Source organism: Primulina tabacum, chromosome 1 (assembly GCF_025594145.1).
Source record: "Primulina tabacum isolate GXHZ01 chromosome 1, ASM2559414v2, whole genome shotgun sequence".
NCBI classification, from domain to species: domain Eukaryota; kingdom Viridiplantae; phylum Streptophyta; class Magnoliopsida; order Lamiales; family Gesneriaceae; genus Primulina; species Primulina tabacum.
Genome location: NC_134550.1, coordinates 51,997,638 through 52,068,970, shown reverse-complemented (window position 1 = coordinate 52,068,970; position 71,333 = coordinate 51,997,638). Strand labels below are relative to the sequence as shown.

The window sequence follows — 71,333 nt, the reverse complement described above, 5'->3', positions numbered from 1 at the left end:
GCGGTGGTATAGCCATAATGCATTGATTCCCAGCAATACCCAGCTATCGCATCGGATTTGGAAAACATCAAAGTTGCACTCTGTGGAGGTTGGGCAGGTGGTGTGCTGAAATCCAGCAAGGTATTGAGTCATATATCATTCACGAAGTCGAAGTCACGTTCATCTGTGGCAGGTACATAGTCATGGAGCCAAATAACACATTTACAATAGCATGTTATGAATAAATTGGAAGGAAAGGAAATTTAGGACACGTTTCCTCCACAAGTCTTGGATGGCTTCGATGTTTGTATCCCTCCCTAACTGGAGCTGGCATGTAACCATCAGCATTCTGCAAATCATAAAGTGGGACTTTCGTAAATATTGAGGGAACATAAAAATCCGCATCTTCTAAAGTATTATTCGACCATTCTTGCTCGTGACTCACATCATCTGTCCTAATGTTGAAGAGTTCAGTCCGGCAGTCCCGTTGAGGACTTGCATCTGCTTCACCAGTTCTTTCTCTAATCTCCTCCGTCAGTGGGGATGCCAATGCATTCTCATTTACTCATAGATGTTTCAGGTATGCTGGGTTGAGCCTCGCCATCCGGATTCGTAGTCTCTAGATTTTCCTCGTATGGGCTAATTTGAACCGTTCACACAAAGTGTACGGCTACCAAAAATACCCGCTTTAGAACGTACATTAGATTGCCAAATATCCAAGGAACTAGGTAGTATACCTGATCCCTGTACCTTAAAACTAGTTCGAACTACAAGTTTCTAGCTGCACAGAGAAAGATGACAGGTATAAGTACGTCTTGTGGAGCTTTAATGACCATAAGAGTTTCATTCTGTAGCAAAAAATGCCCATGGTTTCAAAATTTATCACCTATCAAATTAAGCAAGTCAATTGGCACATCGGTACCTGGAAGCAAGGTAAGTTTATGATGTCTTCTCGAGTAACATGAAGCCGACTGGAAAAGATTCAATGAAATTTTTGGTATCTGGATGAAATCGAGTCGATTTATTCTCTTTGATTGTTTTCATTTTCATGCAGGTTCGTTAACCTTTCCTCCATTTCTCTGGAACAAGAAAACTCACACTACAAAAAAAAATTAGCGACGGTCAAACCGTCGCGAAAAGGTTAAAGCGACGGTTTTAACGACGGTTTGGCGGTTCGTAACTGGAGTTAGCGTCGCTTTGAGAAAGCGACGGTTTCTCAACTTCCGTCGCACGTAGCGACGGTTTTGTTGAAGAAGCTGTCGCTCATTAGTGACGGTTAATATGCCGACCGTCGCTAATGTAAGCGACGGTAATATGCACACCGTCGCTATATTAATCGCCGGTTCTTTTAAAAAACCGTTGCTTAATATAGCGACGGTGTGTATATAAACACTGCCATAAAATTCACAAATAAACTACCACGCAAAAATTAAAATCACGTATTAAATTTTCTGTAAAAAAAAACATTTAAAAACCTGATTTGCGCGAAGATATGCCGTTCCACGTAACGCTGGAAGATCGCACCGACTAGCAAATCTACGAAATAAATACGAAAAATGTTAGTACAAAATAAAAAACCGAAACTTCGAAAAATTTATAGAGTTTCACTACTATCAGAGATAGGCGAAAATCGCTTAAGAAAAATGTTCTCGAACCTCGGTATATATAGAATCATAGCGACGGTCTTTGAAAAAACCGTTGCTATTCCCGACGGAAAGGTAATTAACCGTCGCCAATAGCGACGGCTTTTTCAAAAACTGTAAAACCGTCGCTATATAAAACCGTCGCTAAACAAAATAAGCGACGGTTGAAGGAAAACCGTCGCCGTATATAGCAACGGGCTTGTATTGTACCGTCGCACATGGCGACTGGTACAAACCCGTCGCCAAAGACGACGGTTAAAAATCTCGTCGCATAAAATGGTGATGGTTTTGTCGTCAAACCGTTGAAATATTAGCGACAGTTTATTAAAAATTGTCGCTACAATAACGACGGTTGACAATAAACAGTTGCTAAAAAGGCGACGGTTTTTAGTAAACTGTCGCTTATTTTGATTAGCGACGGTTTTATTAAAACCCGTCGCTATACAGCGACGGATTTAGTAAAAACGTCGCTAATCCATTCGTTTTTTTTAGTGTTATTACAAAGAATAACATGCTCCAAGAATTCGGTGTGTGAGCATATGCAAGGAAAGATGCATGTAAAATGAGAATGATCAAATCCCAAATATAATGGTGTACGAATGTAACAGTTCAATTCACAGCAATTCTCAAGATTGCACTTCATCACATTTCAACAATCACAAATACCGAATTGTCCATACTCCATATAAGCTTCACTTGGCGATGCGTAATTCATAAAATTCAAGAGGACACAAACCAAGAAACCAATCAATTAATCACTTTTCTTCCTACGACCATGCTTGCACCAAACACAAACAATAGTTCAGAAGAACTAAAGACTTACATATGAGGGTGGCAGCGGTCACGGCCAGTTAATTTCTCCTTGTACTCGTACCGGGTGCTTCCTTGACATAGAAGAAGAATGTTTTCTTGAAGTCTGCTGCTGCGAGTCTTGCTGTTGCTCCATAATTTAGTCTTTTCTTGAAACCGGCAATTATGAAAGAAGCAAAAACATCTAGGGGTTTCTTTATTTAATTTTTCTTTATCTGAATCTTGGTTCATAAAGGTGGGCCCGGATCACTCATGTGGAGTGATCCGGGCCGTTCATTGCCCGTGCAGGCAGGTAGGTTGAAACAAACCGGGGATGAAGAGAGGAAGTGGAAGTTGAAGGGAAACGAGGGAATGTTCAAGTGTTTGCCATTAATTATTAGTAGGATCGTTATAATTTCAAATTTTAATTTTTTTTATTTATTTGTCTGCAAATTGGTAAAATTTAGCATTATCTTTTAAAATTGTCAGATGGATTTAGAAATTTGAATTTGTAAGAAACATTGAAGGTGGGTTAGTTACAAAAGAAAAGAGAGTAATGTTAAGACAAAAATTGTGTTAGACGGTCTCACAAGAAACCTACTTTAATCTTAATTTATTGCCTGCATTCATCAACTTCAAGCATGCACTGATTTAGCTAATCATATATATGCTACCATGAGACGTCAATTTTTTGTTTTGTGTATTCGATTGAGTTGGAAATCGAATTCACAAAAACTATCATGAGACATCAATTTTGTTTGATTCGATTGATATTACTTTTTATTCGATTCATAAAAAATATTATTTTTTATTCGAGTTGACTCATTTCACCGATATAAACAATAGACATATCATTTTTAATTTTTGTCTCAACTTTTACACAAATTAATACGTTATAAGATGAAAATCTAAATAATAAAAACCATTTCAATCCCCAATTGTATTTTTTTTCCATTAAATCCGACCCGATCTAACACATAAAAAAATAAAATATTATTATGCTTTTTTTTCATTAAATCCGATTCGATATGACGAATTAAAAAAATAAAATATTATTATGCGCTCTACAGGTCAAGTGCGACGTAAGAATATTTTGGTTATTTGATTGATAAAGATGACACCCCTATTTTCCCATTTGTTGATCTTAATTTCTAACATAAACCCTGGCTGTCCGCGTTTCTCGTACCAGGTGCGTTCTCTCTTCTAAATTCTATTCAAGTTAGTCTCAATTTCTTAGGTTTTGTTCATCGTTTTCTATTTTTCTTTTTGTGGCATACGTCACTCTAGTGCGAATTTTTTTCGGTTTTCTTGGGTGTGGATTGTAACTTGATGATGAATTAGAGGAAACTGAACCAAAATTGAATGTTTAGATATGTAATTTGAAAGAAATAAGGGATCAGAATTCGTATGGGACCAATTAATGGGTTTTCGGTTGAAATTTCTAAGGTTTGTCTCTGAAAGCAACCTTTGTCAAGTCATGTTTTCCAAATCCGATGCGATAGCTGGGTATTGACAAAACCGTCGCCATTTTGGGAGACGAGATTTTTAACCGTCGTCTTTGGCGACGGGTTTGTACCAGTCGCCATGTGCGACGGTACAATACAAGCCCGTCGCTATATACGGCGACGGTTGAAGGAAAACCGTCGCCTAAATAAATCGACGCCTGACCGTCGCTTTTAACGAGGGTTTTCACAAACCGTCGCTTCTAGCGACGGCTTTTTCAAAAACTGTCGCTGATCAGATCGGCGACAGTTTTTGAAAAAGTCGTCGCTATTCGCGACGGTTATTTACCTTTCCGTCGCAAATATGATTCTATATATATACCGCGGTTCGAGAACATTTTTCCTAGGCGATTTTCGCCTATCTCTGTAGTAGCGAAACTCTATAAATTTTTCGAAGTTTCGATTTTTTATTTTGTACTAACATTTTTCATATTTATTTCGTAGATTTGCTAGTCGGTGCGATCTTCCAGCGTTACGTGGAACTGCATATCTTCACGCAAATCAGGTTTTTAAATTTTTTTTTTTACAGAAAATTTAATACGTGATTTTAATTTTGCGTAGTAATTTATTTGTGAATTTTATGACAGTGTTTATATACACCGTCGCTATATTAAGCAACGGTTTTTTAAAAAAACCGGCGATGATTTTTATATAGCGGTAAGTTACATTAGCGACGGTCGGCATATTAACCGTCACTAATGAGCGACAGTGTTCTTCAACAAAACTGTCGCTACGTGCGACGGAAGTTGAGAAACCGTGGCTTTGAGAAAGCGACGCTAACTGCAGTTACGAACCGCCAAACCGTCGTTGATTGGGAAACCCACTTACACCCACTGCATTATTTCCTTGTCGAAGCTCCACCAATTTCCACCTATCATTTTTTTTGAAGACCCCCATTTCTTCAAGAACAATTGTTCTCCATTCAGGTGCATCAAGGGCTTCTTGAATAGTCCTGGGATCATGACACTAGACAACTTTGAATTAAAAGCACGAAATGAGGAAGACAAAAGTGAATATGAGACAAAATCAGATATGTAATGTTCAAGTGTAGGACCTCACACCTTTTATTATGGCTATAGCTTATAGGTACGTTGAGATCAAGAATCGTACCTGTATTTGGATCTACCATCGGGTCAGATTCTAAGTTGTGCTCTGGAGTTGCAATGTCCTTTTTACTCTGAGTTTTGTTTCGTCGTGAGTAGACTTGTAATTCTGGCTTGGAAGTTGGTTCTTCCCTTGGTTCTTGTATTGAGGAAAGATCGAATTGAACCATGAGAAAGGTAGTCGGATTTGGATTAGGAATATTTTCACCAAGAAGAGGTGGGAATTTCCAACAAGCTTTATCAGATTTCTCCCCCTGAAGCGAAGTTGGAGAAAAATATGGCGTGTCCTCAAAAAATGTTACATCACGATAAACCAAGTTTTCTTTGTTTATGGACAGTAACAATGGTAGCTTTTTGAGTGGGAGAGTAGTCAACAAAGACAATTTTGACGGCTCGAGGATCAAGTTTGCCACGATTTTGGTAATGAACATGGACGAAGACTGTGCACCCAAACGTTTTTAATGAAAGATGAGACGTAGAAACATGTTGGAATTGAGTAGCAAGAAGTGACAGTGGTGTGACAAAGTTTAATGGCCAAGTGGGTAAACGGTTTATGAGAAAAACAGCTGTGAGAATGGCGTCCCCCATAGGTATTTAGGAACATGCATAGCAAACATGAGAGCACAAGCAACCTCTAACAAGTGACAATTTTTCGTTCAGAAATTCCATTTTTTTGTGGTGTATGCACAAGAACTCTGGTGTATGATCCCATGTTCCTTCACATAACTACCAATAATGATTTTCGACGCATTTCCTCACGCCACACTTCTGAAAAAGCATCTTCAGGTGAGGGAAAGAGATTAAACGCCACCATACGCCCTCGCGCATCATCCAGATTGTTATTAAGGCCTGCCGGGAAATCAAAAACTTTTTCTTTTTCAACATTGGCTTGTAGTTTCACAGTTATTCAGCCCATGTGGTGGAGGTCTCAAGGAATAGATCTAGTTTCTGCCATAGATCCTGAAGATCAGAGAAATACCAAGTCACAAAATTTGACCCTTGTTTCATTTCCTTGAGCTTTGAACGAAGCTCAAAAATTTGGGAAGCATTTCCGAGATCCGAATACATCTGTTGCGCCTCATCACAGACTTCTTTGGCTGTCTTAAACCACAAATAGCGATGACTGATATTGGGCTCCATGGAATTGATTAGCCAGGCGAGAACCATTGAATTCTCGGCCAACCAGGTTTTGCAGGTGGGATCAGTCTGGCTTGGGGACTTCAATTCACCAGTAAGATACCCTAATTTGCCACGATCACATATCACAATTTTGACTGATTATGTCCACTGCAAATAATTTTTTCCTTTAAGCTGATGAGAGGTAATTTGTGGGGCAGACAAGTCGTTTCCAGAAAGATAAACAATTTGCTCAGAATTTTTTTCGATCAGCTCTTCACTAGAGGATTTTGAAGACATCGAAGACTCGGTGGACATTTTTTAAAGAATTTTAGGCGACAAGGAAGAGAAAATTTAAGCGGTGAAATGGAACAGAACACGGGCTCATGATATCATGCAGAAAAGAACAAAGGGGAATTTCTTTTATTTATTTCTGAATTGCATCACACCTTTTAGATTAACACCAGTGGGAAGTCTATTCCAAGAATTAAGGAACTGCAGAATATAAGAATATTATGATTCCTAATTTAAAAGATTAGGCTATCTTATCAAATCGGACTAAATATTAAAAATTATATTATTTGATATTAATCTACAAACGATTTGTTTTTTGTTGACACATTAAAGTAGCTGTACCACTTCCACTTTTCAGTTGTTTGGGAAGGTATTTGAATCTAATCTCTCAGAATTGGATAGGTTTTGAATCTTCGTGGTGACAGGTGCCTAATAGTTTTTTCTGCTTTCACATTTTTTGCCATGGCTGCCAGTAATGAAATGACAGAGCCCCATGTTTCTTCCTCGGCTTCAATTCTGTAGCATTGGCCGAGGTGGGACTATGCCTTCACCAGAAGATGTTACCTGGGCTGATTTTTTATTATTTAATCTGGAAGATTTTTAAGTCCAAATCCGCTGTGTCAGTAGAGTTTTGCTTTAGCACCATGACCTGGCAATCTGTGAAAAATAGGCAATCAGGAGCAACGACTGCCACCACAACCAGTACACTGTCGTTTTTTGTAATCAAATGAGGAAATATTTCCACAAATTCTTTTCTTCTGTATCAAGTTCCCGTAACCAAGTCTTGATATAGTACAAAATTTAGTATTACCATCAGGGTTGATTATCAGCATGTGCCTTTCGTATTAGGGTTAGGATTGGTATTGATATTCATAATTAATGAATCTGTTTTGTAGAATTCTTGATACAATTGCTAGGTAAGTTTTTTCGTAAAATTTGAGCCATTTTTGTAGATTCAATTGGCTTTCAATGTATGTATATGGCTGATTTGTAAATGATTATACTAGGTTAAATATCAAGTTGGGAGATTTGAAAAGGAAAGTGTAGAAGCGGGGAAAAAATGAAAAAGTATGGGTTGCAACTTAGGGTTCCAACTCAGCAGAAAAAACAACCCCCAAAACCGCCAATTTCTACACTGCTTGGTTTTGAAGACGACGACGATAATGTTGAAAGAGAAATTCTGCGCCAAGCCAGCAAAAACAAGTCTCTCAAAGACGTAACGCCTGTGCATATGCATGAAAATAATATGGCTTAATCTTTAATTTTTTGTTAGCAGAATTGCAGATGTAATGAGCTTTTTCTTTTCATTTCTATGAAAGGCTGAAGAACAGCATAAGAAGGCTCTTGAAGAAGATCCTTTGGCATTTGATTATGATGGAGTATATGATAAGATGAAGGAGAAACAAGTCCGTCCCAGAGAGCAGGATCGACAAGATAGAAAGGTGTGTTTCTTTTTTAATTAGCAAATGAAGAATTCATATTTTGGTGTGATACTTCAATGAGAATGTGAGGGGGTGATTGGTTGTTGTCTGACAAGTTTTTATTCCTCCAAGTAAACTCGATACCCTTTTTGTCTCTCTATGGACTCATCATTAGACATCATCTAAAGTATTTTTAGAAGTAACCGTATATGTTTCATAAAGACAAAGTATGTCAAAAGTAAAAGGATCTGAAGTGCGAGCTCGCATTCTTGATATCAATCAGGTCAAAGATCTGAGTTTGTTGGTTATTTGTTTATCAAAAGTGGAACTTGATGTTTAAATCCAGTATTCCAAGTAAATACTCAAGCCTTTGTCTGTTTGGATTTGCAGCCCAAGTATATTCAAGCACTAATGGATAAGGCCAAACAACGAGAAAGAGAACATGAGATAATCTATGAGAAAAAACTTGCTAAAGAAAGAGGTAAAGATGAACACCTCTATGTAGACAAGGATAAGTTTGTTACTGGTGCGTACAAAAAGAAACTAGCTGAGCAAGCTAAATGGATGGACGAGGAGCGGCTCCGTGAAATGAGAGAGGAGAAGGAAGACGTAAGTTGAACTTGCTTTTTCTGCTTTGTGGATCTTTGTTCAACTAACTTATCATTTCTGATTGACTTCTCTAGTTTGGGACTTAAGTTTGATAGAAGCACTGATGTGAAGTCTCTGTCTTCCATCATCTTCTATTTTCTTGTTTTTTTCCCGAGTGAAATCGATTGTATTTGTGTATGCAGTGATGTTTGATGCGTTTACATTATTAGGTTACCAAGAAGACGGACCTCAGTGACTTCTACTTCAACCTAGCAAAAAATGTTGCATTTGGTGCTGGAGAGGCTGATTCGCAGAAGCTTAAGAAACAGCCTGAAGAGGTGGGTGTTCTATCTCCAGAAGAAGTCTCCTCCCTGGATACTCATTCGAATCCAGAATCATCAAGCTTGGTGACGAGGCATCAAGATGAGACTGTAGAGAATCTTTCTCCAGATCAAAAGCTTGAACCAACCTTTGTGAAAACTGTTTCTGATGCTTCCATGCAAGAAGAAGTTGTTGACAAGGCATCAGCTAGTGGTGACCAGCTGAAACTGGATCATCATAAAAGAAGCGAGGATTCACTTACTGCAGCTAAGCAACGGTATTTAGCACGAAAGAAATCCAAGGTTCAGTATTAATGGAACATGTAAAGTCTAAGAGGCATACATTATTGCCCAAGTTTAATAATTCTATTGACTAATAGAATGTTGGGCTTCGATAACAGCGACCATCGTACTCAGAGTCGTCGTCTAACATCTCTTTTTAGTTTGTTCCTCAGTTGGCTTCACAAGTGTTGGTGAACTTTTGGATTATTTCTTGCCTTACTCTTCGAAATTGTGCTTGTAAAGTTTTAGTTCTCATCATCTGGTTCAATGCCAAAATTTCCGTCTTTACAAGACAATAGAGTTGAGTTTTCTTGGGGGAAAAAATACATTTAAATCTTCTTTCTTACCAAAAGAATTTTAGTCCCTAATCATTTCAACTCAACACTTTTAGTCCCTAAACTTTAAAAGATGTAACAAAATTAATCATCATCGTTAATTTTATGGTTAAACATAGGTGTGTCTAATTTGTGATAGTCTAGGGACAAAAACAACAAAACAATTAGAGATTTAAAAGGCAAAAATTTGTGTAAGAAAGTTTCACGGGTTGTATTTTGTGAGACAGATATATCCAAACCTTGCCATTCTTCATTTCTACCAAATCCTAATTTTGATCTTCCTCCATTGTTATTGTGCGTTGCACGATTTGTAACAGATGAGTGATGGCCCCTTGTTCTGGAACCCCATGTATTTGATCTTGAACCGAAGGCTGCTCTTGGAGCATGTTGAGTTGGAGTGAGTTCACCAATTACTCTCCTGGAAGACTGTTCGGAGAAATTGCTGCATCCTTCAACAGGAAGAGTGGTGGTGGTTGTTTTACCTCTGCTAATGAATCCTGAACCAGCCCCTTTGATTATAGCATTAGGCACATCAGGGACATAGGAGGTTCTTGGACGTGATCCCGAGTTGCTTTCTTGTTTTCCATACCTTGATTGATACTGAAACCTGAATATTTTTTTTCATCTTCATGGTTTCATGAAACAACGCTGAGGGAGAACTGCTACAAAACAGAATGGACATACATACCTGTTCAAATTACTAGCATTACTGCCTCGTTCTTCATGCCAAAGTTTAGTTTCGAGAATATCATTTTTATCCACAATCTACAAGTAGAAACGAACATATTTCAGTAAATAAACCAACAATGCATCAGGTTTAAACTCGAATTTCTTCCACCTTTTCTGGGATATTGACACCTTCCAAAAGCCGAGGAACGTGCTGTAAACCCTGATGACTCTCATAAAGCACACATCTAATCGTAAAATTTTGAGGGTATAAGCCAACGAGAAGGTAAAAGTGTATAGACAAAAGTTTTACAATTTCTGTTATAGCTTACACATCTTTAAAGAGGTCAACACCAGTATCTTCATCTGCCGAAGCAGATCGCACAGTCCCGTCAATTCCCACCCTGATAAATTCCAAAGTTAAACTCAACGAACACAACAATTTCAAGAAGTTAATATCACTGCCTTTACTTTTTCATATAAAAATACGTTGGTTCAAATTTCGTTGATTAAAAGACCTTACTCGGCAATGTCAATGTTTATTGAAGTATCAGTCTCACTGTCACGATTTCTGGCACATGAAATTATTTTATTCCCTAGTTTATCTGAGGATGCAACAAACAACAAATCCAGACTCTGCAAGCTCCTCATTTTCTCATTATCCTGCACGTCATTAAAATCATAGGAAAAACAGCCGTTTCGGTTAAAAAAAATTATGGTGTCAGTTTAAAAACAAGTGCTATACAGAACACAAATCACACCTTCAGCTCAATTTCAACTTTCTTTGACTCAATTAGAAGCCGTTTTTCATCTATAAATGGAAGCTTCACTACACCCTAGCTCAAGGAGCTAAAAGAAATAAAAACATTACTGAAGGATGTAAAAAGCTAATACTTTGATAACATATTCAAGGGAAGGTGGGGAAACCTGCCACAAGTATCGCTTCCCATCTACATCTGTCTCGAATTCTAATCAAGCAATTAATTGAAATCGTTAAAGTCAGCATCATTTTTAACAACCCTACAGTTTATTTCAAGAATATAGCATAAACAAGACTTGCCTGTAGGGTAGAAGTCGATTGATTATCAATGAATCCTCATTTATCATGAGTCTCTGGTATGCCTCAGGAAGTGCATGAGCACTGTAAAATGTACTTCTAATCTTTAGATGACCATTTCAGAAACCAAAAATCCATCCATAAGCAAGAGATATGAGAATAATACACTAAATTTACCTCTGTGGAGGAAAGACACCCATTAGCTGGTCAAAAGGTTTAAAGGGTGAACCTTTCATAAATTTAGCTCGTGTTTGCGTGAGACCTTTGAAATCCGAGGCTAGGGGACCATAGTGATGGGGATAAAACCTGTCACGGTTCAATAACTCAAGGGATTCATCTCACAAGGAAAAATGTACAATGTGACATACCAGGTCCATGAAGGTACCCCAGAAAAATAGTATAAGAGGACCCAACAAAGTCCCTCACCGTACTTGGTAACCTGAAAAAATGAAGAAAATATCAAACATGATATAATAAAACAATGCTGTGTAATCCTTGGTGAAGAGAAGTGAGCTTAATCAAATTGTTTGCTTGTTAATTTGTTCATAAAGATGGTAACTTTTATACATGGAATGAGGCTTTTTAGTACTTAAAATAAGAGGAAAAATACAACGGCCAACTATTCGAGAATCTTTGGGATTTCAACACACCACATTTTTTCTCAGGGCTTCAACCTCTTCAGGGCTTTCAACACCGAATTTTTCTTTGTAGTACCGTTCCTTCCAGCCAGCTGTGCCAAATTTCACCTGTGCAAATAGGCATAAAGAAGGATATGTTTTGTTTAACAATTACTAGATGAAGAATGATACAAAGTAGCAAGTAATATCCAATTTTGGAATATACACAGTTACAGACTTTATCTGTGCCAAAACAGCCATCTTTGAACAAATCCGATTGGCTACTCATGTAATCTTTGATCTTCTGCTTCAGCTCTTTTGTATTTTTCAAAATCTGAAAGGCAATTGAAATAGCCGCAGAATTCATATCATCTATCAGAAATAAATTGATATAATCAAATTGATCGTGATCAACCGAGGAAACACTTGGTACTAATTGCAAATGATAAAAGTTTTATGTACAAAATTACTCACAGCCTAGGATGGATGTCCTGGAAGCAGAAGTAAAAATATCTCAAAATTATCAAGTGAAAAGTTGTTGTAGTCATACCTGATCATCAGATACGTTTACACTTGATGCTAATTCATGTTCTTTCTGGTATTTCTTGTCGTAATCTTGCTTATAAATTATATTTTCCTCATTCTTATTGGCATCGGTCATCTCTAAAAGGATCCTCCTCAATTTCTTGTCTCTGATCTGAGCCCTTTTCTCAAATATTTTATCCTCCTTTTCTCCGACAGTGATCAAGAACCGCTCTACTCTTTTTAACTTTATATAGCGGGCATGTCTGTCCTCCACCTGTTTCAAGGACCATGGTAAGAAAATTCAATATGGCTGTATCATTATTTCTCAAAAGCAAAAAATTGAAGAAGTTCTGAGCAATTTACCTGTTGCATATCAACTAAATAACCTCCCAAGTTCTTTAACTCATTTTTATAAACATGCATCAACAAATCTATTCCACCCTGTGTCAGCACCAGAAAATGTTCCCAATTCCCATCATCTTTAAGTAACAAATTCAGTGAACATTGCTTGGAAACAGAAAATGAAAAACCTCGTGGATTTCCAAGGATGGCATATGGGGAAGAAAATCGTTGCCAGCAAAACAACAAATCAAGATGAAATCATCAATGATCCTCTCAAAATCATAGGAAAGTTTCTCAGGAAGATTAGTGATTTCCAAATCCAGAGCCAGATATTCTCTCAAGATCCAGACATGGAGAAACTTCATCAATTTCAGAATAACGTTAGCATATGAATAAACATAAATTATTGGTAAATAACGTTGTACCTGGTAAGGCTTTTTCTTCAAACTTGTATCAATGGAATTAACAGTTTCTTTTTGTGATGCCAATTTATGTGAGTCACTAAAGCTTGTTCGCTGAAATGGAAAAAGGCTAGTAAAATCCGTAAGTTTTCAAACAGAAGTCTCAACTGACCAACATCCAAAACAATAATAAGAAGTTCGATTAGAAAATAAAAATCTTCAAATTAAGACAGTGTCATTGAACCAAAACCTCTCTGATAATAGAAAAATGGATTTCATGTGTTGTCAAGGCGAGCATAATGAGGTCCGCATCCTGCAGTAAGATGTCAAAGTTGGATTAAATGACAGCAGGCAAGTTTCGAGTAAAACGAAGCAATTTTTAAAATTGATCATTCTGACTTCAATGATTGGAGGTCATACCAATCCATAAAGGCAGTGCCTATTATTTGGATCATATGCTGGAGCCGACCGCTGAGCTCGTATATATGACATTATCTTGTGTTCCCCTTCACCGGGAACACTGGCATCTGACAAAATCACCTGCAAATTAAGATAGATATTGTACACAATGTCATGTATATATGTTGTGTAAAAGGTTGATTTTATCAACATATTTCCATGCATGGATAACCTTAATCCTTCTCCAGGCTACACTGTCACTAATCCTCTGCCTGATGTAGTTTCTAAGTTTCCTCGCCAATGTGTACATAAATTCCGTCCCTGGTGTGATGACATTCGAATCAGAGACTTGGGATTCTTTCTTGGGTAATAGAACTTTCCCTTCCATTTCAAACTCTTTCCTAAACTTATCATCCACTTCCTCCTAGAGAATACACAGAGAGATAACAAATAAAAAACAAATATTCAATGATAGTAATTCACAACCACAACAAAAGACAAAATATAAAGAGGTGAATATCTAACGGCCATTTGGAGATCTTTTGCAGCCCGAAATCGCCGGCTCCTCTGCTGATTCATTTTCGCTCGTGGCGCGACACCATCTGAGTTGAGTTTATCGAAATGTTCGTTTAACATAATAATGTGCTAAACAATCCATCCAACTCTTACAAAATTTCAAGGTGGAAACGACGTACCAATGGCTAGGTACAAGAGCTTCCGAGGCCGGACTATGTTAAAAAGTCGATCAATATAGTCGTATATATTGCTGAAGACCTCGTCGAATGTCGTCGGCGGGAAAAGCTGAACAAGCATAAAACCTTCGACTTTCAGAAAGCCGACCGACATAATCATACGTACCAGTGCAGTACAAATCAACTAAACACCAGAAAAACTCAAAAAAACACACGTATATAGAAAACGGCATTTCAAGAAAATTTGTATGCAAAGAGACGTAAGCACAAAGCGATATACATGCAAAAAGATAAAAAAGGAAGGTGAAGAGACGTTATCATCGGGATGGAAACACGGATGAATGATCCCGTTCATGTCAATATACAGATTATCGAACTCCAGCTGGTTCGGGTTCGGAGAACTGCTGTCTACGTCATCTCCTCTTTTTTCTATGGCGTCGACAACTATTTTAGGGTATTTTTCAACCAGCCACCTGTAAAACGAAGGCACGCCCATTCTTCTCCTCCCTCAGTTTTCGAACTGAATCTGTAAGCTTGTGACTTAACAACTTCCAGTGTGCGTGTATAATGATCTGGAGTGTGAAAAAATAACTAAATATCGAAATATCGTATCGAAAAAATATCGAATTTATCGAAAAAATCGGTATATTGGAAATTTCGGTACGGTATGATACCGTATTTCGGTATCGATACAGAATATTTTTTTTCGGTATTTCGGTATATACCGAAATACCGAAAATAATTTTTTATTATTATTTTTTTAAAATTTAAGTTCGGTATACCGAAAAAATTGTCGGTATATCGAAACATTTCGGTATGAACTTTTTTCATACCGAAAATTCGGTAATTTTCGATATCGATATGAAAAGATTCAATACCGATATTTTCGATACGATATACGATATGATAGTTCAGTATGATATATCGTACCGTGCCCACCGTTGATAATGCTTCGAGGCTCAAGTTCCGAACATATAGAAATGATGAGGTGCTGTGAGCAAAGTTAATTCATTTACGCATCCGGATAAATTTGTAAAATTTTATTTTAAAAAAATAAAGTTATAATAAATAAATGACAGCTAGAATAACCCTTTGAGACGGTATGTTGACTATGTTCGATCTTACGGGTTCGGGCAGTGTCTGAACAAACAAACTCATTGATCGTCATTTGTATACAAATCACCCACTCATTTGTTTAATTGAGCATGTTCGAACCCATGTGAGAAAATCCCAAACCCAACCATGATTGACATTTTTTCTGGTGATAATTTTTTTTGATTTTGGGATTTTGGTTTTGGGATTTTGGAACGTCAATTTTCACATTAGAAGGGTAAAAATTCTCTCGATCTTTCGAATCACCCCCCGTTCGAGATTCCATTCATTTTTTGGTTTTGAGATTTCGGGTGCTCAGTTTTCACAGTGAAGAAATGATTACGCCGCTGCCGTAGGTCTGTCGCCGCCGCCCATTCGATTAATGTTGGACTTCGCGTTTCGTCCACTCAAGATTCGAGCTTCTGTCTACATCGGATAACTTCAAGTTCTTTTAGTTAATTTTCAAGTAATTTGAACAATTTTATCCACTCAATATTCGAGCTTCTGTCTCTGTCGAAATGTTCAGAAAATTATACTTTATTGATAACCTTCGACGTCGGTGTTCCTCGTTCAAGATTTTTCGCGCTTTTAAGCTATGTCTTATCCGTAATATTAGAATACTGTTTGCTGCAATTTAATTCATTATTCTGGAATTTATGAACTTACAACATTATTGGTGTTGAAAATAAGACTTAAAATTATTAAATATAAAAAATAATAGTAATAAATATTTTGTGTGATGATGTATTTATTTTTGGATTATTTATAAAGAAATTATATAAATAGATCTCTCAATTTTTGAAGAAAAATACAATTGAGTGGAAATTTTTTTATAAAGTGTGTAGTTTAATATATTTTATGAGTTTGAGATTTAAATTTTTACCGTAACTTTTTACTTTTAACATGTTATCAACACGATACTCGAAAAATCTTCATATTTTGGCAAAGTTCCAAAACACAAAAAAAACATAATAATATTCAAAAGTAAGAATATTTATTTTACTATTTATTTATTTTTATTGTATATATATATTTAATATATAATATCATATTATTATATAAAAGGAGTCTATGACACTTCATTATAATAACGTGATGTGATTATTTCACTTCATTATATATATATATATATATATATATATATATATATATATTTGTATAATGTCACAGTACTATATAAAAGAAGTCCCTGACACCTCAGTATAATAATGTGATGTGATGTATATAATTTAAACATTATATACATCATATTATTACCATAAAATTACATATACATACATTTATTTTTTTTAAGATTTTGTAATGGTTATAAATGGTCATAAACTATTAGTTTTTACTCTATAAATATGATTTTACAAACACATGAAATCACTCATAATTTACTCTTCCTCCCTAAAAAATTTCTTCATCAAAATTTTCGAAGAAGAAGATGATGATTCTTTCAACGTTATTTTGTATAATTATTTTGGTTATTATACTCACTAGTCTTGTATTTAACGGAGAATATCCGCCTCACATTTTTTATTTATTTTTAAGAATGCTTGTACTTATAATTTATATGTTACTTTGTATTTTCACATTAATAGATTTAAAACATAACTAATAAAATGAATTGTTATTTTTATAGTACCATAACGTCAAATTTGGCAAAACTCGAATTTTTTGCGCTCGATATTACGAGAAAAAATTATATGCCATGGACTCTCGATGTAGAAACGCATCTTGAATCATTGGATCTAAATGCGACTATTGGGTGCAATAATTGTCCCTGTTTGGTAGAGCGATCGAACCGTGGCGCTTGAGCTGTACAGTTTAAAAGATTTGAGTTGCACCATTACCACTAGCTATAGCTTTTGGTAAAGCGGCAAGCGATCGGTCCTACAATTGGTATCAGAGCCAAGGTCATGGGTTCGATTCCCATTGATTGCAAGGAGTGCAATTATTGGAAGGGAGATTATTGGTTACAATAATTGAGCTGCTGTGCGGTTTAAAATATTTGAGTTGCACCATTACCACTAGTTATAGCTTTTGGTAAAACGGCAAGCGCTCGGTCCTACATAAACCATTAAAGAAAATGTTATCTCATCATGGTAGATGAGATCCTACCTATGTGGGCACTACCCTCACTTCATTTCAACGGGTAAAATCTTGTCAGACAGACAATTTCAAAAAAAAAAGTGGGTCCTATATATGCATGGGCAAATCTTGATCATCCATCCTATCATGGGGGCAATACCCACATGGGTAAGATGAAATAAACCCTCATCATCACAAGAAAATGCAAAAACTATGATATTTTTGCGTCGACATCTTGATTTATGATTAAAATGATAATATTTCATTAAAAAAATCTCATGGCTTTATGGAAATGATTAAAGAAAAAATTTGAACATATAAGAAAAGTTATACTTCCGACCGCTCGTGATGAATGAAATACGTTAAGATTCCAAGATTTTAAGAAAGTCAGTTATTACAACTCGGCAATGTATCGAATAATCTCGCAATTAAAATTTTGTGGACATGAGGTTACAGAATCTGAAATGCTTGAAAAAACGTTTTTCACTTTTCACGCATCAAATATAACTTTACAACAACAATATAGAGTGCGTGGATTTGCGAGATATTCTGAACTTATCGCATATCTTCTTGTGGCGGAAAAGAACAACGAGCTGCTAATGAGAAATCATAAGTCCCAACTCACTATATCAACATTATTTCCAGAAAGTAAATGTTGTAAGTAAAAATGAATTTAAACTTTAAAACCAAAATAAAAGTCAAAAACAAGGTTTTGGTCGAGGTCGAAATCGAGGTCGTGGTCGTGGACGTGGAAGTGGTCGTGATTGCGACCGTGGTTTTGAAAATAATCGAGATAGTTACTTAAATAACTCATATCAAAAGGGCGTCATGAACCACTCACTAAAAAGGTATAATGAGAACATGAGTGTTAATGAAAATCACTCAAAACGATTTGAAAGTTCTTGTTTTAGATGCGATACTCCACGACATTGGTATCATATTTGTCGAGCCCCCGAGCAACTTTGTAAGCTCTATAAAAACTCAATAAAGAGAAAAGAAAAAAAGACCAATTTCACTGAATACAATGGTCGTTTGAGTGAATCAATTGATTTTAATGCTGCATATTTCTCTGAAAATGATCAATATATTGGTGGAGTAGAAATGTAAAATATTTTATTTTTCATGTGCTCATATGCTAATGTTTTGTAGTATAATTATGATATGCGTTATATTTTTCAATAAATTACATATGTATTGTCACTAATTTTTTTTTCATTGCATAATTTTTTTGAAGTTTAAATTTGGAAAATGCTATGAACAAAGTTAAACAAGGAACTAATCTCATGGAAGTTTACATACCTGATAGTGGTACAACGCATACTATTCTCCGAGATAAAAGATATTTCTTGAAATTAAAACTAAAAAAACAATGGTGAATGTTGCGTGTTTTCTTGATTGCTCGCAAGCGCACGACGTTAAGTTATAGTAAAATGTATTTTTTGAGTGCAAGTGTCAATCCCACGAGGAGTGTAAATAAAATATATATCAATGCTTGTAAATATAATAGTCTCGACTTTATCTAGAAAATTCAGAAAGAATGTTTGGTTTATGTAAATGACTGGATTGCAAGAAAGTAATTAAACTAATCACCGAATTGAGAAATATCAATGAGAGAAAATATCTAGATGAATGATTTCACTAAGTTTCTACAATAATTCTTCCTGGTTGTATTTAAATTCCTGAATTCCTATTATTTAATGGTCAAGAACCCTTACGTATTTTATTCTCCCTTTCCCAAGTGACGAATAAATTGTACCAATCAAACTTCGATTCAATTATTCCTAATAAAATCTACGTTTAATTGGTAAAGGCAAACAATGTTCTTACCTAAGCCTCGCTAAAGTTATACACCTTCTGAACGATATAAACATTCAACGATGCGTCTCTAATGATCTATAATCCTAGTCCCTCTCCCGAGTTGTAGAATTAATCAGACTACATACAATTTATGGCCAGTAAATTGCAGTGAAATAATATATAGAGAACACAAATAAACAAAACGGAATTCAATCATAAAAATATCAACGTCAAATCATCGTATAGACAAAGCTATGTCAACCTCTAGAATGGAAATTTAGTTCATCACGAAATCCAAAAGAACACAAGACATATTCATAGTTCTAGACATCGCTACACTATAAAATAAAGAAGCGAAGGAAAAGATAACAAATACGAAGTGTCGTCTCCGTATTCATAGTTCTTCGTGCTCCAAATCTTCGTCTCTTGTTTGCTTGTGCGTTTCCTCTCCCTAGGCGGCTGTTCTCTCGTGTGTTTTTCCAATGACGGCCAACCCCCGTTTCTGACCTAACTCGCGCATTTTATAATAATCTGGACGCACGGCGCGCGCAGTGGCGCGCACCATTCTGCCGTGTGGTTGTTGCTGCGCGAGAAGTGGTGCGGTCGCGCGCACCTCTCGGGTCTCCATGTTATATCTGTGCGCGCGGTCGCGCGCTAGCTTCTGTCGATCTTCTTGCATGTGTGCGCGCGCGACTGCGCATGATGTCGCGCGGTGGCGCGCGAGCTACTGGTTCTCGCATGTATTGGTGCGCGCGCGCCTGCGCGTGATGTGGCGCGGCCGCGCGCACACCTCTGCCGGATGGAGTGCTCGCGGCTGTGCAACTTATCCTCTTTTGCGCACCGCTCTGTTTTCTTGGTCCAATTGGCTTCGTTTCCACTATTTTCTTCATTCCTGGAATGACAACAAAAACAAACCAAAGACCGCATAATTCTGTTCGAAACAAGCATAATTCAAAATGGATTCTAATATAAATTAAGTGCAAATCTTGCACTTATCAGTGAATACAATACCAGGTCGTGTAAACTTGATTAATGGTTGTGGCAAATCACATTTTTGTTACCTAATGGTACAAAACTTCAAATAAGATGTTTTGTATTCATCATAATCAAAAAGAAATTTGTTGAGCTTTAATGACATATTTTCATGGGTATGATACTCAGACAATAAATGAAGGAAATGAGAAATATATGTGTATTATTACATATAAATCATGAAAGAAATATGTAGTTGAAAAAGTGTCAATGCTCCCTACATGATTGCATTATACACATATAAGTCCAATTGAATCAAACATGGTAGTTGATATATTCTTCAATTTTAGTCAATTGGTATGATCGATTAGGACATTCTGGTTCAACAATGATGCGAAGAATTATAGCAAAAGTACACATAGTCATCCGCTGAAAGACCAGAAGATCTTTCAAAATAATAAGTTTCAATGTAAAGCATGTTTTCTTGGAAAACTTATTATAAGACCATCACCGGCTAAAATCCAAACTAAATCACTCATGTTTTTGAACGTATTCAAGGTGATATTTGTGGGCTAATTCATCTACCATGTGGACCATTTAAATATTTTATGGTATTGATCGATACCTCTAGCGGATTGTCACATGTATGTTTATTATCAACTCGAAATGTGACATTTATAAGATTACTTGCTCAAATAATAAAATTGTTGAATCAATTTTTTGATCAGACAATCAAGAAAATTAGATTTGATAGTGCTGGTGAATTTATTGTCCAAACTATCAATGATTATTGTATGTTAACGGAAATCACTGTTGAGCATCATGTTGTTCATGTACATAGACAAAATGTATTAGCTGAATCATTGATTAATCATCTACAACTGATTGTTAGACCAATGATTATGAAAACAAAACTCTTTGTTTCTATATGGGAACATGCAATTTCACATGATGCTGCATTAATTCGCATCAGACCAAGTGCATATCATAAATACTCCTAATTGCAGTTTGTCTTTGCTAAAGAACCAGACATTTCTCATCTGAGAATTTTTTGATGTATGGTATATGTGCCTATTGCACCGCCTCAACGAACAAAAATGAGACCTCAAAGAAAGATCATAATTTATATCGGTTATGATAGCACATCAATCGTTTGATATATTGAGTCTCAGACATGCGACGTATTTACATCACGTTTTGCTGATTGTCATTTTAATGAAGAAATCTTCTTAATGTTACGGGAAGAAAACAAAATTACATGATATACATCATCATTGTTAAATCTGGATCAAGAACTAAACAATGTATAGTTTAATATATTTTGTATGTTTGAGATTATACTTTTTATCATAGATTTTTACTTTTAATCATTGCTTCAATTTTTTTTTTTCGTTTGTTGGTAGTGGCAATATTGATTTTCTTTTTCAGCTTATTGATGTGCAATGATTTTTTTTTCTTATTTATATTTAAATTAAATAGTGTTTTAATCTATAATTTGAATGTTGCATAAGAACTGATTTTACTCGGTAAAACAATTAACATGTGCATTTAGAATTAGTCTAGTGAAAAAGAAAATATGCTTACGCTCTTATTTTTTGTCGTAAATGAATCACAAATATCAAATATTTACATCATTCGATACAAAAAAATATGGATTTACAACACTTAAAAGACAACGGTTTTTGTTAAAACCATTAACTTTTTTCATTTAACAACGGTTTTCAACCGTCGTTTTTGTGTTATTTTTATGTGTTTAAGACAACTGTTTATACCCAAAATACCTATTTATAGACAACGGTTTTGTCTTAGACAAAAAAAAAATTCGTTCAAAAGACAATGACTTTAAAAAAGCTATTGTGTTTGAACATATTTTTTTAGGTTTAAGACAACAGTTTTACCTAAGAAAGGAAATCTATTTCCCAACCCAAACCAATTCCCGTAAGAAAGAAAGCCCCAATCCCAAACCCGCATCTTGTCGGCCATTATCTCCCCGTCTCCAAATTGCGACGGCTTGCACCACCAAAAATGGGTCGGTCGTGCACCCTACACCTAGCACAGGACCTGTAGCTTGCATCTAAGGTAGAATTGAAGCAAATAAGCTTGAATCGTTGGTGATTTTGCGACCTGAACCGCACGCTGTTTCTGTCCGATTTTGGTGTGTTTTTGGTTAATTTTGCTTGGGTATTTTTGGGTTGTTTTCAAGTCGTGAATAGTAACTCCGGAGATATTCCGGCGTGTCACAACCTCGGGACCGATAGCGATTAGTTCAAGCTCCGATTTTGGTAAACATTGGGCTCAAATTCCAGCCTTGGTTCATTTAAGTAGGCTGCCGATTTTTGAATTTTTGAGCGCTCCGATTTAAATTCGTTTCGTCGATTTTAATGCATTATATTGACGTATATATTGGATTTATGTCGTAGGTTTAGAGAATTTTGAACTTGGAGTTAAATTCGGTAATTATGTTTATGCTCGAATTTAGCCTTTTGTTTTGGGGTTGCTGCGAGTTATGTGTTCGTATTTTGTGATTATGGGCTGAAGTAAAGTTGTAGAGCTATGTTTTATCTTCGAAATGATAGTAAAATCGTTTAATTCTAATTCTATGAAGAATCGAGAGTGTTATGAATATTTTACTGGAACTGCTCATGTTCTGAAAATGTACAAGACCTCGTGTGGATGTAGTGTGTTCTACTGAATTCTGGGAGTAAACGACTATGATTTTGAATTTAGTTTCAACTAAAAAATTTATATGATCAATTTTTCTTTCATTTCCATTGGCGGATCTTGATTTGAGTGAAAAATGAGCAAGATATTAATTTGACGAATCTAAAATCCGTTTTAAGAAGTATGGTACAAAGTTTCTGTTTTGTGCGAATTAGCCTATCAAAACGAACAAATTTCAATTCAATATCTTCTGATGAAATATGAGAAATTGAGTTAGAAATTCAATTATGTATGATAAGTGCATTTTGGATAAGTATGATATGAATTATGATCTTAAAATCGAGCATATGAATAAGCTGAAAATGATAATTAAATGATGGTGATTGTAGTGTCCATCTTCTTGTGCATGTAGCTGATGATGTCACTTATTGGGTGTTTGTGCATCAATCATACCATTTCCTGATCACAACCAGGTCCGTTTTCTTAAATTTGTCAATATTTTTCTTAACATGAATGATATAAGTAGGATTTCTTCTTTATGATGCGGTGCAGTCCCCGTGTAATACTTACCAATCAGAAGAAAATTCACTTGCTTGGTGACCCGGTTGATAATTGATATTTCCTAATTCCATGCACCCTACCAATCCTAATTTCATGCACTCTATTGGTTTGTGGATTATCGATGCTTGCACAGGAAGATTTCAGCTGATATTTCATTGACTGTTTTTCAGGGAATAAATGGCTAATTGTCATCTTATATTTGTTAGAATGAGACATCTGCTGCTGGAAATTTCATGAAATAGGGGAACAAGAAGGTGACATTGATGATTTATCTTTGCAGGGTATGGATGAATATGGATAATATGTGGTTACATTAGTGGTGCAAATTAGCATGATCTGCTGCAGGAAATTTCATGAAAGAGAGGAAAGTGGTGTTCTGTACATAACTACTATGTGAAATCAATAGTTGCAGTGATTAGTGAATTGTATAGCAAATATCACCAAGTGTTTGTTTGTTATGTTTATGGTTTTTGTAGTATTTTGTTCGTAATGTATATTTAGCATCTGTAGGAGTTTTTATCTAAATTTTATGTAGATTAAATGTTGATTGATATTTAAAATAGTATTGTTTCGATTTATTGATTCTAATAATTGTTATTTTTAAATTTTTTTGGCATGTTTCTATATTTTACTATTCAAAATAGATTTTGTAATTAATATTTTAATTAATAGGTACAAACCCAAAAAAAGTTAAATATAAAAGACAACTCTTTTTATGCGTCGTCTATGTGACTGAAAAAGCGTTGTTAAAAGCCCATTCAATGACAACGTATAAAAAACATTGTCTTTTTTAGCAAAGACAACGCTTTTTATACGTTGTCATTGAGCAGACTTTTAATAACAATGCTTTTAACAACGTTTTTTTAGTCACATAGACAATGCATACAAAACGTTGTCTTTATGCTTTTTTCTTGTAGTGATATTATTACATTTGATCGTCGTATTCTTGGATTGATCTTTTACAAGGCCAAAGAAAAAATGGACATACAACACGCATAAACACATGATCAAAAAAGAAGAAAAAACATATACACAAAGATTATTGTTTGATAAAAAAAATCATACAAGATATTAAAATACGCTAAATAATGTGATGAGCTAATAATATGCATGCCGTTAATAATACTATTGACGGCATACGATTAATGTACGTCGTTAATGTCTAAACACGATTTTTTAAAAAAAAATGATTTACTTTTAACAACGCACATAAACATGCACGCTGTTAATAATACTATTAACGGCGTGCTTTTATTGTGCGCTGCGAAAATTGCATAGGTTATTAACAGTATACATAAATGTATGCTGCGGATATTATTATCCGCAGCGTGCATTAATATCCGCAGCGTGCTTTTAATGTACGCCGTTATTTCTTCAAGTGCAACATTATTAACAGCGCATATATGAGTGTAATCATGAAAAGTAGTATTCGCAGCGTGCTTTTAATGCATGCTGTTGATGACGTAACGTTGAAAATCATTTTTTTTGTAGTGATTCAAAATGTATATATGGGCAAATTTCAAACCTGAAAGACCGTGAGCTTGCTGGCGTAACCTTTCTGCCCATTTCCATATTGATGCAGTCTTTCATTCAGACACGCATCTACCTCTATTTTTCATTCACTCTTTCATTTAGTTCATTATTATTATATTTGTTCAGTGTAAAGAAATGAACAAAGCTACAAAAAAATATCAAACTAAAATTTATTTTTAATAATCTACTCATCAATCTAGAAAATATTTCATATTTAATATTAATAATAATAGTTGTAATAATATATGAATTTAATTAGGATGATTTCATAAAATATGTGTTCGTGTGGTATGATTCAATAATTTTTTAGGTCATAAATGATGGTGTATATGGACGTCATTCAAATATTTAAAAATTGAGTAGGTCTCTTTTGAGATGGTCTCATGAATCTTTATTTGTGAGACGAATTAATTTACCGATATTCACAATAAAAAATAAAAATATTAGCATAAAAAGTAATAATTTTCATAGATGACTCAAATAAGAGATCCATCTCACAAAATACGACCTGTGAGACCGTCTCACACAAGTTTTTGTTTTAAAAATTTTATATGAAACAATTTTATAAGGAATCATAATTATTTTTTTCTCAAAATTATATCGTTTTTAAAAAATCTTTAAATTATTGAAGTCTTCTATTGAACCGGGCGATCTCCCCTCCATCCGGAATTGTCAGCATGTATATAATTTAATTTAATTTACAAGAAATTTATAGAGTGTAACAAATTTCAAAAGAATCACAAGTACTACAACGCAACTATATACGTATGTTTCAGTTTTTTATTTTTATTTTTTTACTTCCAAAACTCGTAACATCCAACTTGCTCAAAGAAAAATGATTAAGTATTTTAATATGGTTTTACATATATATTTCCGGTTTGGTGATACAGATCAACCCGATCTACACTTAAAATGAAATGTAATACTGTTAGCATAAAAAAATAATATTTTCTTATGAATTGGGTCGAGTCAATATTCGTTTTATAAAATTAATTCGCAAGACCGTTTCACATGAATTTTTGTAAAAAAAAATAACAAGACGACCAAATTTATAAACAAATTACGATGGAAATTAAAAAAAAAAAAACCATTGATGAAGCAGACGAAGCTCAAACATCGACGTGGCAGTTCTTCATCAATTGATAATTGATCGCCGGCCCCATAGCAACGCTGTTACTGTTGGAATCAAAATTCACGTACGCCGGGCAATTCACATGCAGATGATACTTCCCAGAAATAAAAGTACCTACTTTCCATCTAATTCTTCCCTCGACTCTCACGTTAATCAGCTCAGTTCCGGTTAACCGATCCTGTTTAAGGGCAGCAGCAAGATACGGAGCCACAGGAACGGATTTCCCGTTCAGATTCGGTGACCAAACGGTGGTATCCTTGTGTCCCTGATAAGAGGACGGAAGCAGCGTCGGAGGAGTTATCTGCTGGCTGTGATACGAAGCGTACACTTCAATTTTATCATAGTAAATGCCAATTCTTTCATTAGGGTTACGGGAGGAGAATGTCACTTGGAGGCTGGTGGTGAGTAGGTTTGCGGGGGAGAGGTTGAAGGCATAGACGGTGGCATCTTGGAGGATGAAATGGGGTTTGGTGGGACGGAGGATGAGATATATGAGGAGAATGAGGAAGAGCGCGAGGACTATGAAGCCAAGGAGTAAGGAGGCAAGAAGGCGGCGACATAGTTTTTTGCGGTGGTGGTGGTTGCGCCCACAATCCTTGGCCGTCATGTCGCGGTGGTTCTAGCGGCGAGGTTATATATATGCACACAAGGAGAGACTTACAATGGATGAATACGTTATGTATTTTACAATCTTACAAAGAGTTGCATAAATGTAAGAAAAGTTATATATAAGCGAGGGTTTGTCCTTGATTGTGTTACTCTCGTATGATATTTAGTTTTAAGTATTGAAATAGTTCAGTACAACAATATTGTCAAAGTTGATATATCAAAGATGGATCGAACTTTAATGTCACATTAGTTTTGTAACTCAAAATTAATAACAAGAGGGCGAAAATTTAACCCTTTATCCATTAGGGAGGAGAGATGCTTGAGGTCGAAGGTTAGAAGATTCAAAAATTTAGGTTGGGGTCTTTATATTTTTTAACTCTTTCGAAGACGACGTTATATTTATGGGATGGCATGACCAATGGGTAAAGCTAGCCGACCATTTGCTCTTTTTGGATTTGAGGGGCTTTCTCTTGAATTCAACAACATTATTTCATTCAAACTTAATTTATTAAATCTAAAAGAAACGATGATGTACAAATGTACTTTGTCAAATAAAAAATGAGTTAATGTGTGATGATTTAATATGACGAAACGAAATATTCGTGTGAATTATATTATTCAAGTACACTAGAGTAATAATTTGTTTCACAAATACAATAAATAGTTAGTATGTTATAATGAGATGGGGGATGAAGAACCAAATGAGATCATCGATTGTTAGAAGTTTGTCTGATGAAAAGAGCGCATGCATATATAACTAGATGAAATTAACCGTATAATTTTGTGTTCATCAATGTGGTGACACTCATATATTGGATTGCAATTTTGATATATTTTATCACATCCAATAGGTGTGTGTCACCTCACTGACGAACACAAATGTGAGCACTATACAAATATATATATTTATATATATGTGTGTGTGAAAGGAAACATGACTTGCATTACAATACAAATTCTTTTTAAAAAAAATCTTCATTGATAAGATTTTGTATAAGAGTTTCGTCTTTCTATAATATTGAGTTTCTTAATATCTAGATTCGATTTTTAATATTTAAAAGAATTTCTTTCGAAAGACTACTTTTTTTATCTTCTACGAATCTATTCAATGAATTCTATCAAGATCAACACAAGTCTAAATATATATATATATATATATATAAGAATAATTTTTGCACAAAAAAAAACAAGCAAGAGGAGAGAGATACGAGAGAGCCAAGAGAGAATTTTCTGAAAAACTCGCAAAAACAAAGCATTGTTGTTTCATTGTGTTAAAAACAGTTGAAGACAACATTTGTACAAAGTGTTGATTGAAGAATTTTTTTGTTGCTCCAAATTTCGGCCACACAGATTTACATTTTTGTGTTTTGCTTATTTTTGTAATTGATATTTTAGAATGCAATTTATTTCATTGACTTGTTAAGGAAGATAGTTATCTATTTCTTTACTAGTATTGGTTTTGTAAACTCGATTTATTTTCTAATGATTATTTTGTCTTAAGACATCGCTCAAATGTGTTCACTTATACATAATTATTTCTGTGTTATTTTTAATTAAGTTATCTATTTCACTGCATGCTGTCACAAAGCCTTACAACATCCGAAACAACACTTATATCTAATACACGCATCCTTAATATTGTGTTAAATAGATAGCTTTCAACCACAATGTGATCGTAGTCAATATGAAACATTTCTATATATGTTGGGATTATGAGCGGTGAGCTGAATTTCATAGGCAATGAACATGACAGATCAGTTGGATTTCGCGGTTCGTCATGGGGAATAAATCTACGATGACAAGGTTGGAACCAAATGAGACAAACAAATTCCGTCGCCCAATTGAAAATTAACACTATACCATTTTATGTAATAATCCTCACTCAGTTATTGAGATTTTTCTAAAATCTTGAAAATAAACAACACGTGTGTTATCCACATATATGGTGTAGATATAATAGCTGAAAACATAATTTTTATACAATTGATGCAATGAGAGTTACATAAAAATTAGATGTGAAACATAATGGACAGCAGCATCTATGAAGTCCGTCCATTCTGGTCAAGCAACATTCCTTTTAGACTTTTCGCTAACCAGATCGCGGTATCTCTTGGCGACACCTTTTCCTTCCCAAACGGCTTCAAAATCACAGCAAGTTCTTCTAGTCTACTTTGCTGAAGCAAATCAGCGGACAGTTCTAGTAGACCTTCAAGAGCATCAGCTCTTTGCCTGAAAGAAGAGACGTCTAAAACTTCCCTTTCTCGTGTTTCCCCCTGTGTAGGTCGAGCTATGGGATTTTCTGGTTTTGAAGTATCAAGGTCAGGAGCTGAAGGAATGGGATTTGTACTTGCCACACTTATTTCCTTCGTGACAGAGTTTTCAAATAGATTCGAAGAGGAGGCAGTGTCTTCAGAGGAAACCACAGCATCAGAGCAAGTAACTGAAGCTGGATCATTAACATCAAAAATTTCCCTGGCCATATGTATCTGCTTCTTGACATTCGTGTTTTTATCCACATTTTCATTTAACGGATGCTCAGTCCCCACTCGGACTCTACCATCATGTATCACATCATCAGAGGCAGTTGGTAGATGACTGTTAATTGATTTTTCAACAACTTCATCTTGCACAAGTATTCCATTGTCTGAAAACAAATTCTTCGGAATTGGGGAGACAGGAGAGACGGTCAAAGAGGAATAATATTCTGCTGAGTTAACTAGTTCCTTCACCATGAACTTGTCATCGCCAATGGATGAAAGATCACACATTTCACGCCTATTGTTGGGACTGACGGGTGGGGCTGCATCTTCTTCACACAGGAGTAAATTTTCAGATAGAGAAAATGAGTTCTCCTTCAGTTTCGTGGAATTCATCTTCTCATCACAAGCACACACATCCGGAACATTGTCATCCAAGTGTTTTTGAATTGCTTCATAGCATAAGAAAGAGTCATATTTATTCCAGCGACAGGCCTTAGGAAAATTTTCGAAGGCCTCAGAATATGACGAGCATCTTGGTCTAGACTCAGTGATATCAACTTCAGTGCGTAGCTGATGACCGATTTGGCAATGAGCTGCTTGTTGTTCCATAGGGTAATTCCCTATCCTTTCCGAGGTAGAGGGATCGTGCTTAAAGATTTCCAAATCGGTGGCTTGCACATGATTGTTAAGTATCTGCTCTGACACGCTAATAAAAGGGGTTGGCGTATCATCACAGACCTCGAATCCTTGAAACGACACCAAAGAGGAAGCAGAATTGCTGCTATTTGTCTGCATTTTATTGGAACCAACTTCTTCATGCTTCCTCAGATGCTGCCCAATTTCCAGTGAACTGCATTTTATTGGTTTGATAGCTTCAGTATCCTGCACATCACTAGAATAAGTTTTTATGTCATTATTCAAGACATTTGGAGAGTCACATCCTTCTTGCCTCATTCTTCTAGGAAACGAAGGCCTTCTAGTCAAGGTAGGAGGTGTTTTTTCTCTTGTTTTTGAAGAGAATCCTTCTTCAGCTACTGGCTTTAAAGGACCCAGGGGAGGGATTCCTTCGTGTCTAACTTTAGTCTTCGAGGGGTTTTCCACAAGAAGAAAATATGAATATAGGTTATTGGCATAAAATCAAGCTGAGAAACAGATTTTATTAAAGAAAAAAATATTAAAACTTTTAGTACCTGTTTCTTCATAGCATCTATTAATTGTATTCTCTTATTGAAATCAGAGTCGGGTTTCACTGATGAAGATGGAGGCATCTCTACAATGGCTTTGAGACCTGGACGAACGTTACCTGGTTTGGAGAGCCTCGGAGATGCTTCGACATAAGTTCTTCTGGTACAAGCTCCACTAACTTTTGAATGGTTGCTTCTGATAGGAGAACTATTTTCTCTGATATTTTCTTCCTTCAAAGCCATCACATTGGTTTTAATCATCCTTGGCTGCTTAGGCTCGTTACCATTTCTCTGTTCCTCTGGCAGTTGCTTCTGACCATCAGACTCCTTGGTTTTCAAGAGCAATGATTCAGTTTCTTGTGTGTTGCTTTCACTTGGTGTCAAGCTGTCTCTGTCGCTACAAGAACTGTTGCCACTTTGGCTTTCAGCCATGTTCTTTCTACCCTCACGTGATCTACAAAGAAGTTTTTTTGGTAACACAGCAGCAGCTGTATTATAGGATGGACGGTACTGGTCAACATAGGGCTGGAGATACGGGTGTTTCAGAAGTTCAGATGCCTGATAAACATTTGAAATATCAAATAATTAGACATCCTCCGAAAATTAGTTAAGGGATTTGAACAAAATCTGAAAGTTCATACACTTGACCGATGTTCTGGATTTTTTCTTAGCATGCTTTTGATCAATGTTTTCCTGTAATATAGAACACGTCTGAAATGAATTTGAAGTACACCAGCGTTGTAAAATAATGTAGTATATGATTAATCATAATTCTAGCATTTATCATCACAAGGAAATTGAAATTTTTAGGAATTTGGAAGAGCTAATAGATCAAATTTCTAGACCATATCGATAATCATCATTTACATAGACAGATCGAATTGACTTACAAGACTGGAGAGTAACAGGGAGGCAAAGGGCCCATAGATGATCTGTTAATTTTGCTTATTAAGCCAGCCATGTCCTGAAACATGCATACAGTTATTAAGCTTGCAGATGTACTAAGAATTAAATGGGAAAAAACACAGAAATAAACTTAGAGGGAAGAAAAAGAATGAATCGAGGTTGTGAGATATTACCAAAGCCTTGAATGCGGGACGATGAGCAGCCATTTCATACACGCAGCAACCTGATTTACAAAGAAAATAATGCAAGAAGGGACTTCATATTTCAGGGCAGTGACATGATTCAACTAAGGGTAAAATCATTTCCAGGTTACAGAAAGCCCACAAAACTCAAAAAGGGTGAACTAGCATGGTCTTCTCCCGCAAAAAAAAAAAAAAAGAAATAAAGAAGAAATAAAGGCTTTGGCTTTTAATGAAGTATAATGACAGCATTAGAATCCAGTTAGACTCATTTGATGGTATTGAAGAGAGAGAATGGATATTATCATACCAAGGGACCAAATATCGGATTTAAAACCATATGGAATATCAGCAAGAAGTTCTGGACACATGTAATTGGGAGTTCCAACAACCTGCACCGAACAAAAAGCTCCACTTCATAAGCATAATTTATTAAATTTTCCAGGGGAATCGTTTGCATGATAACTATTTACCGAAGAAGCCAAATCTTCTGCTTTCAAAGTTTTAGCAAGTCCAAAATCACCTGCTCAAAACAGAATTAAAAAGTAAAAACTAAGGGATTATGTCATCTTAAGCCGTATCCAAACCATTTTTTCTAATTCAAAGATTGGTTAAATATTCAAAAAGCCTTCATTGCATAGCATCATACCAATACGAACTACATGAATAGTTTAATGTAGCCTACATATTTGAAATTGATTATTTTCATTTTGTTGAAAACATGTGTTGTTATCTTTAAAAAACATGTGTTGTTATCTTAAAAAAACATGTGTTGTTTCAAAATGATAAATGAATTTAAGCATTTCAAACCAATGGCAAAATCTTTCATCCAAACACAAGGCAAAAGGAACAAATATACAAATCCAAATTACCTAGACGGACATCTTGATCTTTGGTGAGAAAGATGTTGGAGCACTGCCAAGAAAGTGCTGTCAAGATTAATACGAATAATCATAAAATTTAACAGAGAAACAAAGACCAAAGATTGCATCAAATTAGATTGCTACTTTGAGGTCCCGGTGCAGAACAAATTTGGAATGCAGGTACTCAACAGCCAATAACAATTGAGCGAACCACTTCAACAATTTCTGCACAGTGTAAAATGATTAACACATTATTGTCAACTACCAATGAGAAAATGTATGGTCAGCTGAACATATCAGATGTGTAATCACGTTTATTATTAAAAAATGAGAGTTACATGAATAAAGAGAAAAATGAGACATTATTCCAATGAAAACAACTCAAACCTCCTCAGGGAAGTACTGCCCATTTACTTTTTTCATTAGTTCAGCCCTGAAATATCAACAGCGCATAGAACATAAGGAATCAAAATCAGCTTAAAATAAGCAACAGTACTTCCCAATCAAATTATCACCCAAAACTCACATGTCGCCTCCTTCACAATACCCAGTAACTATGCAAACATAGCAACCCTGCTTTAGGATTGGGAAACAAAGAGATCAGGATGAAAATAATAAATATAACTCATATTTACTGCATGAAAGAGGATTCCGGGACTATAATGGAACTAGCAATTAGAAGCTTCCAGGCCACTCACCTTCTCAACCCAAGCTTCCTTGAACTCAACAACGTAAGGATGTTGTAACCTCGCAATTAATGCCATCTAGATTTTGGCACAGCCAAAAAGGAATCTTTACATTTTAGTCAAGTTCAAGGACACCATGAACAATATGCACACTAATAACACTCGATTGCATAAAGAAGATGAAATTCGCAGCAAAATTCAAACTTAAGAGATGAGTATATACCAAACAATGAAATAACTACGATAAATACAAAAGTAAACTCGTTAAGATTCCAAATGGTTAAGCTAAACCTAGTCACAAGTAAACTGATTTAGCTTAGAAGAGATGTCGATGATCCACAACGAAAAGAGAAATTAAGATAACCATTAGCACAAAACAATAAATCCTTAGAAATGAAGCAATGACATTAGTTAACCTCTTCATGAGCTGATCTCCGGCATCGTTCAATTTGTCGAGCTAATCGAATTTTCTTAAGCACGTACCTATGTTCCATTCCCAAGAATCACAGGGAAAAAAAGTACGAGGATAACGCATTAAAGAATTTTACTGCAAAAATTTTGGATATGAATAAAATTAACTTTTTTCATTGTAGGTCATACTTTTTTCTTTCCAGTTTGTGATGTACCAAAATGGCTGCACCAAAGGCTCCACGGCCAATCTGCTCCATGATGTCATACTGGCCCATTCTTGACTCCATCGGCAACAAATCCCGAGTCCTAAAGCACTGTATCACTAAATTCCACCCTTGATAAGCATGTACCTAAGGAAATGAATTGTTCCCAAAAAAGAAATCTGGATGACTATACTCCCCGAAACTTTCACTACATCAACTCCTTATAATACAAACCCCAAAAAAAATCTTGGATCCTCTAATCTCTGAATTATATCGTAAAATCAATTGCTGTAATTAAATCTCAAACAAGATATATTACACTAAAAAATGTAATATGTATTCAAATTAATCTCAGACACATCCGCTGCCTCCTCTACCCATCTGCAGATCCATCCCAAGAAAACACCCATTTACAGGAACTGCAAAATACCCCGAATAGAAAAAGAAACAAAAATGCCCACCTAACTCCTGAAATAAAGCAAGAGCGGAAATGCAATTAACTGGCCTTCTGGGTACCCCACAAATGAGGATTTCTCGAATGGGTTCGATCAAAGAAAGCAGGAGAAGTAGACCTGAACTCCGTGTTTCTCCAGCATTTTTTTCACACAGACAAAATTGTTCCTTCTCTTTAAAAGTTATGGGCAAGATAGAGCAGCCCGTTTAACTTAATACTATTATTTGTTCCATGGCTAATTATTTTTCCAATAATTTTATCATTTATGGGTTTTAGGTTACTAATTTTTCATTTTTTCTGTTACATTATTTTTTCATATCTGTCTATTTTGATCTATTTTCTCCCATGGTGATCATTTATCGCTGGAAAAAAACCGATTAGTCTTATATATCAAGTGACGTCGTGTTGGAAATGTATCATATCAATGTCAACATATTACATTACAATAAAATTTATACAAAAAGATTGGATCTTTTTTGGCGTTTTTGAGTTTGACTCCTAATGAGCAACGTGGTGATTGGCTCAATTTCAAAATAATTAGTAATGTTTGAATCACACCAAAATATTGAGTTCCCCTTTATGGAAACCATGCAACAATGTACATCGACAGTTTTTCAAGAGAAAAAGCAACGAAATTTTAGTTATTTTTTGTTAACAAGGGATGGATAACTACATCATAAAAATTAGATGGGGCAATTAATAATTAATTTTCATATAACAACCAAGGCCACCAACTATTATCTTCTCGTGACTGTCATAATTTAAATTTATTAAATTCGAAATAAGAAAACAAGTTGCTAAAAATTTAATTTATTAGGTACCCATAGCATTATTGTTTTGTTCATGAAAGCAGTCCATCTACTGAAAATTTTAAGTGATCACTGACTATATTTTGTGAAAGTGAAAAGTTATTAAAAATAAAATAAAATATATATTTTACAATTTTTAAAAAATATTTACGGGCCAACTTGCTATTGTCGATATATTGTTGGTGATCGGTCCATATCATAGATGGGATTCTCACAACTGCTCAAAATTTTATTTTTATCGTTAAGAAAAGAGAAAAACATCCCCGGAAATAGCCATTTTAAAATATTTATTTATTTCGATCAATTTTATTATTACAATCTTGTTTTTAAGGATATAATATAGGTTAAATAGCCATTTGAGAATACTTATTATTTCGATCTATCTTTTTATTATTACAATTTTGTTTTTAAGGATATAATATAGTTTTGTCAGAATCGAGATTAAAAATTTAGAGAAAGTGAATAAGCTTTTTTAAAATTGTTTTGATTGTGTTAAGAATGTTGAAATCTTATTTTTGTCGATAGAGTCTTCAGCAAGTCAATCAATATGAAATGTGCGGAAGTAGGCTTACTGAAACTGATTTGAACAAATTACTATTAATTTCGGTCGTTAAGAGAAAATAAACTAAATGATTTTATGGATGTTCGGAGACTTTAATACTCATATGTCACTCATTTTCCCTCAAAGAAGGTTGTACTAAAAGACTAGTAATTACAAGTGATTTGAAATTACCCACTTCAGTTAGTACTGAACACTATCTAACTAAAATTCTTAGTAAAACTGAAAGTGAAGACTTAGAGCGGTAGAGTTCCTTGCTCATAGCTTATGTGAACTAAAAAGAAGAATTTTTTGCACTAATATGATCCTTGATATGATCAGATAAGCAACGAATCAGTGTGTGCTTCTTTTTTAATATGACTTTTTGTAATATATATTTTTGCAAAGAGATTTGACTTTGTTTTCGCTAGAAGATTCTTGTCTTTGTAGTTTCAATTTTCAACGGTGACTTTTACAAAAAATATATGTTCATTGTAAAATATATGTTCATGACTGCAAATGTATTTTTTGTGGATGAATTTTCTGATATCAGTTCACTTCTGACAGAGACTGTCACTCTGATCCTTAACACTTATCGGTATAACAAAAGGTTGTATTACTTTATGTTCTGATCCTTAATCACTGATCGATAAGGTCATTATAACGATCTTGTTTAAAGTGATAGCCTATCGGTTTGAATTAAATCAGAGGTCTCTTAACCAGTTTGGTAGGTTGATTTTTATAATGAATATATGTTTGGGCTTGCGATCAGTTAATTAACTTATTTTTTTTCTGCTCAAATTCAGTTGTGATTTTTTTTTTCAACCACCAAAATTAAATGTTCCGAAAAAAATTATATATTTGAAGTTATTTTAAAGTTAATCGTCCTGTTTTGAATTTCTTTTTATTCATTAAAATATTTTTTTTTTGCGCAAATAATATGTGTTTATAAAAACATAGATGCAGAATTTAAGTGATAAAGAAAATAATATGCTAATCTTTTTTTTTTCCCAATATCTTATCACATTGAATTAAAATACTGTCCAATCTAATTCCACGATAATGTATATAGAAAAAATTTATTTTCTACATTCCCTCGTTTCTTTCAAAATATAATCATTTAAATGTTTCATTAATTCATTAATTATATCTCATTTACTATCTTTTCAATATTAAAAAATAACGAACAAAAAACATTGAAAATGTGGGAACCCTTAACAGTAGTAAAACAAAAATGACATCTTTAGCTCAATTTATTTAAATAAGAAAAAATAAAAGTAAATCCGCCCCCTTAGGTGATGGTTAGACCCAGTAAAGCTTGTTTACAAGCTAGTTCGGATAGGTTTCAGATTTTGTAAACTCGCTCCGCCATTTCATATATATAATTTTGATATTATGAGTACATATATGAGTATCGCTGAGGTGACGTTTTACACATATAGTAATCGAACGTCACTCGAGTCAATGTTAATGAATCCAAAAACTAAATTTTCACAGAAAAAAACAATTGAAGCATAGTTCATCGACTCCATGACGCAGAAATTTTCTTACACTTCTTGGCCAATGCCGTGGAAAAGAACGACTTATTTTCACCAGTGGCGGTGGCCCAAATTATGTAATGACCCGATTTAATTATATGTTATTTGGCGATAATTAAGATTAATTATTTTAAATTGAAGAATTTAAAATAATTAATTCAAATAATTAAATTGTGTGTTTATGCATATTTAAATTTTATGACACACGAGAGTTGAAATAAAATAGATCGAGTCGAAATTTAAACCCCAAAAAGATAAAAGATAAACATGCATATAAAATATTAATATAATATTATAAAATAATGATGATCATCCAAAACGTTCTCTCTCTCCAGAAACACGAAACTATCGGTTGAAAGCTTCAAACCAACTCCGCCACTTTGACCGTCGATTGTGGCCGCACCGGTCGCCGAAAAATTCAAGTAAATATACGATTGGAAAGATCTCGACGTAAGATTTCCATTGATACCACTCTTGCTAGGTAAAATCGTGATTTCCGAAAACCGGCAACAACGCCGCCTCTTTCACCGCTAAATTCGCCATCTTCCGCCGCTCAAAACTAAAAATTGATTGAGGGGTTTTCTTCCTTATGTCGTAAGGTTTCTTTTGATACCACTTTTGCAAATTTTCGAGAATGAACCGTCGCCTCCGCTTTTCTGCGTGATTCCGGTCATCTTCTCCGGCGAGTTTGCCGTCTGTTGCCGGTTAGCTTCGGTGTAGGCTTGATTTTAGCCACTGTTGTTTGGATTACAAGCTTCCTCGGTGCGAATTATTGCCTATGTGAATTTAATTCAATTTTGACTCAAATAATGTATCATTATTGATTAATTATTGGGTTATTGTTGTAGGTTCCGGAATTGTGCAAGTTGGAGGTATAATCTGGTGAACCTAGAATTTATCACAATCGCTTAAATATTAGTTTAGCGTCACTTAAAGCTAAAAAAATATTTGCGACGATAAAATAGAAATGATTGATTTTAGGCATTTTAGTCGAATATTGGAATTTTAGGAATTTAAAATGCCTAAATTGTTGAAATTGGATTTTCAGTGAATTTAAATGGTTGTGGGATTGTTATATGATAATAAGACCATTTAAATTAATATTCCGGTGATTTGTCTGAGTTGACAATTCCAGGACTTTCTTGAGGATTTAAGTTACTGGTAAATTAGTTAAGGTACGTAGAGATCAGTTATTTTCACGATGTCTGACAGAGGCATCTGATGATCATGTGTATGATTTATTTGCTATTTGCTGATTTATGTGATATTATATGCCGACTCGCATATTATCAGTTGGTAATTGATGTGCAAAATAAAATAAAATATTTCTTTGGTTCACACACATTTTATTTTCGTTAGACACATCAATACCACTGAATATATCATATTGAGCATATCTGTTATTGAGATCCAGTGATATTTCGGTTGAGATCCGTTATATATATGATATGATATGGTGTCCTGGAGATGTTTGGCTACCTTGATTCGGTCCGGCTTAGGTAGTTGCTGGCTTCGAGGCTGGGCCATATCCCAGGCACGGTCCGCTGAGTCGTGGACCAGCTCGAGCATATATGTATGATTGTTGATATCGATCATTTGACTCCTGATATCCTGATATCTTGCACATATTCATGCATTGCATTCATGCATGGCATCATTGTATTTCTATGTCATATATCGTGGTTTCTTGATGTCTCGTACTGGGGTTGCTGACCCCCGAGAGAGGGTTGTCGTGTCTTTTGTGTGTGGACATAACAAGTGGTACAGGTGGTTCGACCTCAGGCGCTCGAGAGGAAGCCTCAGGAAGTACCAGAGCTCCTTGACAGTAGGCTCAGTTGTATTTAGGTACTGCGTGGCGTTGCTGTCTCCCAGATACTATATATATATATATATTTGGAGGATTGTATTATGGTATTATCGAGTCTTGTCGGCTCTATGATATTTTGGTTTGGATATGTCATGATCTTGTCTGGCTGGCACGTGTGTATGCTGTTGTGTTTATTGAGGGCGCATGTTGGTTATTTTGAGTATTTGATTTTCTGGTATGTCCTATTTACGGGAAGGTCATGCCGAAATTTTTATTGGCCTAAACACATTTTTAACTCACTTTTCCGCTGTTTACTGATTAATCAAGATTGCATGTTAATAAATCGTGATTAGGATAACGGGCCCTCACAAATTATTTCCCACTTTTATCTATACTAGATTAGGGATGTAATCAAGCCGAGCCGAGCCGAACTCTTGAATGTTTGAGCTTGGTTCGTTTATAATCGAGCCGAGCTCGAGCTTTATTTAACGAATATATGCATGGCTCACGAGCTTATTCAAGCTTTATCGAGCCTAAACAAGCTTAATTATACATTTAAATTTTCATAAAATTAATTTAAAAGTAAATTATATATTTAAAGAAAAATATATTATTCTTATTAAAATGTATAAATTTATTGTAATAAATAAATTTAATAGATTTTTCTATATATTTCATAAATAATATGCAAAATCAATAAATCAAATATCAAAACTATTATTTTTTCATCTAAAATATTACTCATGAATTTACCAACGAACATGTTCACGAGCTAACGAGCCGAATACTGTAAAGCTTGAGTTTTGTTTGTTTATCTTAACGAGTTTCATTAAACGAGCTCAAATGAGCTTTTATCGAATCGAGCTTCGAATAGCTCACGAACGGTTTGATTCGTTTACATTTTTATACTAGATCATTTTGTTCATGACATGAATTTTCAATTAAGTGGTTCGAGCCCGATCTTCATGTATCCAAAATTTTGACAGATGACCTCTGTCCAATAGATCCTCGTGCTTTATATATATATATATATATATATATATACACACATACATGTATCATGCAAATGGATAAAAGCCAAAAGGGTCATTTACATCTGGATGATACACACATATACAGATAGAAAATATATATATAGATGTGGTTGATGATATGATTGCAAATGAGCTGCTTCACGTACGACTGCTGTCACATTATATATATGAATTAATGTTGCAGTAATCCCAGATGTAAAAATGGTTCGCAAAAGTAAAAAATTTGTAGTACAGTGAACAAGGAAAGGTGACTTTTTTTAAAAACGTCAGTTCAATTGATGTCAACGGAATCTTACCAAAATGTCAAAAACGTCAGTGCTCAGAAGGTTATAGCCGTCAATTCGCACCATAAATGGCATCATCCTAGATTCTTTTACTTTTACAAAATCCTAACATTTTTTTAATATATATATATATATATATTGATTAGAGATATTTTTTCCAAAAAGTTGTTAGAAGTAGATCATAGTTTGCTCATTTTTTTTTTAATTAGGTTTTTTTGAGATGATTTTACGAATTTTTATCTGTGAGACATGTCAATCATACCGATATTTACAATAAAAAGTAATAATCTTATCATAAAAAGTAATACCTTTCATGGATGATTCAAATAAGATATATGTCTCACAAAATACGACCCATGACACCGTCTCACACAAATTTTTGTCTTTTTCTTTTTACATTGGTAGATTTGGAACCCTATATTTCTTGCTCTCCCATCTCTAAAGAAGCTTATGAACTCTACTCGTTGAAATAATTATTTTTATAGGAGGAATTAATATTCATATCAATAATTACAAACTCATCAACTCATAAAAAGAACATATGGAGATAAATCTTAATATAAGGTGTATAACCAAATGATTATTAATAAAATAACTTGAAAGCTAAAACTAAACATTTTTTTATATCATAATCTGAAAGATGAAAGGACTCGAAATTTGAGCTTTTATTAAGAAGAAATAAGATAAGATCATTGCGACTAAAGCACGGTCTCAAATTAAATCACACTTGACACAATTAGGGCTACATAACATCCCTTCTCGACAAGTTTCATTATTTAGCAAGTCATGTGAATTAAAAACATGAGCTTGATCTTGATATCAATAGCGTGATCAAGCTCATAACGTCTTAACAAAATATGATAAAATATAATTCTAATATTTTTAAACTATAAAGAAGCTCAAATACTATTAATGGGAATAAGATATATGATTATAGTCGGATATAAATTGTATGATCAATTATTTGTTAATTTAGCAAAAGTTTTAATTAAAATAACTGCACGTAACATACAACCGAATGGTCACGCATTCATCGTTCCAAGCTTGAACTAATTAAAAATTCAATAATTTAAATGAATATTCCAAAATCTCAAAAATCTTATTCCAATGTGTATTTTAATTACATGTGAAATGGAGCGGATGCGGTCGATGCATCAATCAATCCTTTCCATTAATTAATTTAACAAAAAAAGGATAGTATGTATATATATATATATATATTCATGCATACATGCATTGAATCCTTACAAAATAATAATATGTAATGATTACGTATCATTAACATTTTTGATAAAATCCCAGATGTAGTATCCTCAGATTCTCCTTTATCATTGCCCTTATATTGTTAAACAAGCAAGATTTAATCGCACAAATCCAATCACATAAATTAAAAGGGGAATCTTCTTCATAACGGAAACTGGAAGACTCTTTCTCAAGGCTTCATGTCAATTAGTATTATTTTAACGGAGATTTGTCCATTGGATAATACATTTACTAATTATATCTCATCTTTACCCTAGAAATTCATTCGGGCTTTTCTCTGCTACATGATGTAAATTTTACCCTGGTACGATGGCTAAACGAGAAACCTTAGATTCCTTAATTATAGTGTCAGTTTCATGTAAAATATATGGAATTCACACGATAAATAATAAAAATTATTGAGAGAAATACATCATGTGTATCATAGATTGTTGCACACATGCTTGCATGCACACCTTTCCCGTTTAATTGGAATCGAGTCGAGTTGAACTAGAGAAATGCACTGCTCGAAATCAAGAACTCGAGCTTTTTAAGGATAAGAATCGAGCTCCATTATATTTCATTTCATGTTTTGACATTACACCGAGAAATATGTTATTTGATTTCTAGTGAATCAACAAGATTTGGGTTTAGGTACAAAAAACTTAATTTTATGACATAATTAGATAAACGTACAAAAAATGTAGGCATATCCAGTGTGAGATTTTATACACGATAACGTCGAGTGATGTCATACTGTCACAATCATCTGGAACGGCGCCGTCAAGAGAATGCCCAGCTCCAGTGTCAACATTATGAAAAGATCTTCAATAAATCCTGCATGGTTTTATTCCCTTTGCTCTCTCTTAATTTATGGCATTTGTCATATCATTCCAATTTAGTTTGATGCCCAAAGGAAATGGCTGCATGAGCAATCATTCTGGACAACCCACAACTTTTCTATATAAATGGGCACTTGCAAGGCTCGACAAATGTCATCGGTGTCATCTAACAAGCCATAACCCACTGCAATGGAGTTCACAAGGTTGAAGAACTCCAGCCTGTTCTGCATGTTATTGGTTCTGATTAATCTACGTATGTCTGCACAGTGTTGTACAAGAGAAGGCTCGGTATTTATGCACCGCAAGGTTTCTAGCTCTCTATTCCTGCATGCATTTCATAGACGATTTGCTCACCTAGCAAGCTAATCAATATTACCCCAAAACAATTAAAAATAAATTTCAACTTTCATGAGTATTATTTCTTTTGAACAATCCAAGTTTTGTCCGAAAATATACGCATTGTCGCTCCATTATACTTCACTGAAGCTATGAAAGTCGCTGACTTCTAGTATAATTCTTGATTTCCAACGTGTTTACGTACAGGCTTTCTTGGAGATGAAAAAGACAGGTTTCAAGATCAGTGATGTGCATGTACCTGGAAGCCATAGTGCAAATAATGAGATGCCTGAGGATTGGAATCTGAGGAGGGTTCCAGGTGGCCCCGACCCATTGCACCATAATGGTCAAGACCCGAAGAAGCACCGGAAAACTCCATGATAGTTGGGCATTATGTTGTTGAAAGATTTCTGCTGGTTTTTCCTTTATCCTCTGAAAACATAAATATCTATATATGCATTTTGGACAATATAATGGTTATTTTGGATCCAAGGAAATCAAATACTGATCAAGAATATATGTGAACGTGAAATTTACCAGCTTGTATTAGTAGACTTCTCAAGATTCTATCTTTTGCAACACAAGTTTAATCAAATTCATGTAATTCCATGTCAACTTCTAAAATATGCTCAGATGTCGTTAGCTCATACGACAACCATTCCAGCATTGTATAGATATTATCTGCATCTGCCTGAGATTTGTCACCTGCCACAAATTCATAAATTTTACCATTAACTTCAATTGAGCTGATTCCGGGTTTCTTTTGAATCCCGAAGGTCTTCATTTTCTTCCTCACTTTACTGGCACCATGCCAACTTCCGGTCGCTGCATAGATATTCGAAAGCATCACGTAATTTGAATCCCCACTTGGATCCAGATCATAAATATAATTCATCAAGCCTTCTGCCAAGTCCACCTCCTCGCAAGCTCTACATGCGGCCAATAGAGAACCGAGCATTATCTTATTTGGTTTCATTGGCATGTTCCGCATCACCAATAAAGCCTCTTTCAATCTCCCAGCACGACTATAGAGGTCGACTATGCATCCATAATGTTTTACACTTGGAGTGATTTTATGGAATTGTGCCATTTTATCAAATAATTCAAGCCCCTCATTTACTAAACCACCATGGCTACAAGCTGTAAGAGCTCCAGTAAAGCTCACGCCATCGGGTTTAAACCCATCAATTTGCATAACTTTGAAATACTTCAAAGCTGCCTCTGCATGCGCATTAACAGCCAAGCCAACAATTATTGAGTTCCATGAGACCAAGTTTCGTTTAGCCATGTTGTGGAACACCTGGTGAGCCAACTCAACAAATCCACACCTACAATACATGTCTATTAAAGAATTATTCACCCGAATATTGTCTCTTAAATCATGGATCAGCACAAACCGATGTAACCATAACCCTAAACCAAGTGTTCCCAAGTTAGAAACTGCAGAGAGCACTGAGACAATTGTTACAAAATCAGGCGCCACGCAAAACATCTGCATCTCTTGAAAACAATTCAAAGCTTCGTGGAACTTTCCCTTCTTCACAAACCCATCAATCAGTACAGTCCAAGACACAGCATCTCTGTCGGGCATTTCATCAAACAAATCGATTGCCTCCTCAAATTCACCATTTCTCATGTAACCATTAATTAGAGTATTCCAAGTCACCTTATTCTTGATATCCAAGTGGTCAAAAACCATTCTGCTGATTCCCAATTTACCAAACTTCGAATACATGCCAATTAAGGCAGTGCCCACCATCACATCGTTAACATCCAACCCGAGTTTTCGACAATACCCGTGAACGGCAAGCCCGAGGGATAATCCCTGGGATGGGAAATTGGCACATCCAGAGAGCAGAGTTACGAAAGTGATGTGGTTTGGCTCGGCACCCGATAATCGCATGCGATTGAATTCTGAAGCTGCTTTGGATAGACGACCGTTTTTACAATAGTGGGCGATAGATGAGGTCCACGAGGCCGTAGTGGCGTCAAGAGAACCGTTTTCATGGTTGTCGTAAGAGCTTTTCAGGGCCAAGTGGTGGAGTTTTGGAGGAGGCTGCGGCGTCGAAGGGAGCTGGATAAGGATTGGGGAGGCTGTGAAGGCGGGAAGAAGGCTCATTCTTTCAAATTACAGTTAGGTCTCGTAGAGAAAACGGCTTCCTGGTTTTCCTTTTTCCTATTCTTTGTATAGCTGGCAAAATGGGGTAAGTCAAGTCGGGTCGAGCTCCCTCGCTACAGAAAATAAGGAGGTTGGTTTGATAAAATCTAGACCTGCCAAGATACGAGCGACAGGACCCGTCTACCCGTTTTGGCAGTATTAATTTTTTGTAACGATATAACAACATTCTTTAATCACGTTCTAATTTTTTCTACGTTACTTTAAATAATGGTCATTTTTATATTTTAAATTTTGTTACTTATTTTTTGACATAATTTTATTTATTATATATCCAGAATTTACGATTTCTAGCAAAAATGATGGGAATCGACTCTTGGAAACTCAAGTTTATTGGTTTTCAGTTGAGGAAATAAGGTAACTACTACACTTGATGGCCTGCAGAAGAATATGTACAACATTGGAAAACATAAGATGACAAACGCAAGAATATGTAGCAAGGGGACATTGGTCCCCAAGTTTCATGTCTTTGTTGGAATCGTACAAATCCTATGACTAGATCCACCGACAGTCCCATGTTAATGATACGAAAATTATTGATTGTATCAAGCAAACTCATGGAATTGAATTGAATTGAACTTGCTCTTGTAACTCTTGTAAACTTTAAAAATGATACTTTAAAATGACTGTTGGTATGATCATGGCAAGACTTTGTCACAACAAAAACTTACACATTAGTAAATATTATACATAAAATTCGATTTTTATTTGGTTTCTATCTATAGCGATTGCCTATTTGGTCTTCTCTCGCCGCCACCGGCGCAGATAGACTAATAGGACATGTACAAGCAGCAGCGAACATAAATTCCTTTCACCGAGCATCAGCAGAGGTAAATGAATCAGCAAATCCTGATGGCTTAGCCGGTATGCTTCCTTTGCTGTCCTGGCTACAAGTGCCACTAAAATCTTGGGTATCCGCTTCCTGCCAGCCCTTCAACATCTGTGGAAGAGGCAACGTCATGTCAATGCCAGAACAATGATCCATATTTTCGTACGGTTTCCATTTCTCGACCAACCGAGCTAGCACATTCACGATGTGTCCCATATCTGGGCGATGGTTTGCCTCACGTCCAGTGCAATGTCCTGCCAATTCGGCTATGATGTAAATGCTATCGTAAATTTCTTCTTTTGCATCAAGAGAAGGGTCGATCGAGGCAATGAGCATATCTTTGTTAGATTTAATCTGGCAAAACCACTCAGCCAAGTATCTGTTTTCCTCTGAACGATTTTCATCAAGTGCAACTAACCCAGTCAAGAGCTCCATTAGTACTACTCCGAAGCTGAAGATATCGACCTTTGTGGTTATTTTTCCCGTCACTGACAAAGATCAAAAGATTAATCGACAGAAAAACAAAATGGCAAATAAATCAAACACAGATGTACCAGTATTAGGCACTGAATTTCCTATTTCTTATCAAGAAAATATGCAAGCGATATGAAAGGCGCAATAGTCTTGAGCTTATTTATTTGTCATTTATAGAAAACATTCTTACCAGCATATTCAGGTGCAAGATATCCAAAAGTTCCAGCCAGTCTAGTAGCAACAGATCTCTCTTTATCGGGAGCCAACTTTACCAATCCAAAATCGGACACTTTAGCCCGAAAATCGTCATCAAGAAGAATGTTTGCCGATTTCAAATCACGGTGTATAAAGCTTTGGTGCGCCAAAGAATGGAGATATTCGACTCCTCTGGCTACATCAAGAGCGATACTGAGCCTTCTTGCCCAAGATAAAGGCTGTAAATTTAGACTCCTCCACCGGAAAAGATGTCTGCTCAGAGCCCCTTGAGACATATATTCATAAACCAGAACCCTCTCGTTTCCTTCAGACGAGTATCCTAAAAGGGATACCAAGTGACGGTGGCGAACATTAGAAAGCACAGCAATTTCAACTTGAAATTCATTCACTGCTTTGTTACTAACTGCCATAGCTTCCATTCTTTTAACGGCTAATTTTGTTCCATCTTCAAGTTCACCCTTGTAAACTGCTCCAAAACCTCCACGTCCCAGCTCGTTTTCTGGCGCAAAATTATTGGTCACTTTACGTAGGACCTGAAAAGATATTACCAAGTTCCCCGCCTCAAGAACCTGAGTATCATCCAACCTGTCAATCGTCCCACTCTCGGTACTGCCACCAGTTCGAGTATCCGAGGATGAGCTATCCGCTACTGCGATTTTTAATGTTTTACTGGGATCTGATGAATCTTTTGGATGGATCACAACACCACCAGGTGATTTTATAATCCCTTGTTGGCGACATAGGCAGTAGACAGACAGTAATACCGCAAGAAAAATCAAAATTGTAGAACCCGCGGCTGCAGCCACTTTGACCAAAACTCGAGATTTGGTCCCATTTTCTGGTCTTGACTTCTCTGTGACAGCAGTAGGTGCATAAGTCCTTTTACCTCTACCATCTGACGCTGGGTGAAGATCTATTGAAGGATTGTTCGGTGGTGGTTCATGGCCATCATTTGGAGAAGGCGGCATTGGTGGTGCAGTATCCGGTGAGGGGGATTGTTCAGGTCCATTAACTGTTAATTTCGGATTAGCATCAATTATGACATTCACATCGTCACGGAATCTTGGCAGTGGTGGCTTGAAATTGTTCCCACGTACGTTCAACAATCTCAAAGATCTCAAAAGGGTAAGATTTGTAGGAATGATACCGTGTAGATTGTTGCCTTCTAAATGAATTTCAAGTAATGATGGTAGATTCGCAAGTGAAGGACCAAGTGTACCATTAAGCCCAAGATTCTTCAAATTTATGACCGCAACCTCGTTCCTCGAGTCACAACTTATCCCCCACCAAGGTCCTCTACACGGGTCATTACCAATCCAATCAGAAGCAAGTTTTTCCGGGTAACTCAAATCTTGAAGAAAATCTAAAAGAGCATTCACTTCAGGAGCACATGGCTCACCAGGATCAGATTGGCAAAACGAATTTGACTCGTAAGAAACATTTTCAGATTTGAACTTTGGTATCGAACCCATTAACATGTTATTGTTCAAATCCAATACTTGAAGATGCATATTGGCCAAGCTTTGGGGAATCAAGCCAACGAGCCGATTCCCATTGAGGTTGAGCTGTCTCAAAAAAGTTAAATCCCCAATATTATCTGGAATCGAACCCGTAAATTGATTACCATGGAGCCATAATTGAGTTAATCCAACCATGGTTGAAACTACATCCATAGGGCCACTCATACCACCCCCATCTTGATTATTCAACCACAAAACCTGCACCATGGAGTCACGAAAGCTGCTGGGTAAAACACCGGTGAGCCTGTTGCCCGACAATCTCAACGAAGTGAGAGACGGAAACTTCCCGAAAAACTCGGGCACCGGTCCGACAATGTTGCAACTCGAGCAAGAAAAACTAGCCAACTGGGAACACTCCGCTAGCTCACTGGGTATACTCCACCCCGAACTCCGATTAAAGGGATTATAATCAGCTGCCAAAACACGAATACTGCTTAGACCTTGAAAAAAATCTGCAGGGATCGTGTCGAATTCATTAAAATCCAAGTATGCGAATTGTAAATTGGATAATCCACTGAAAGACGGGAGCTTTCCATTAAAGTTGTTTCTCTGAAGGCCAACATTCATCAGCATATCTAATTGATTAAAATTCTGTGGCAAAGGACCCTTTAGTCCAAGGCCCTGAACCTGGATTTGAGTGATTCTGCCATTAGAACAGAACACATGTGGCCAAGAAGGAGGGTCACAGGGGTCATTTCCCCCATCAGGCCATTTCAAAAGCTCTGGATTTTCTAACCCATTTCTGAAATCATCCAAAATCTTGAAGTCATTTTGGTCGGTAATACAATGAACAACTCCCAAAATACAAATGAAAAGAATCCTAACAACGTGCATCAGTTTTCTTGGAGCAACATCCATTTTCCATGCATGATTATATCACACTGCAACGGGATCCGATATCTACAAATAAAGGAAAATGTGCTCAGAGATTCCGGCCGGGGGGTGTGGGGAGAAATAATAACAAACCTCGTCCAGTGTACATGCAAATGAAAGAATCACTTAGATCGGCTGGTTTAGTAATTTTTTTGGAAGCAAAATGGTGAATGATTAATGGGTTTTTTCCCCTCAAAGCAAGAAAGAAGATTGAAAGCTAGAAATGTGGAGAATTTTCACCATTTTCTTCGGGATTTTCATTCCTCTGCAATTGGAGCAACACGTCGCCTGTATTTCACAAAAGTACAAAAATTCGGTGACTGCTACACGTTTTCTCTCTCTCTCTCTCTGGCATTGATTTTTCTTCTTGGTGTTTTGTAATTTCTTCATCTATGTAATCTTTCTCACTGACTTTTACGGTTTGATGACACGCGAGAAACAGTTGAATACAATGTATGATGAAGATTACCATCAGGTGTTTCACCGACTGAAGACACTTTTGAAAACGAGTTCTTGAACTTACGTTTGTCATGCACTTCTCACTCAAGTTCTTTAATTATGAGATTTAGAATAATTTATTGTATCATTCATCGTTTCATATCACATCTAAACCAAAAAATATCATTTAAAGTTTTTACTTTTTATATTATCAGCAATATATTTAATGGATACATTGCACTTTTAATTAGACAATAAATTCTATGGTCCCATTAATAAATGTACCAGTTTGATCGGCGATAATCAAGGGAGCAGATTTCAGGTTGCTTTCAGCTTTTGTAATAACACCCCAAATCATCCTTGAAATAAATAACGAATTAGCTAAAATAAAACATTAAATATGTTACTCTTCTCTCACGTCTTAAAAATTAAAGATTTAAAATAAGTTTATAATGCGCTACAATTAACTTCTATAGCAATTTGAGTTAATCATTTTCGTAAAACGAAGATTAATACGAAATAGTTGTTATACGAGCCCATTGTGCAGTCACGCAGCCACAGGCCCGGGCTCGGGACGTGACAGAATGGTATCAGAGCCGGTCACCAGCAAGAGACACCGGGAAATAAGTGCTATGCTGGGTAAAGTGCTACGTGCATGGGAGCCACCTCTTGAACATGTGGGACAAAGTACTACATGACGGGAGCCACCTCTTGAACCCGTAGGAGCCACTTCTAGATTCTCGGTGCTGGTGGATCGAGTTGTCAGGCCGCGACGAGGACGTCACGTTCTGAAGGAGGGGTGATTGTGATAACCTTGTCCCACATCTTAAAAACTAAAGATTTAAAATGAGTTTATAATGGGATATAATGAAACTTCTATAGCAATTTGGGTTAATTAATTTCGCAAAACGAGGATGAATACGAATTAGTTGTTATAGGAGTCCATTGTGCAGTCACGCAGCCACGTGCTCGGGGCATGACAATCACAAATTGCAGGCCCATTGTAATTTTATCTGTGTTTTATGACTGTGTGTGGTATACTGCTTTTCTTATCATTCTGTTTTTTTAGTTGCAATTCTTGACTTTTTAAAATAAAAATCATGACTTTATTTTAAAATCATAGTTTTATTATTTATCTAACGAATAAAACATTATTTGAAACTCTTAATATATATAATCAAATTTGATTTACCTTTAATTTTTTTCTTATAAAACACATTAAATATGATCTTAAAACCAACTATTTGGTGCATGCATATTCTATTGAATTTTAGTTTGAAACTCCGAATATAAAATGGATAATAATATTAAGCTTAATTAAAAAAATGGAATAATACAAAGGATTTATGATAATCATTAATTATTTATCAGAAAAAGTATTGTACTATATATATATATATTTTTTGTAAAAAAAAATTGATTGGAAATAATATATTTGCTTCATAATTTTTTAATTTATCTTTATAAAAACAAAAGTAAAAATATTTTAACGCACAATCAATTTACAATTTTACATGCGGATGAGTTTAAAATAAAGGGTTCTCACATAAAACTCCATGTGTAATATGTTATGTTGTGATTCAGTTTTTACAAGATTTTTTTTATTCAGTCCCGACAGAAACGTTCGTTTGTTCTAACCCCCTAGGATAACAGTTTTACACATATGCCCTCATTACCCAATTTTTCCCTATTAGCATCTCTTTTCTCTTGAATTTTTCTTTTAATAAAAAAGTAACAGCTCCAAATCTATTAAAATTTTGAACTTTTTCGATACATTTTTGAAGTCACGGAAAAATGGGGTGATTTTCCAAGCTCTAAGGCCATATAAAATAAGCTGAAATTGTGCGGTTTATTGAAGATCACGATTTTTCTTTCTCTTGATCGACTCTCACTTTCATCCGTTCTTCAAAGTTTCATGATCAAAGTTCAAAATCTGGTAGAAATCTGTCGATTTTTCTATGTCCATTGATATAAAAGAATATGCTTTTCCGTCCCTTCAGAGAAGAGGGGATGTGTCAAAAAATCGGCTTCTCAAGCGAGCAGATAAGAAGAAGACGTTCTCTTCAAAGTGACATACAAAGAAGTAATGAAGGATAAGGGGATTGATAAGGAGATTGTGCATTTTAAAAAGACATAGGTGGCAGCCATTATTCGGAAAGAGTTGGGGTGAAGCTTGTTTATGGGCACACCGAAGAACCGGGCCACTTCGATAAAGAAGGAGGGGATGAGAAATCTGGGACCACTACGAACCTGGTCTCTGGAGAAAGTAAAGAAACCCTTCGGAGGCTGATTAGCCCGATCGGAGGGACCGGGGATCCGGATTTGGTAGGAAGAAGTAATAGAACATAAGGCTAGAAGATCTTCTTCAGAGCCGGGGCGAAGAACACTTTACATGGTAAAAACCAGGGAGCACTTGGGACCTCAGGATGAGGTTAGCTAGGAGCTTGAGTCTTGCCTTTTCCCTTTTTAGAAACTCGGGAAGGGCCAGAAGTGTAGGATTTGGTTCATTTTTTACTTTTTGGGAAGATGAACGGAAGTGGGTTTTTCCACAGAAGGCGAAGGAGAGTCGGAGCGTGCCGCTGCTTACTCTCACTCAGGCAAGCTGTGCGCATTCGCTCTAGAAGTAGACGAGCTGGAATTAGACATTTCCTAAAGAATAATGAGAACAAAATAACTTACTAGTTGGCTGAAAATCTGACAGAAATAGTAGCAGTCGCCAGAGGAGAAGCACAGTACGCCGGAAATATGAAGGGAGGTTGTGGAGAGAGTGCGAGAGCGTAAAAATGAAAAGTGAGGAGGGTCTTTTGTTTTATATAGGCGAAGAAAATTGATCTAAGCCATTGATCTAAATATGAAGGGACGATCAGGATGCGTCTTGGAAATTGTGCAGGGATATGAAAAGATAGGATCAGAATTCGAAACGTCTCATACTGATCAGATTCTTGGAATTCGAGACTTCCCAAACTATTCAAATTCTAGGGTTTACATCATCAGCCCTATAAGCCGAGAAGATAAAACGACAAAAGTTTCCATGACCGGGAACAAGAGAGTGATCGGGACAACAAGCAAGACTCTAGTCCGACTATTTAAGGAGGGAGTGGTGATACCTCTAGGCGAGCCCGGATCATGGATGACCTGAGACAATATAAGAATAGCTCGGGTCATGGAAAACTTTGAAGGGAAGTCATATGATAGGCCGGGTAGGTAGATGCCCGGAGCATCATTTCCTGGGGCTAAGGGAACTCGGGCTTTCAGACAAAATCCGGATGATATCTTCTTATCCGAGTACCTCGATAAAATCAATACACTCAAGTGCACATGTATGGGATACCTTAACTCAGTAATCGTCGCTAATCATTTGAATTGACAGGACGAAGGAGACATCGTGTATGGTCATGAGCAGTGGGTGTCAGAAAACAGGGAATGGACAACCATCTTGTCATTATTAATAAGTAGGCACTAAAAACAATGTCTTCATTGACTTTCTTTATATAAATACCAAGTTTGCTTAGTATTTACACATTCATTTTTCAATTACATATTGCCTACAACATTTACCACAATATTCTCCCATAAACACTTCACTGATTTGAGCGTTGTAGTGGTCACGCCGGAGAATATCCTAACGCCAATTAATGCTTTTTTTTCTTAAGAGTGCAGGTCGAGGTACCCGTGCATCCCTCCCCAACTCATCAACCCGAGCTGATGCAATGACCCGTTAAACTCTTACTCGATTGACCAGGTCTTTATCATCCATCATTATATTATTGAAGATCTGACTTACACAATTAAGAGCTTGAAATTTTATGTTATATTTTTCAAAGTGGGTTATACTCAACAAATTCCAATTTGCGAGACAACTTGTTTTTGTGAAATAATTGTTATCATTGAAAAATCAAATCAAGCTTGAAGCTTTTTCAAATAACATCCAATCACCCAAAGAATTTATTTGTGTCAGCTACTTTGTTTGTTGTCATGTCATTGTAACAATGTTTGATTTCTTTATGTAATTTATTGTGATAATTGGTTGATATTTTATCTCAATAATTTGTTATTGATTTATCATTATCATAATGTATTTCTTTTTTGGTTGAGCAAACCAAATTTTTTATGTACAAATTTCACCAACCATCGATGTTAAATAGTTTCCGGTGGGTTTTATGTGTCAATAACTCGTACCAAATTTTTACCAAATAAAAGAATATCAAACTTAACAAAATGTGCATAACGTCTACCAAATATGTCACTCAATGCATCATTATATTCGGTACAAAATATTTTCTTAAATTTTTTACGTCATCATCTATGTCAATATATCATTTAAAGTAAAATTAGCCAACTATATATCATATTGAATTAATCTTACACTTAATATATAATATTTTTTGGGTGTAATAATTGTCTATGCTTGGTAGAGCGATCGAATCGTGGTGCTTGAGCTGCTATGCGGTTTAAAAGATTTGAGTTACACCATTACTACTAGCTATAGCTTTTGGTAAAACGACAAGCGCTCGGTCCTACAGTACTGATCAATTTCTGTCACACGATACTTGATTGTAATTTGATAGTACTTGATTAAAGTTAAAGCGTACATAATTTATGAAAGATGATACCTTAAATCTAACAAATCATTTAATAAGTACGAAATAATGGGTTTCATTATATATAAATGTGGTATATTATTATCAACTAATGTACATTGACGTGAGAATAAAGTGGTTAATTTGTATTGCATGGAACATATTTAATGTATATATGATGATATATTGCTCTACAACCATTGATTTATATATCAGAGTCGGTCATCTACGTCGGATTTATTTGCGTCGAAGTTCCATAATGTTTGTCTTAATTGAATTGACACGAGCATGAATTTATACCATTGGAATTTCGATGCATGATAGGAAAATATCATGTCAACCGTACCAAATAACATATCATTGATACCAAATATTACATTAATTATACTAATATAAATGTTAATGGAATCAAGAAACCATACTAAATATATTTTCCCAACGTGAGATAAAACATTATGTGGAATATTAATCGGGATGAGTAATTTTTCTTGCTCATAAGCTTCATCTTTTTCATCTTTTCAATATTCTTTACTTATTTTAAAGAAATCAAATATGTGGACAACAAAATAAACAACCTTGTCCATAAGAATTTTCTTGAATCATAAATTCAGATTTTTTAAATTCATCTACTGTTAAATTATTTTGCGTGATTGTAACCTGAGAATGAACACAAATTTTATTTTATTTTTTGAATAAAAATGAGCACAATTTAAACAAAGTGTCGGTACGATGTGCGTGATGACTAAAGGCCCTCGTTCGGTCGTTCTCCAATCGCACGTGTCAGTTTTTCAACATTTGACAATATTAACTAAATACTAATAAATCCATCATTAAAAAAAATCATGAGATGTATTAATTAAATAATGTAGATTCGGATATTAATATTAGATGAATTAAGTGAGCACAAAAAAAAGTTGTGTAACGGTCTCGTGACTTAATTTTTTTAGATAGATCTCCTATTTGAGTCATCCATAAAAAAATATTAATTTTATATCGAAATATTACTTATTATTATACGTTCATCCGTTCCATGAGACTGTCTCACATAAAATCTAATAATAAGTGATATATATAGAATTAGGGGAGGGATGGTTACAATTGATCTCAAACTCCACACTTAGTCCTGAATTTGAGATATTTCCCACTTTGTGTTAGATGAGTTATGTTATAGACAAGAAAGTGATTTTTAAAATAGTATTTAAAATATAAATTAAATTCCAGGATTGCCGATTAGACATTGTGATTTTTAAAATAGTATTTAAAATAAAAATTAAATTCCAGGATTGCCGATTAGACATTTCTTAGCAAGTACAAATTTATTTACATTAAATCATCCGTTTAGTCCCAACCCTTTGTCTACATTTTGTAATAAATTATTGTTATCAACATTTTCTAGGCATCAATTGAAATCCTAAAGACACTTAATTAGTACAGATCCCTGTCAAAATCACTAATAACTAATCTGTATATTAAACAATTTTCTTCGTAATTTTTTTTTATAAATATGTCCTAAAATTTAATGATGTGGACGCGACATACTTCAAGATTTCGATCGGAGTCACATGATGTGCTGCTATCGTGTCATTTCTCATTCTATTATATAAATTATTTTATTTATTTTTACTCTTTTTTTAAAATAAATATTTCTTCATTTTCTCAATTCCAAACAAAATAATTATTTTCTTTCATCAGTTTTTCAAATGCTCTTGTATATTAGTCATTTTGTTGGCTTGACCATATATACATTGATATAAATATAATCACATCAACATCCATACTAGGTTAAGCGTGCATGAGTGAGAGTAATACTAGGATATATGATCTATTGGGAAGTTTTCGTGTGTAAAGCTGCTAACGTTCTGCCACTTGATCTGATTGGCTAGGTGTATCGTAAAAGAGTGATTACATGTCTTAACAGATTATACTATTTCTACTGAGAACATGACCAACGATAAGGAAAGAGTAAGACTAATCTCAAATAGATATGAGATAATATCAACAGATAGACACACACCTCCCCAAATTCATGGGCCTAACAATCCGACCCATTAATACTCAGACGGTGCATTCTGCGCTGCCACAAATATAATAAAATAAAGTTGCATCTTGGCTAACATCTATAAATTTTGGATTAGTGATAAACGCTTGATTATAATAATTGTTATCAGTTATGAGTTCAAATCTCCCAAAAAGAATATTTTTATATTTCTTTGGGAGGATGGAATGTTGAGTTAAACATGTACAAATGAGAGTAATACTGTGATGAGTGACCTCATGAGAAGTTTTCATGTGTAAAGCTACTTACGTTGTGCTACTTGATCTGGTGGGTTAGGTGAACCGTAAAAGAGTTATGACATATCTTAACGACTAATATTGTATCTATTGGAACATGATTGACGGTAGGAATATGGTAAGACTAATGTCAAAGTGATATGGGATAGCACCGACAGATAGATACACACTTCTCCGAACTCATATGCCTAACAACCCGACCCACTAGCACACAAGTAGGTACACTCAACGTTGCCATAAGTATAAGAAATTAAAGTTTCACTTTAATTAACAACTATAAATTTTGGTTTAATATAAACGGTTTATCCTAATAACTCACGATAAAAAAAATTTTAAAATTATCAAAGTCATAAAAAATATATTAAAAATGAAATTCGATTATTAATTCAGAAAAAAAAATGCTTATTGTTATCCCTACCCATAATTAATGGCGCAAAAAAGAGAAGAAAAGAAATAAGGATTGGGCTCAAATTTTATCCATCAAATGAACTACATCGGGTTTCCGATAAAGCAAATGAAATGGGCACTTTTAGTGCATCTTTAATTTGTTCTTTCCATTTAAACAACAAATTTCGAAATTTATGAAACTTTCAACTCTAAATCTCCGCAATCTCTTTCGCATGATGTAAACTTAAATAATTTATTTCTAATTTTAATTTTGACAGTTTCGAAATAATTACCCTATATAAAAAATAAATAAACCATGGAGTAATTTTAAATATTTATCTCGTGGGTACTATATTTTATGTGAGACAGTCTCGTAGATCTTTATCCATGATAAGGGTCAATCCTACACATATTTACAATAATAATTAATATTTTTGTCATAAAAATTAATATTTTTTCATGAGTGACTCAAATAAGAGATCTGTCTCACAAAATTGACTCGTGAGATCGTCTCATAAAAATTTTGTGTCTCGCTGGAGGTTCCTCTTGGCAATATTATTAATTCAATTCTCCATGTAAACAAATATAGAAAAATAAAAATCTATAAACAATATATTTTCTAAATTTCTAATTATATATACTCTGACTGATATATGTCTTATAAGTTGTGTAGTATGTTTTTCGATCTCTTGTAATAGCATAATATGCATTTTCATATGATAAAGTTATATAATTATGAGCGATCAACCCATGAAGATATTATTAATTTGAAATAATATGCAATATTTATATTGGTAATAACTAATAAATAGCTAGTTGAGTTTATCACTCATTTTTTTATAATATAGAACTCAATCATATGATATATACCACAGATTTTTTTATATATATTCAGTTGTAAAATTTAAAAATTATAAAAAAATAAAATTAAAGAAATCAATTAAAAGTCTGAAGAAAGTAAAATTGGAATAAAAAAATTTCTCTAAACTTTGACTCTTTTTGAAAAATTCAAAAGACGCCTTTGATTATTAATATTGGGTTTTGATAAGTCATTAACCCTGTATATGACTTGATAAATGTACAATATTGGCTGAGCCTATTCTTGAAATCAAAAGAACAAAATCATATTATCATCTTATAAAATTTAATTTAATCCATGGATGACCAAGAGATAGCTCTTCATATTATTCATATTTAAAAATTCAAAAATTATATTCGTAATTTTATAAATTTTATATTTTTTATTTCAAAATTTATTAATATTGTTTAATTTCTAAACTTGATATCATGTTTTTTAAAAAACCTTATATATTACATTTTTCTACTACAATTGAACCCACGACCGCTATCTTTGAATACGTAAACCCTTGAACTAATGTAACAGTATGCAAATCGGGTTAACAAGATAAATAACATTAGACAAATCATGCGCAACATCGCCGAAAAAATGTTGACAGAGATAATCGAATCCATGAATATTAACCAACACTTACATAGGGCTACTCCACCAACTTATTACATTTTGATCAAGGCACATGCATGCTTATCAAGCAAATGAATTATTGCGACACAGCGTTCAACGATGTGCATTGAATGAATAAGTGGGAATCAACTCAAACTCCACTGTTGCTCTCCCAAATCTCATTTTCGCTCAATTGTTTACGTCTCTTTAATTGATCAAATAGTAATTAAAGTTACTAATTAGTTAAATTATGCTTATAACCATACATGTACATTATTTATAAATTTAATAAGTTGAGACTACTTGTAACGCTATCACGAAATATGAATTTGAAATCAATAATAAATAACGTAAAAATATGAAAGACAAACTTTTAAATGTATGGATTCCTAGTGGAATAGATTTATTTGAAACCCTTAAAATTTCTGTTAAGAATGCAACCGAAGTTCCAAATTGGAAGATTAAAGGAAGATCATCTATTAATAAAATGAAACGATATCTTTATTGACATGAGTCTTTTTTAATAAAGTCAAAAAACAAATCCGTGAGGGTCTATTCCCAATGTGAACAACATCATACAATTTTGAATATATGTGTGACTTCCATAACACAACAAGTAGTATCAGAAACATGGTTTAGATCGAGTCATGTCGATGGACTCCTTGAATACTTAAAAATGAAGGAGGACATGATTTCTAGTAAAAATCATTGATGAGCTCTCGAGGTGGGTGATGCTCCAAATATTTCATGTAAGATGTGCGTCCCAATGCAGTGAAGTGGGGTGACCTTGATTGGAGGACGGATAAAGCTTGAGGGAAGGCCCAAGCATGAGAATAATGGTGAAATTTCGTTTGAGGATGATTGTTGAGAATACAATCAAAATCGCACATTAGAAGATCAAGAGAAATACCATAAATTAATAAGATAGAATGATATTTTTATTGACATGAAGTCTTTTAGGTAAAGTCTAAAAACATATTGATAAAAATTTATGCTCAAAGTTAACAACATCATACCATTGCGCATAGGTAATTTTCAAACTTTACACTTAGTTTAATCTATATGTAAAAAGTAAAAACTCTGGCTACATTAATTATTCGGCATTGTCATGCTACGGCAGCATTCGCACTCTAAACAGTCTTAGCCAACTTTCAATCATTAAATATTGCATATATACTTCCGTGCAAAAAAAATATTTATGTTCTTGCACCATACAAAATTTCGACTTCCAAGATTTCAGAATTCAATAAATACAATTCTCCGAATTACAATATAAGAATTTGGCAAAACTTTTATCACAAAAAAATAACAGTGTCGGGTATGCATGTATTTCAAGTTGTATATTGTTCTTGAAGTTGTTACCATATAAACCATATATATTTACATTGCCAAATTTTAAACAGACGATAACCCTTTTTACTTCATCGGACCAGCTTCGTCAACGTCAATTCTAACACATGAAATGTCACCCGTGGCAAATTGTTTAGGATTCTTGCTGTTCTTCATCGCTGATTCACCTGGAATTCCATTTGCATCCTTGCATTTGAACTTGGCAAGAGAACTCAGCTCGGTAACGGCTTCTGTGATGTTTTCCACGTAAATTACGGTGTCAATCAGCAGCGTTGCAACTGCGGCAACAGGCATTATTTGCAGAAGGTTGGTGTCTTCCAACAGTTTAGATTTCAACAAAGATTTCAGGTTCTTGGTGTCTATTTTTAGGTTCGCCAGGGCAGGATTAGGGAAGGGCGGTTTAGTCATTGTCTCAATGCTCGATGCTAGTTCTTTTAGTACTTTTCCAGATTCTGAACTCATTCTTGAAAATGATTCTTGTACTATCCCCACGATGCCTTCTGGCCCCTGCAATAGTGGTAACCAAAAAATATATATTTATTTTTTTCAATTGAAAAAGACTGCTGTTAGGGTTATATTATATATATATATATATATATATATATATATATATATACCTGAGTTCTGGAGTTTATGTAGCCATTAAGGGCTTCAACTCTGCAGGCACACTGCCTTGTCAAGTTTCCGATCTTTAAGTATTGTTTCCACGGATGCCGGTACATGAATCCGCCATGGCATGGTTCCCATTTCGCAAAATTTGCCTGTCATCATTTAACAATATTCAAAATAAAGGTTGTATGCAGATGAATTAAAAAAAGAATGTGACAGAAATGTGTTGATTTAATTCACCTACCAAGTTCTCTAAATTGCTTTTTGAATCAAGAACACTGTTTAAGCTAACAAGATTTGACCTTTGATCAGTCTTTGAATCTCCCCCTTCTGATGTTTTGAAACACTCATCAGAAATACCTATCAAAATTATAGCATCAAATTGACGTTAAATAAGCTGCTGATCACATATGGGAATTAACGAAGTAACATCATAAATATATCTGCGGTATGTTCTATATATAGACCTTCCAATAAATTTCCGAGCTTGTCGATGTTTTCAGCAACCAGCACGTGAAGATCTTCACCGGCCCAGACGGGGCACACCAAAATGGATACCACTACACATGTAGCTGCACCGATAAGTACAGTGGATAGCCTCTTTTGCACCAGTTCAAGTATTTCGTTGGTCCGCAAACCGGATATAGAAACCATAGAAAATGTCAAGATGAATATCAGCATCCCATAATCATATCGAGCTTTCACTTTGGGAAAGAATCGTATAAACGTAGACAACACAGCTGCAACATATGTATAAATGCCACAGAACAATATGCATCAGTGAGAAAAAGAAGTTATGAACTTTAGGGATTAAGTTTTTTCCTTGGAAATTAAATATACCTTGTAGGAAGACAAATAGCCCAATCAAGATCGGTTGGCCTGTTTTTCCACTTACAACTGCCAAGTGATTTGCTCCAATGCCTAGAACACCGGCTACCAGCGTTGCAACTCCTCGGTTTAGTCCTTTTCCTAGCGTTGCACCTGCCAAAGAATGGGAAATTAAACATATTTCATGTGTTCGTCATTAATTTAACTACGGTTTGATCATAACAAAAAAGAAAAATACCCAACTTACCGACAGAGAACTCGAATACGACCACCACAGTCATCACAGCCCACATTGCAGATACACCAAAGTTGCTGTACAAAGGCTGAAAGTAGTAAAACAATGAGACTAATGTTAGTGTGATCCCAACTTTTAGCGAGTGTATCAATTTTCTAGGATCATCTTTCGCCATCTTTTCCGTTTGCTTTGCAATTTCATCAATTTTTGCCATCATCTTTGCTACAATTCCTTTAATCCACAACCATCCACTCAAAAAGACACTCACTTTTTCTGTATTTTCAGGCTCCATTTCCATCATCGTCATCTAATAAATAGAACTAGGAAACCTCAACTTATTTTACATGAAATGTTGAGTGAGAGTACTACTCCATAAGTGAGTGACTTATATAAGAAGAGAACGGTATTCAGATATGAACAAAAGAATATATTCAATTATTTTCAAAATATTTTACTTTGGTGCCTTTTAATATGTACCATGCAAGTACTAGAAAGATAAAAGATAAAGAAAAGAATGGGTCGCTATAGTGAGTTCAGTAAAGTAGGATTTTAACCACGAAAGATATATCTGTTATCCACAAACTAATGCACCAAATTAAAGGTAGAAAGGGTCTTTTGACATTGCTATTTTACAGTGTTTTTTTTTCTGGTAAGTTAAAAACATGCTCGGATATTTACCAGGAATAGAAGATTGTCCACTTACCATTAGGTTATAGGTTATGTCAAGCCAAGTTGATAGTTCGAGTGTTTATATGAACTGTAACGCATACATACTCACATTTGACATGTCTGTATTCCATGAAAACATTCTGCAGTTCTTGGTGTCAGATATGCTGTATATTTTCTGGATTATATATGTTTTTGAATTGATCAATTTCGTTTAAGCTGAAGTATTATTACTAAGATTAGTCCATGATTTTGTATTCTTTTTTTTAAAAAAAAACAAATTATTACAATTGGTGGAGAGGATTTTTGTTTTAACATGAATTCGAATTTATGCATCCCATCTTCTATGTTGGGATAAGTTATGTCACTGCACATCGAGGGAGTTGGTATCCATTAATTATATTTAAGGAGTTATATGTGGTAAGAAAATTGCTGTTAGAGTATTAATTTGGTCTTTTTGGTAGTCAACTTATGAAAATTGAAAGAAAATAACCAAAATCCTTCAGGAAGTTTGCATATTTTTGTTGTTTATTTATTCCTTATGTAATTAAAATAAGGGTTTTAGTACAGTATAAAAATTGATTTTTATTTGTTCTTTTAATCCTTTTACGTTGAAGTACTTGACATGACGTTGATCATTGCTGAAGTGGATCAGCATTATTGTTGATATCATAGCTAAGATTGTTAACGTGTTTGATATCACATATGCACTTTTGACGAGAAAAATATAGTAATAACTAAATGAAAACTAATCGAAAAGCTTAATTTAATAAATAAATATACTATGTCCCCGTCGAGTCCCAGCCGATCTCCTAATATCCGTTATGAGGGCGATTAAGCAAGCTATGGCCAACCTCCCTGCTGAGGTCCAACCAACCGACCTATTATACATTCTCATTTCTCGAATTCTGATTCATGTGCCGACCTATGAGCATATGCATAGCTCTAGGGAGGGTCAACGTAAGCTTACCACACGCAAATAGAGTTTGCGTATCAAATGACCCCACAGTAAGACGCGGTACAAATCTCTTATTATGAAAATCTAGAGTTCAACAAGGAAAGAATTCATGTAGATTTAGAATCAAGACTAGAGTTTTGGTCATGCGAGAACTCTGCTCATGATGACTCTTTTTTATAAATATCATAATCGATGATGATGTTATTTATACACTCACTCATATTGCTTACTTATTTTATTCTCTCTATTTTTCTATTTTCTAACTTAAGCGTTGAGTTACATCGGAAAAACCTTTCCACTCTAACGTTTTTGCTTGTGTTTTCAGGCTACCGTCCTACAGGCAGAGCTGACCTCCCAAAACATGTTCCCGACCCTAAGGCAGGTATCACTATTTTTATCATCATCAATATATATAGAATAATACCACAAGTGCATGTTTTAACCAGACTGACGGGAGTCAGGTACATTATTTCCAACGATAAATTTGATGAACTCTTTATTATTACTCGGAAGATCGCGCAAGATCTTCGTTTCCAGACACGATCTACGTAAATGCATGCACATGCTCTTTTATTCTGATTTGAAGTATGCACCCCGTATAAATTTGGTTCGCAAGGAGCTGTATATTTTGTTTTGACATATGAATAAACACTGATCAAATCGGGCAGTGAATATATTCTTGGAATTAAAGCAGTTTCACTCGTACTATCTCTTCTGACATATTGTGTTTCAACCCTTCAAAAAGAATATCTTAACTCATTAGTTACATACAACATAAGACACCATAATTCCTGCTAGATTTCAACTAACCAACCAATCCTCCCACTTTCTCTTTAATTGGATATATAGATTGTATTCAACGTAAATCGATCGTATCGTGAATTAAACATTACGTACACCAACACTCCGGTGAAAAAAGAATAAAATGTTTAAAAAAAATACAAATATAGTTAATTAAAATTATGAATTTGTTAGAGTAGATACCCTGCAAGCCAACGGTTGGCTAGGGAATTTATTGACTCAAGTGAAATAAACAATCTTTATTTTAATATAATTTAACTTTTCATGGTCTTGTTATACTTTTTCTGTATACCCATGCAAACAGCATGGATAAAGTCCTTGATTATGCTTTAATACAAATGAATCGTAATTCGATGTTGAAACTCATTTGTAAACACTGCATATTCTAAATTCGTTCCTAGTCGATTCAGCCGCCTAAAACAGGGATAAAGGTCGCTTGAGCTCGAGACTAGCATCTGTGATGTTGTGTACTGCGTTTCTTGGTAAGGGCATGAAACATACAAATGGGTAGTCATATGATAATTATACCGAACAACCCTCCCTCGGACTTTCCAAGTGGTTATCATTCATCGAGAGGATAAGTCTGTGGTTATGATTGTACACCATTAGTCCTTACGACCCGGGACAACACTGAGGCTCTATATGCAAGGGCTGTGCTTTGACTCGTTTACCGGCTCCAGGAGAGTCATCAGGTGGCGAGGTTGGTACAATTGCGACACATATAGGAGCCAGTACATTGTAGTCAGGGATTCACCGCTCACCTACGGGTGTGGATATCCTGTGTGATCTGATGAAATAATAGTGCATGGAATCTCTGGCCAGAGTATGAGATGTACGTTGGAGAAGGAGTTCTCCAAGAGTACACGCGATGCCACTATTATAGTTATCACATAGTTATCGAATTAATATGCAACCCTCGATGAACCAATGGTTGCAGATTCGATCGGGATATATGAGATGAAGGGACCGTACTGTACGTTAATCATAATCGACTGGTTCTTGCAGGCACTATCAGTGATACCTAGGGGATCATGGGGCGATGCTACTAGACGCTCTTACCATGATCCGATGAGTGCAATCAGAAATGAGTTTTGGCATTCTTGATCAAGGTGTTGATGAAAATAATGGGGCTAACTAGGGTAAGCCCGAATAAAAGATTATGTCCTTAATCACAAAGAGTTGTGAACCCACGGCTAGCTGTATCCCTGAACCATTAATGGTCACACAAGTAATGGATCGTTTGTTCCCGTTGAGAGAATAAATTCAAGGAGTTGAATTTATATTATGATATAGTAAATTCAAGGAATTGAATTTATGATAATTAAATTTTGAGAAAATAAATTCAACTCCTTGAATTTATAAGATAATAAATTCAAGAAGTTGAATTTATAAAACTTGGAGAGAATAAATTCAAGGAGTTGAATTTATAAGATTTGATAATTTAATTTATTAAACTCAAAAGTTGAGTTTATTAAATATTAAATTTTGGAGGTGTTAAAATTCAAGGAGTTGAATTTACAATTTAAATAATAAATTCAAATGTTGAATTTATAATATATTTAATTTATTAAGCTCAAAAAGTTGAGTTGATTAATTAATAAATTAAATAAGGTGAGTAATATGTTTAATGAGCTTGTAGGAGTACAAGTCCAACATAATAATTAATTAAATTTTTAATGGGCCTTGATTAAATTAATTAAATTAGTTGGACTAGACCAATTAATTAAATCAAGCTCATTAATGTTAATTATGTAATTAGGCTATGACTTAATTATAAATAGGGGATGCAAGTCAAAACCCTAGCCTACCAAGACAATCATTTTCGAAAAACATTCTCTCAAACCCTAAGGATTTTTCGGTCACCTCTTGTAGGGAAAGGGTTTGAGTCGTCTCTCAATTATTTTCTCTCTTACGTAAAATATCTTTCAATATTTCTAGTGCAATTTGGAAGATGATCAAACAATCCAGTCGTGGACCTAATTAGAAGAAAAGAAAGGAGTCTCTTGAAGAAAGTTCGTAGGGATTCATCAAGAGCTAATCCGTTTATACCGGATTAGTTGGAGCCACGTGATTAATTCACAAAGGTATAATTTTCTAACACCCTATGCATGTTTATGATAAACTATACGAGCGCCCAAACATAAACATATTTTGATTGTCAAAATAAAATAAAATATTTTAAAACTTCCGCTGCATTTGGGCGTGTAGAAAACCGGGATCCAACAGTGGTATCAGAGCCAAGTTTTTTTCTAAATCGTATGGTTTGATATTGAATAATTAATTTCTAACCACACAAGAAAATTTTTCAGAAAATTATAGCACCATTAAAAGATTATTTTTTTCCAGAAAACAAAAAAAAATATTTTCGTTTCTGCCCGGAATTGTTCCGGACCCTGCACGCACGGGGCGCGCAGCGTGCGCGCGGCCGGTGCGCAGAGACGCGCAGCGCGCGCGCCGGGCGGCGCAGCGTGCGGAGCGTCCGCACGCGACAGCGCGGTTTGCGGAACATCCGCCCGCTGCGCGCGCGCCTGTGCGCCCTGCGCGCACAGGAGTGCCGCCACTGCCCGAAACGTTCGGGCAGCGGGCGGGCAGCGAGGGCGGCTACCCGGGATCGTCTCGGGAAGCGTGCTGAATGGTGGGCTTGAATTGTGCAATTTTCTGATTTTTCAAATTTTTGGGCAAAATTGATATTTTTGGAAAATGGTTCGATTTTTATCTTGTAAAATTAATTTTTAGAATATTACTAATTTTCTTGTAAAATAAATAATTAAAATATGATTTTAATTATTAATGGTAAAATGAGTTTTACAATAAATCAATTATTATTGATTTAATTCGAAATTAAATAAAGGAGTTTATTTAATTTATTAAATTATTTAATAATTGTGGTGGTTAGTGATAAAATTATTACATATATGATTTATCAATTAATTAAATTGTTTAATTAAATTGAGGTTAATATTTGATATTAAACGCATGAAGGATGATCGAGAGCCTTGACCAATGTGTTAGGTGTATGTTAGGATATTTTACTGTTTTATTCGTTTTTTTTTTTAATATTTGATATTATTAAAGTGGCCTGGTTTATGGCCCGTTCCCACCCCATGAGATGTATCCCTTATGTGCCATGGCTATTTAAATGTAATCATTAGAAATAGTGGGAGATCAAGACTGGAAGATGGTGGGCCCGATGAACGAGATGAAGACATGTAAAATATTGGAAGCTCTTGTAATAGTTGCATTTGCATTCCTACATTCACCTAGGTTTTGGACCTGGATCCATGTATGGCTCACATGGATCTAATAGTGTTGGCGATCGATCATCCTTATTTATTGTTGAATGTCATATTATGATATATGCGATATATAGTAGTATGCATGTATGTATATTATTAGATAATATAGTTGCATGGATCCGGTAAACATACAAACATGGCACGCGATTTTTAAATTAAAATGATGAGACAAATTTTAAAATTAAAATCCCTCATTTTGAATATGATTCAAAATTTATATCAAACCGTAAAAGTAAAAATTAAAAGAGTTTAATTTTTCCTTGCCTTCCATCAACCGTGGTTGCATGTTGATCGCTACCCGCGGACAGTGTCTGGCTCATATTATTGGGGAGGCCTGTACGCCGGAAAGCTGTGACTTCCACCGGACATATGATGTGAATTGAGTGGAACTCCCATGACTTCGGCTCATATTATTGGGGGAACTCATGGCGACCGTCTACTACAATTCAATATTGATGGGTCGATTTGACACGCGAAAATAAACGACGTCATATTATTGGGTCCTTATTAAACATGAGGCAAAACACGCGGAGGTTGCATAGGAATGCAATTGAATTCTACCTTTTAGAAATTATAATTGGCTGATATTATTCGGGATTATAATTGGCTAATTGGACTCTACGTGCCCACTAAGAAAATACGATTTCCCTTTTTCATCAGAGGGTGGTGAAAATTTCAAAATAGTGGGAGGGAGATTTATAAAATAAAATCCATATTTTATATCTTAAAATTATTTTAAAATAATCAGCAACCATTATTCTGTTTCCGTATCAGTATATTTTTGATTTCGTCACGTAATACATTTTTTGTTATTAACAAGCTAACCGAATCTAATTTTCAAGACTGGTTGAAAAAATTTTTTTAAATTCGGAGAAAATGACATACACACTAATGTCAGTCTTGTTGAACTGACAATGCATGCAAAATAATGGGACCATAGTGCGCAAGCTAAAGTGTAATGTGCTCGCTTTTATGTCAAATAAATTGTAGGGACAGTTTGAGAAAATGTTGAATGTTGCTGACATTCGAATAAACATGCAAGAGTTGCATGATACATGAAACCCGTACAGTGATGCACACCATTTTAAAAGCTCATGACTACATGCATGCAAGATGGGGCTCTGGCCCATGAGCGTGGTACACATATGATTGGACTTATTGAAAATGTGGTGGGCCTGAAATATGTGATTCCTAATGAGTTAATTGATGACATCAATTTGTTGTCTTTCTCTTCCTCATTTGACGGCGTTATGGTGAACTTCAATTTGAATAAGATAGATGATAGCCTTGAAGAGCTAGTCAATATTCTTATAACTTATGAGATCACCATAAATCAGGAAATTATTGTTTTTCTTATGGGCCTCTCGTCGGACGAAAATGGGCCACAAGGTAAGGGAAAGAAATGTTCTGCCCCTCATAGGAAAAACAAACCCAATAAGAAGCAAACTCTGAAGGACACTTAAAAGGCTTACAAAGCCCGATAAGTCAGAACATATTTATTTCACTGCAAGAATCCGGACATAAGAAATTATATGTGCCGGAAATGTTCTGGAAATGATAAGTGAATATCCAAGTAAACATGATTTCAACAACAAACAAAATATAGTTAGATGATCCAAATCCCACACAAATATGGCACGCGAGACTATGTCACATTTCCCAAAGAAAGATGCACAAACTAGTGGGAGAAGGCATGTTTGATTTGTCAAACATAAATTCTCTACCTACTTGTAAATCATGTCTAAAAGGAAAAAGGACAAAGACTCCATTCAATGGAAACGTGGAACATGCGCATGGTCTGTTGGATTTGATCCACGCAGACATTTGTGGCCCGCTAAGTGTTAGCATAGAATATGGGCAATTCTTACTTCATTACCTTTATTGATGACTATTCGAGGTATGGGTATGTTTATGAAACACAAATCTGAATCATTTGAAAGGTTCAAAGAATTCAGATCTGAAGTAGGAAAAGAGCTAGAAAGGAGTATTAAGACACTTCGATCTGATCGAGATGAAGAATACTTGAGTGCTGAATTTTTGGGTTATCTAAAAGAGAATGAGATTCTCTCACAGTGGACTCCACCAGCAACACCACAATTGAATGGTGTTTCTGAACGTCGTAAGCGAACCTTGTTGGACATGGTTCGATCCATGATGGGATTTACTGAATTGCCTACATCGTTTTGGGGCTTTGCGCTTGAAACTGCGGCAATGTTATTGAATAATGTCTACGCTAAAGCAGTTGATAAAACACCATATGAGATATGGATGGGAAAAACTCCCAAATATTCTTACGAGAGAATATGGGGGTGTCCTGATTATGTGAAGCAGACAGTGGGAGACAAATTGGATAGTAGATCCACTTTGTGCTACTTTGTAGGATATCCAAAGAATTCTGTTGGATTTTATTTCTATCATCCCAATGAAGCAAAAGTGTTTGTTTCAAGAAATGCCACCTTTTTGGAAAATAAATTTCTATTAGATAGAAAAGGCAAGATGATAGAACTTGAAGAAATTCAAGACACTCCCTCAACTATAGAAGTTGAACCCATTTCCCAACAACCAGTAGTTGAAGTACAAGCTCCTAGAAGGTCTGATAGGGTTATTAGACCACCTGCAAGATATACGTTTCTTCATGAACAAAGCCCTGATGAGCATTGTGTTGGATGTGATCCAATTAATTTTAAAGAATTAATATTTGATACTGATTCAACCAAATGGCTTGAAGCCATGCAGTCAGGAATGGTCTCTATGTATTCAAACCAAGTCTGGACATTGGTGGATCAACCTGAGGGAATCGTTCCCTTAGGGTGCAAATGGATCTACAAAATAAAGCTTGGGGCGAATGGGAAGGTAGTGACCTTCAAAGCAAGGCTGGTTGCAAAAGATTATACTCAAAGGCAAGGAGTTGACTATGAGGAAACTTTTTCACCAGTTGCTATGTTTAAGTCCATTAGAATACTACTAGCCATAGCATCATGGTATGACTATGAGATATGGCAAATGGATGTAAAGACTGCATTCCTCAATGGAGACATCAAAGAAGAAATTTATATGTCTCAACCTGAGGGATACACATCAGTAGGAAGTGAGCATAAGGTATGCAAACTTTAGAGATCAATATATGGTCTCAAGCAGAAGTCAAGGAGTCGGAAGCTCAGATTAGTTAGCACTATCAAAGAGTTTGGTTTTGCTAAGAATCCTGACGAACCATGTGTGTACAAGAAAGTTTGTGGGAGTGCAGTGACATTCCTAGTACTTTATGTTGATGATATCCTACTCATTGAGAATGATGTAGGATTACTACAATCAACTAAAATATGGTTAGCAAGTAAATTCTCCATGAAAGACATGGGTGAAGCATCATATGTATTGGGAATACAAATCTATAAAGATAGATCTAGAGGATGCTGGGGCTCACCCAAGACATTTATATCGATATCATTCTAAAGCAATTCTCTATGGAAGAGTCCAAGAGAGGATACTTACCAATGTGTCATGGTGTTACTCTATCTAAAGCTTTGTGTCCCAATACTGATGAAGAGATAGAGATGATGACACGTATTCCATATGCGTCAGCCATTGGTAGTATCATGTATGGTGTGATATAGACACGTCCTGATGTTGCTTACGCTCTGAGTGTTACAAACATATATCAGGCAAACCCTGGTCCAATGTATTGGAAGGCCGTGAAAGATATTCTTAAGTACTTGAGAAGGACTAAGAACTTGTTCATGGTTTATGGGGTGGAGAATTGAACTTGGAAGGCTACACTGATTCTAGCTTCCAATGTGACGTAGATGATTCGAAATCGACATCTGGCTTTGTATTCATGCTTAATGGTGCGGCTGTCTCTTGGAAAAGTTCCAAGTAAGACACTGTTGCGGATTCCACCACTGAAGCTGAATACATTGCTGCATCTGATGCAGCCAAAGAGGTAGTTTGGATGAGTAATTTTGTCCAAGAGTTGGGCGTTATTCCTAATGGAGTTGATCCAGTCCCGTTGTACTGGGACAACACTGGTGCCGTTGCGCAAGCAAAGGAACCAAGGTCTCATCAGCGATCCAAACATGTACTGAAGAAGTTCCACATCATACGGGAGATTGTGGGAAGAGGAGACATATCAGTCGAAAGAGTCCCCTCTGCAGATAATGTTGCTGATCCACTTACAAAACCCTTGCCAGGACAATTGTTTGAAAAGCATCGCGAAGCAATGGGATTAAGGGTAGTTGGCTCTAGGGCAAGTGGGAGATTGTTAGAGTAGATGTCCTGCAAGCCAACGGTTGGCTAGGGAATTTATTGACTCAAGTGAAATAAACAATCTTTATTTTAATATAATTTAACTTTTCATGGTCTTGTTATACTTTATTGACTCAAGTGAAATAAACAATCATATTGCATATACTTTTGATGCTACTGTGATAAGAAGTATACGGAGAGCTTTAGCCAACAACAAAATAATCCAAAGTTAGACCGAATTGACTGGTGATTAATTTTCATAAATTAAATAAGAATTTAGTGTTTAATCCTTGATAATGAAATGGGAAAGTGAACCTGGTCTTGCTTACTCTATATTTGCAATACAAACAAGAGTAGGTATCTTTTCCGTTATACGGGTCGATCTGATCCATATATGAAGAAAAAATCAATATTTTAGACATAAAAATAATAATTTCTCATATGTCAGATCAGATAGGAGATATTTATCACAAAATTGAAAAATATGATATTTTCGTATGAGCTTTGTGTACAAAAATATTATCATATCCGATTATATCCCTATAAAAAAAGTCATTTAATAATGTTTATTGAAATATACCCCTCGATCTGTCAATTAGGTCTCCCCATAAAGTATTTAAAAAACATGGGACAACTTGCATATCATGGAATAACTTTTGATTAAGACTAGACAAATTTATTGAATGTTTAATCTCTTTGAGACAGTTTCGAGTCTCGTATAACTTATTTTTCGATAATTTATCAATGAGATATCATGTTTATTTTGTCGTATTATTTATTTATCTACTGATTAATCGAAGCATT

General features: G+C 35.2%; 6 protein-coding genes, 1 long non-coding RNA gene and 1 pseudogene across 19 annotated transcripts; 2 read left to right on the top strand and 6 right to left on the bottom strand.

Annotated features, from left to right (window-relative positions):
* The first annotated feature begins 4,274 nt into the window (after nucleotides 1-4,274).
* On the top strand, nucleotides 4,275-9,209 carry LOC142548146 (uncharacterized). 2 transcript variants are annotated; one of them, XM_075656478.1, is made up of 5 exons: nucleotides 4,275-4,418; nucleotides 7,434-7,642; nucleotides 7,746-7,868; nucleotides 8,238-8,456; nucleotides 8,666-9,209. In XM_075656478.1, exons 2-5 carry the CDS (start codon nucleotides 7,487-7,489, stop codon nucleotides 9,068-9,070), a joined length of 903 nt encoding a protein of 300 aa, XP_075512593.1. In that variant the 5' UTR covers nucleotides 4,275-4,418; nucleotides 7,434-7,486; the 3' UTR covers nucleotides 9,071-9,209. The 2 variants fall into 2 exon arrangements, with proteins under 2 accessions (XP_075512593.1, XP_075512598.1); XM_075656483.1 differs by lacking the exon at nucleotides 4,275-4,418 and adding an exon at nucleotides 4,815-6,247.
* A 395-nt stretch (nucleotides 9,210-9,604) lies between these two features.
* Nucleotides 9,605-14,567, bottom strand: LOC142512276 (5'-3' exoribonuclease 3-like; annotated as a pseudogene).
* Nucleotides 14,568-21,862: 7,295 nt separating this feature from the next.
* On the top strand, nucleotides 21,863-23,835 carry LOC142548132 (uncharacterized). 4 transcript variants are annotated; one of them, XR_012820918.1, is made up of 3 exons: nucleotides 21,886-22,461; nucleotides 23,082-23,142; nucleotides 23,222-23,835. It is a non-coding gene; the product is annotated as an uncharacterized LOC142548132 (long non-coding RNA). The 4 variants fall into 4 exon arrangements; XR_012820914.1 differs by having other exon boundaries at nucleotides 23,059-23,142; XR_012820913.1 differs by having other exon boundaries at nucleotides 21,863-23,142; nucleotides 23,401-23,835.
* A 1,980-nt stretch (nucleotides 23,836-25,815) lies between these two features.
* Nucleotides 25,816-26,575, bottom strand: LOC142519482 (NDR1/HIN1-like protein 1). Its single transcript, XM_075622519.1, has one exon. It carries the CDS (start codon nucleotides 26,500-26,502, stop codon nucleotides 25,873-25,875), a length of 630 nt encoding a protein of 209 aa, XP_075478634.1. The 5' UTR covers nucleotides 26,503-26,575; the 3' UTR covers nucleotides 25,816-25,872.
* Nucleotides 26,576-28,458: 1,883 nt separating this feature from the next.
* On the bottom strand, nucleotides 28,459-34,072 carry LOC142548112 (serine/threonine-protein kinase Nek5-like). 2 transcript variants are annotated; one of them, XM_075656458.1, is made up of 15 exons: nucleotides 33,922-34,072; nucleotides 33,403-33,835; nucleotides 33,219-33,285; nucleotides 32,815-32,880; nucleotides 32,643-32,692; nucleotides 32,504-32,549; nucleotides 32,261-32,341; nucleotides 32,126-32,168; nucleotides 31,727-31,776; nucleotides 31,564-31,645; nucleotides 31,248-31,297; nucleotides 31,059-31,132; nucleotides 30,810-30,861; nucleotides 30,175-30,726; nucleotides 28,459-30,067 (listed from the first exon to the last, which is right to left on the bottom strand). In XM_075656458.1, the coding sequence occupies exons 2-15, from the start codon at nucleotides 33,498-33,500 to the stop codon at nucleotides 28,544-28,546; spliced, it is 2,835 nt and encodes a 944-aa protein (XP_075512573.1). In that variant the 5' UTR covers nucleotides 33,501-33,835; nucleotides 33,922-34,072; the 3' UTR covers nucleotides 28,459-28,543. The 2 variants fall into 2 exon arrangements, with proteins under 2 accessions (XP_075512573.1, XP_075512575.1); XM_075656460.1 differs by having other exon boundaries at nucleotides 32,643-32,689.
* A 7,623-nt stretch (nucleotides 34,073-41,695) lies between these two features.
* Nucleotides 41,696-44,503, bottom strand: LOC142548083 (pentatricopeptide repeat-containing protein At1g05750, chloroplastic-like). 6 transcript variants are annotated; one of them, XR_012820879.1, is made up of 3 exons: nucleotides 42,838-44,503; nucleotides 42,560-42,748; nucleotides 41,696-42,288 (listed from the first exon to the last, which is right to left on the bottom strand). XR_012820879.1 is itself a non-coding variant. In XM_075656452.1 (2 exons), the coding sequence occupies exons 1-2, from the start codon at nucleotides 44,417-44,419 to the stop codon at nucleotides 42,451-42,453; spliced, it is 1,752 nt and encodes a 583-aa protein (XP_075512567.1). In that variant the 5' UTR covers nucleotides 44,420-44,503; the 3' UTR covers nucleotides 41,696-42,450. The 6 variants fall into 6 exon arrangements, 1 of the variants encoding a protein (XP_075512567.1); XR_012820877.1 differs by having other exon boundaries at nucleotides 42,560-42,732; XR_012820884.1 differs by having other exon boundaries at nucleotides 41,696-42,223; nucleotides 42,560-42,732.
* Nucleotides 44,504-45,114: 611 nt separating this feature from the next.
* LOC142548063 (receptor protein kinase TMK1-like) lies at nucleotides 45,115-48,882 on the bottom strand. 3 transcript variants are annotated; one of them, XM_075656437.1, is made up of 3 exons: nucleotides 48,482-48,882; nucleotides 45,970-48,415; nucleotides 45,115-45,793 (listed from the first exon to the last, which is right to left on the bottom strand). In XM_075656437.1, the coding sequence occupies exons 2-3, from the start codon at nucleotides 48,371-48,373 to the stop codon at nucleotides 45,288-45,290; spliced, it is 2,910 nt and encodes a 969-aa protein (XP_075512552.1). In that variant the 5' UTR covers nucleotides 48,374-48,415; nucleotides 48,482-48,882; the 3' UTR covers nucleotides 45,115-45,287. The 3 variants fall into 3 exon arrangements, with proteins under 3 accessions (XP_075512552.1, XP_075512550.1, XP_075512543.1); XM_075656435.1 differs by having other exon boundaries at nucleotides 48,629-48,881; XM_075656428.1 differs by having other exon boundaries at nucleotides 45,970-48,881.
* Nucleotides 48,883-58,775: 9,893 nt separating this feature from the next.
* Nucleotides 58,776-60,924, bottom strand: LOC142519472 (aluminum-activated malate transporter 2-like). The gene is made up of 6 exons (XM_075622507.1): nucleotides 60,582-60,924; nucleotides 60,347-60,487; nucleotides 59,974-60,246; nucleotides 59,751-59,866; nucleotides 59,515-59,658; nucleotides 58,776-59,404 (listed from the first exon to the last, which is right to left on the bottom strand). The coding sequence occupies exons 1-6, from the start codon at nucleotides 60,874-60,876 to the stop codon at nucleotides 58,964-58,966; spliced, it is 1,410 nt and encodes a 469-aa protein (XP_075478622.1). The 5' UTR covers nucleotides 60,877-60,924; the 3' UTR covers nucleotides 58,776-58,963.
* Between the last annotated feature and the right edge of the window lie 10,409 nt (nucleotides 60,925-71,333).

Coding starts and splice junctions, on each gene's coding strand:
- LOC142548146 (XM_075656478.1), top strand. CDS start 7,487: ATGAAAAAGTATGGGTTGCAACTTAGGGTTCCAACTCAGCAGAAAAAA. Junction 7,643..7,745: donor AAAACAAGTCTCTCAAAGAC/GTAACGCCTGTG, acceptor TTTCTATGAAAG/GCTGAAGAACAGCATAAGAA. Junction 7,869..8,237: donor AGGATCGACAAGATAGAAAG/GTGTGTTTCTTT, acceptor TTGGATTTGCAG/CCCAAGTATATTCAAGCACT.
- LOC142519482 (XM_075622519.1), bottom strand. CDS start 26,502: ATGACGGCCAAGGATTGTGGGCGCAACCACCACCACCGCAAAAAACTA.
- LOC142548112 (XM_075656458.1), bottom strand. CDS start 33,500: ATGGAGTCAAGAATGGGCCAGTATGACATCATGGAGCAGATTGGCCGT. Junction 32,342..32,503: donor GGCAGTACTTCCCTGAGGAG/GTTTGAGTTGTT, acceptor TACACTGTGCAG/AAATTGTTGAAGTGGTTCGC. Junction 32,169..32,260: donor TTCTGCACCGGGACCTCAAA/GTAGCAATCTAA, acceptor CTTTCTTGGCAG/TGCTCCAACATCTTTCTCAC.
- LOC142548083 (XM_075656452.1), bottom strand. CDS start 44,419: ATGAGCCTTCTTCCCGCCTTCACAGCCTCCCCAATCCTTATCCAGCTC. Junction 42,684..42,900: donor AGAAGTTGACATGGAATTAC/ATGAATTTGATT, acceptor ATAATGCCCAAC/TATCATGGAGTTTTCCGGTG.
- LOC142548063 (XM_075656437.1), bottom strand. CDS start 48,373: ATGGATGTTGCTCCAAGAAAACTGATGCACGTTGTTAGGATTCTTTTC. Junction 45,794..45,969: donor TCTTGCACCTGAATATGCTG/GTAAGAATGTTT, acceptor GATCTTTGTCAG/TGACGGGAAAAATAACCACA.
- LOC142519472 (XM_075622507.1), bottom strand. CDS start 60,876: ATGACGATGATGGAAATGGAGCCTGAAAATACAGAAAAAGTGAGTGTC. Junction 59,867..59,973: donor GCTCGGAAATTTATTGGAAG/GTCTATATATAG, acceptor TAATTTTGATAG/GTATTTCTGATGAGTGTTTC. Junction 59,659..59,750: donor AAAGCAATTTAGAGAACTTG/GTAGGTGAATTA, acceptor AAATGATGACAG/GCAAATTTTGCGAAATGGGA.